This window comes from Arachis ipaensis, chromosome B7, assembly GCF_059453495.1.
Source record: "Arachis ipaensis isolate K30076 ecotype BB chromosome B7, ASM5945349v1, whole genome shotgun sequence".
Lineage (NCBI taxonomy): Eukaryota > Viridiplantae > Streptophyta > Magnoliopsida > Fabales > Fabaceae > Arachis > Arachis ipaensis.
Window position 1 is genome coordinate 21,831,509 of NC_142442.1, and position 72,089 is coordinate 21,903,597.

The window sequence follows — 72,089 nt, forward strand, 5'->3', positions numbered from 1 at the left end:
ACCATTGTTTTCCTTTTTCCAAAGATAGAATATTTTTTAACGTGACCTATTTTGTGACAGTAGTGACACTCAACATTCTTGTATCTTTCCTTGGATTTGTTCCTGCTTTTACCTCTACTCTTTTGAATTCTATTCTGATTTCTTCCCTGATTTCAGTGACTAACATTTCAGAGTGTAACGAAGAATTCCGCGTCTTCCTTCCCATCTCTTCATTTAAAATGCCACATTTAAAAAGTTGCATGCTCACTTTACCATTCGGAGCAAAATTAGTAAGAGAGATACAAAATGTCTCCCAAGAATCTGGTAGAGTATTTAGCAACCACAATCCTTGAACCTCATCTTCAAACTTGATTCCCATGCTTGACAACTGATCCAGAATTCCTTGAAATTCATTCAAGTGATCTAATACTTGTGACCCCTCCTTGTATCTCAAATTCATCAGCATATTCAACAAGTACAATTTATTATTGCCAGACTTGGAAGCATACAAGGATTCAATTTGATTCCACAAAGCCCTAGCATGAGTCTCGTTAGCAATGTGATTGTAAACATTATCATCCATCCATTGCCTAATAAAACCACAAACTTGTTGGTGTTCAAACTCCCATTCTTTATCCGTTTTAGATTCTGGTTTTTGTGTAGAGAATACGGATAAATGTAGATTTTTGACAAACAACAAATCCTTCATTTTGCCCTTCCATAGATGGTAATTAGTGCCATTTAAACTTATCATCCTAGTAGAATTATTTGCCTCCATCTTTCAAGCAAGTTATAACTAAATACCCAAAACTGAGCTCTGATGCCAATTGATAGGAATAAAACACACAATTTCCTACTTGCAAGAATTAGAAGAACAACAATATCCATTCACAACAAGTATTAACACCAGCACAATAATACCCAATAGCAGCGGAAAAATCACATAAACCAGAAATTAGAGACAAGCTAACACACCAAGATTTTTAACATGGAAAACTTCCTCAATGAGAGAAGTAAAAATCACGAGTCACCAAGACCAGGAAATAGCTTCACTATGATGAAAAATAGGGTACAAGAGAGTCACAAATTACTGCACAAAACGTGCATACAACAAGTCAAATAACTCAAGCTTCAAAGCTTTCAAAACAAGAAGATGAAAATACCACAAAAATAGAGCTGCTGTGTGTGGCCAATATCTCCAACTACAGACATTGAATGGAAGATCTGAATGGTGAATCAAAGATCCAGATGTTTAGAATACACTGTCCAAATTTGAGCTCGATCCAATGGTTAACGAATCTGTAGTGACCAATTTATAGAGATAGCTTTGTGTATGTGTGAAAATAACTTTCTCTCTTCCTTTCTCTCTAGTGTTTGGTATTCTCCTTTCAAAATGACCCCTCTCACTCAACCCTAACTCACCTCAGTTACTTCAATTATTCATGGGTTTGGATACTAACATTTGGACTTTTTCTCCACATAAGAAGGGAGCCCAAAAACCCAACATACAAGACTTAAGTAAAATCGATTAAGATAAAAATGTGAGAAAAATCTTATTGTATAATAAAATCACACTTTTCAAAATCAATTGAGAGAAAAATTGATCGATCTAGATAAACGATATAGATTAATATTCAAAATATATACATTTAATTCTTAAAAATTTTTAATTACCAAATTAATCTCTAACTTTTTATTTTGTTAAATAAAATAATTTTTACATCAAATTGTGATATAAAATTAGATAAATCATCATTATTTAATAAAAATATAACAATCTATAAAAATTTTTAAAATTTCTTAGATACATCTATTCATATAGTTAAACAATTTGATATAAGAATTTATCTAACTAAATAAAAATTTGTAAACTACTAGTTTTATAATTAAAATTTGTTAAAGAATGTAATATCCAACTGTCCAAATAAAAATTTCGTAAAAAATTATTTGAAGTATTACTTAAAAGTTCATTATCTTGCTTCAACTTATATATAGATGGATTCCATTGTCAAAATAAGTGTTAATCAAACGCATTTTTTCCAGTTAAATACACTTTTTCTCATATCTCTCTTTTATTATTTTAATTACTCATGTACTTCTCTTTCCTGAGTAAATTGACCAAATTTTAAGAGTGCACATGTATTGGGTTGAATTCCGTTTGAAAAAATTTATAATTTAACTTGCACTTAAATCGAATTAGATATTAGTGTTTTTAAACTTGCAATCCGATATGATCTGTTAAATTTTATATCAAATTTTTGAATCTATTTTTCTTTTTTTTTTCAACTTGACTTTTTTTTTCCAGAGTTATAAATTGAAATAGACCCCAGATTGAAAAGAAACCCCTAACTTAAAGCCTAATTTATATTTAAAAAATCCTAATTAATTTCAAAGCAGCCTAAATAACTAATAAACTTTAAAAAAAATTACAACAGTAACAACAATAATAATTTAGCCAAACAGATACAATGATGACACTACTTAAGACAATAACAATAGTGCTGATTGAGTTTATAAATTGGGCGTAAACCCAAAAATTATGACTATAAATTATAGAAAAATTATCCTATGTGGCAGTTGAAAACAAGAGAATATAAGTAGTGTTGCCCGTTAAAATAATAGTATCTGACTCTTTTAAAAATTTTTTACTATAATAAAATGGAGTAGAAAATGACTTACAATCTAGATAATCAAAATCCTTGAAAAGATCCATGATGTACTTCCACTGATAAATATGAGTTTTAAACTTGGAGTGTGCTACTTCTATTTTCAAGTAGTACTTGAAATTACCAAAATATTTTGAATTTGTCATCCACATATACTAGGATGACAGTGAAGCTTTTAGACTGTTTCTTGATGAAAAGTGAATGATCATAGAAAAACTACTTAAAACCAGAATCAACAAGAGTCTAAGTGAGATTAATATTCCATTACTTGCTTGCTTGCTTAAGTCCATATATAGACTTTTACAGTTTGTAGACAAAACCTGGTTGTGACATATCCAAATTGGTGGTATCCTCATATAAACTTCTTTGTCTAAATCTTTGTGAAGAAAGGCAGTATTGGCGTCCCATTATATTGTCTCTAATAGCATTCCTTTGTCGCTGCTAATGCTAACATTACTCGTAGAGTAGTCATTTTGACAACTAGACTAAAGTATCACTATGATCCACTCCTTGCACTTTAGTGAATCCTTTTGCAATTAGCCTGACTTTGTGTCTTTCTATGATGCCATCGGGATTGAATTTTTATTAGAAAAAGTTATATGTGACAGTGTATGTGAGTCCACAATAGTCAATACAGATGAGCATGTAGACTATATAAATTAGAGGGATAGTTGTTAGGTAGTTTTGCCTAATCAGCAATTACTAGTTATGCTTAGCTAACCATATATATACCCTAACTGTAATTGTACATAGCAGCTTGATTCAATAACATTCTAAATTCTTTCCCTTTTCTCTCTCTCTCTCTAGATTCTTCTCATCCATTTCTCTCTGAAGCACTACATCAGATTCAAGATCTGATACCTTTTATGGTATCAGAGCCTTGATCTGAAAACCATGGCTTCTGCTACACAATCAAACACTTTTACAGGAGTACCAATCTCAATGAATCTCGATAAAAACAATTTTTTACAATGAAAGGATCAAGCCGAATCAACTGTTGAAGGAAACGAGCTCCTCGATCATCTCACTGGTGAGAATATTAGAACGATGTATCTTTTTAGTTCTGAATCTATCAATCCTGAGTATATGCGATGGAAGAGACAGGATGCACTGTTGAAGTCCTCGTTGCTTGCATCCATGACCGAACCATTCACAACAAGAATGGTTGGGTGTGTGTTCACGCATCAAGTCTGGAAGCGATTAGAAGCTCACTTTTCTTCTCACATTAAGGCAAAAGTGATGCAGTTCAAGAACAGACTCAGCTCAATCAAGATCTCTGGTTCGGTGAGCGAGTATCTATTGGAGATAAAAAGCACAGTTGATGCATTAACTTCGGTTGGTGCCCTTAATCACATCAATTATAACAAGACCTGGAGGAATTCCGGTTCCTGAACTAGAAGCAGTATTGTTGTCTCATGAAAGCATGTTAAAGAGATACAGAAAGCCTGAGCAATTTCTACAAGCAAATCTGGCCTATCACAATGATAGAGGAGGCACCAAAGGGCATTTTAGAGGTGCATTCAGAGGTTCAAGAGGTAGGTATGTGATGCACGAAATTGACTCCAAAAGTTTCACACAGATAGACCGGTAAGTGCACCGGATCATCCAAGTAATACCTTAGGTGAGTGAGGGTCGATCCCACGGAGATTGTTGGTTTGGACAAGCAATGGCTATCTTGTAGATCTTAGTTAGGTGGATAGAAAATATAGTTTGTTGTGAAAAACGCATAAAAATAGAATAAAAATAGAATTACTTAATTGGTGTGAAATCAGTGATAAGAGAACGGTTGAGGCTTCGGAGATGCTTCCTCCTTCTGGATCAACTTTTCTCACTGTTTACTTCAACTTCTGATGATTCATTCCATGGCAGGCTGTAAGTGACTAACGTCAGGTCAGTGGTCATTAATCTCCTCTGCTTCAGATCAAATGCCAGGTCAGTGGTTATCCAATCTGAACGGGGGTGAAACTCTAGCAGTCCATTCCCTTGGTGATCCTACTCAAAGCGCCATAGACAAGGTCGGATCTTCCGGATAAGAGAATGCTACTCCATTGATTCTAGCCTATATGACAAAGTCCCTAATCGCCCCATACCTCGGCTGGACTGATGTCTCCAAGTCCCCAACGAAGTCGTGGATTAGCCGTCTAACAGATGTATAATCAAGCTTGTGGTTCAGTATTATCCTGTCAAGGACTTGCAAGAAGTCATGTATAATAGAGATGACGGTCAAGTTACACTCCGAATTCATTTAGGATGAATAACGAAGATGCATTTTAGAATGGAATCAAGCATAGATTGAAATAGAATAGTGATATTATTAATCCATAAGAATCAGTAGAGCTCCTAACCTTAACATAGGAGGTTTAGTTGCTCATAGCTTACAGAAAAGTAATGTAAAACGTGTAGAGTGGCCAAGAGCTACTAACAAGGGTGCACTCTTGTCTATGTATACTAATATGATAACAAAGAATTACAGAAATAAGATAAACTAGTCTTGTAGTGCGAAAATACACTTTCTGGACCCATTTGGTGAGTGTTTGGACTGAGGTAAGGGTGACTCCACGAGCTAGTAGCCTTCTTGGGTGTTGAACACCATCTTTGGACTCCTTTTTGGGCGTTGGACGCCAGCTGCTCCCTTTTGGGTGTTCAATGCCAGGAAGAGGGTGAAGTGCTGGCGTTGAATGCCCATTTTGGACCTTTATTTCCAGAGAAAAGTATAGACTATTATATATTTCTAGAAATCCCTGGATGTTAGCTTTTCATAGCCATTGAGAGCGCGCCATTTGGACTTCTATAGCTCCAGAAATGCTCCTTCATGTGCACGGAGGTCAGAATCCGACAACATCTGCAGTCCTTTCTTTGTCTCTGAATCAGACTTTTTCCAAAGCTCCTCAATTTCAGCCAGAATTTATCTGAAATTATCATAAAACACACAAAGTAGAATCCAAAAATGTGAATTTTGCACTAAAACCTATGAAAATATAATAAAACTTAAACAAAACATAACAAAAACTATATAAAAATGATGCCAAAAAGCGTATAAAATATCCGCTCATCAGAATACCAAACTTAAACTGTTGATTGTCCCTAAGCAACCAAAAACTAAGTAGGATTAAAAAAAGAGAAGAATACAATAAATCTCAGAGTTTTCAATGAAGCTCATTTTCAATTAGATGAGCGGGACTAGTGGCTATTCACTTCTGAATAGTTTTGGCATCTCACTTTCCTTTGAAGCTCAGAATAATTGGCATCTTTAGGAACTTAGAATCCGGATGATATTATTGACTCTCCTAGTTTAGTTCTTTTTTATTCTTAAACACAGCTTCTTTTGAGTCTTGGCTGTGACCCTAAGCGCTTTGTTTTTCAGTATTACCACCGGATACATAAATGCCACAGATACTTAATTGGGTGAATCCTTTTAGATTATGATTCAACTTTGCTAGAATCCCCAGCCAGTGGTGTCTAGAGTTCTTAAGCATACTCTTTTGCTTTGGATCACGACTTTAACTACTCAGTCTTAAGCTTTTCACTTGACGCCCTTGCCTTTGTTGTTCTTCCCTCATAACTCTTTGATCTTCTCTTATTTCATAGAGGATGGTGGAATGCTCTTGATGTCCCATCCTCAGCTGATCTATGTTTGAGCTTAATTCTCCTAGAGAAGTATGTAATTGGTCCCAATAGCCTTGGGAAGGAAAACGCATCCCTTGAGGCATCTCAGAAATTTCTTGTTGAGGCAGCTCCACATGCTCTTGTTAAGGTGCATGCGTAGGCTCTCTAGTTTGCTCCATCCTTCTTTTAGTAATGGGCTTGTCCTCCTCAATGGGGATGTCTCCTTCTATGAAAATTCTAGCTGAATTACATAAGTGACATATAAGGTGGGAAAAAGCCAACCTTGCTAAGGTGAAAGGCTATTCAGCTTTCTTTTACAATTATTAAGGTATTACCTCATGTACCTCCACCTCATTCCCAATCATGATGCAATGAATCATGATGGCTCTGTCAATGGTCACTTCTGATCGATTGCTAGTAGGGATGATAGAGCGTTGGATGAATTCCAACCATCCTCTAGCTACAGGCTTGAGGTCAAGCCTTCTTAGTTGGATAGGCTTGCCTTGAGCATCCATCTTCCACTGAGCTCCTCCCACACAAATGTCTAAAAGGACTTGGTCCAGCCTCTGATCGAACTTGACTCTTCTAGTGTAAGGATGTGGGTCTCCTTGCATTACTGGAAAATGGAGCGCCAACCTTACACTTTCCGGGATGAAATCTAAGGGTCGTCCTCGGACCATGGTGCTCCAATTTTTGGGGTTTGGGTTCACACTTGTATCATGATGTTTAGTGACCCATGCATTGGCATAGAACTCTTGCACCATCAAGATTTCAACTTCCGGGATAGGATTGGTTAGAACTTCCCAACCTCTCTTCCGGATTTCTCGTCGGATCTCCGGGTACTCATTCTTTTTTATCCTAAAGGGGACTTCAGGAATCACCCTCTTTTTTGCCACTACTTCATAGAAGTGGTCTTGATGAGATTTGGTGATGAATTTCTCCATCTCCCAAGGTTTGGAGGTGGAATCAACAGCTTTTCCTTTCCTTTTTCTAGAGGATTCTCCGACTTTGGGTGCCATAAGTGTGAATGGAAAGCAAAAAGCAAGGCTTTTCCAACACCAAACTTAAAGCTTTTCTCGTGCTCGAGCAAAATAATAGCAAAAGGGAAGAAAATAGTAGAAGAAAAAGAAAATAGAGAGAGATGGAGGGAGATATGGTTCGGCCAAGTGGGGGCTTGTGTGTATGAAGTGTGTGTTGGAAGGTTAGAAGAAGGGGTATTTATAAGGGTGGGATGGGTTAGGTTTTGAACTTGAGGGGGGAATTAGGTGTTAAATTTTTTAATTTGAAGTGGGTGGTAGTTGGTGGTAGTTGTGATGGTTTTGGGAAGAGATATGGATGTGATTGGTTGAGGGTTTATGGGGAAGAGTGTGTGGAGAAGAGGGAAAGTAAGGGAGAGAAGAAGATGGGGGTAGGTGGAGATTCTGTGGGACCCACTGGTCCTGAGAGGCCAGGGAATTCGAATTCCCTGCCCTTTGTGGGCATTGAATGCCCAGCTCCTGCTCGTATATGGATTTTCTGCCGAATTCTTAATTCAAATTTGAAATGTACAACGATTCATTCGATAGCTTTTTTGTTTTCTAATAAAAAGGGGTCTATTTCTGCCCGAACATTCCATAAAAATGAAATAGATTTCCATGTTAGGGAAATTTCCTATTTATTATTATTTAAATTATTTATTAACTTAAGAAGTCTTTCTTTGATTATTATATTAAAATTTTTCTGATTAGAATATAAGAATTTTTATATTCTTAATTATATTATATATTATTTTATATTATATAATATATATACAATAGAGAAAATGTGGAAAACAAGACAAAGATTCTTTACAATGACACAGGAAACCAATTGAAAGGGATGTAGCGCAGCTTGGTAGCGCGTTTGTTTTGGGTACAAAATGTCACGGGTTCAAATCCTGTCATCCCTATCTCGAACTAATACTTATCGTAGGAGAAGTAACAAGGGATCAATTGAGACCGATTCAAATTGGAGATACATATATATCAATATTTATATATAGTATATGGCATATGCAAGCAAGATGTATTGGGGTCACTTAAAATTTAATAATATTTTATTAATATAATATTATTATGTTATTAAAAAAATAAATAATAAGCGCTCTTAGTTCAGTTCGGTAGAACGTGGGTCTCCAAAATTCGATGTCGTAGGTTCAAATCCTACAGAGCGTGATTCCATTCTTGTTATATTGAGAATGACAATGAAATAATTAAACAGTAGTTTAAAGGCTGAATTTGACCTGTCGAAGTTATATTTATATAACGGTATATGTATATACCATAGTGAATTCATAATCATTTTCATTCTTTGTTTATTTTATTAGAGTGGGGTAAAAAAAGTCAATTTAGATCAATCTAGATGAATAAAAGCATTTTCAATAGATATATTGATATATATCTTCTTGGTTGACACCAATATATGCCTCGTGTTATACTGTTGACTAACAAGCCCTCAATTATCTAGTTAGAGAGAATTCGTGTGCTTGGGAGTCCCTGATAATTAAAAAAACCAAGATTTTACCATGACTGAACGCCAGCTTTATGCTCCTCATAGGGCGTTGAACGCCCATAAAGGACCTCCTTCCTGGCGCTCAATGCCAGGTCTCTGCCTCCTGGCTGGCATTTAATGCCAGCTGCATGCTCCTTGGCTGGTGTTCAATGCCAGCAATACTACTCTTCTTGGGCGTTGAATGCCCATTAAGGATACCCTGTGTGGCATTGAATGCCCACTCTGGCCTCCTTGTCTGGCGTTCAACGCCAGCTAGGTACCTGCTCCAGGGTGTTCTGTTTCCAGTTCTGACTGTCTCTGTTTCTGTTCTAACTATTTCACATGATCACAAACTTAAAGAAATAATTATTTAAAATAAACTTAAAGAAAAACAGAAATAACTAATCACGGTTGGGTTGTCTCCCAACAAGCGCTTCTTTAACGCCACTAGCTTGATGGTTAGCTCCTTATGGAGATGGATAAGGGATCAGAATTTCACCCCTTACAGTGAAGTTCTTGCCTGTGCTCTCATGGATGAGTTTCACATGTTCTAGAGACCGGATCTTGTTCACAGTATGTGGAATGACTGGGTTGTCAGTGAAGACAACTTTCATGCCAGGTGAGAGGCCTTCAGTGGAGATTTTCTTGTCCCTCCAGCCTTTAGATACCTTCTTCTTAGTACCTTTATTCTTAGTGCTTGATGATGGCTGCCCAACACCAAACTTAGAATTGGTGTCTGGGGGCTCTGTATAACTTTGCACTGAGAGAGAGAGGGTTGGAACACTAAGAGTTGCACAATTGTCTCTCTTTTGTCAGAGGGAGAGTTAGGGTTAGGTATTTTGAATAAGATACAGTCCTCATGCAATTGTAGGACTAGCTCTCCCCTTGCTACATCAATGATGGCATTGGCAGTGGCTAGGAAAGGTCTTCCAAGGATGATGGATTCATCCTCGTCCTCTCCAGTATCCAAGATTATAAAATCTGCAGGGATGTAAAGGTCTTCAACCTTTACTAAGACATCCTCTACTAGACCATATGCATTTTTTATTGACTTGTCTGCCATCTCTAGCGAGATTCTTGCAATTTGTACCTCAAAGATTCCCAGTCTCTCCATTACAAAGAGTGGCATGAGGTTTATACTTGATCCTAGGTCACACAGAGCCTTCTCAAAGGTACTGGTGCCTTTGGTGCAAGGAATTAGGAAGTGTCCGGGATCCGACAGCTTCTGAGGTAGTTTCTTTTGAACCAAGGCATTGAGTTCTTTGGTGAGCACTGGAGGTTCTTCCTCCAATGTCTCTATTCCACATAATTTGGCATTTAACTTCATCAGAATTCCTAGGTACCGAGCAACTTGCTCTTCCCTAGTTTCCTCTTCCTCATCAGAGGAGAAGTGATCTTCATAATCCATAATTTACAATAAGGCATTCAATGGAACTTCTATGTTCTCCTCATGAGTCTTAGTTGCCTTCAGTTCTTCAATAGGAAAGTGTTTTGTGGGCGTTGAACGCCCAGCTGCCCTATTACTGGCGTTCAATGCCAGCTTATGTACCACTTTGGGCGTTGAATGCCCAGTAAAGATTCTCTTACTGGCGTTCAATGCCAAGAATGGTTCTTCTTTGAGCGTTGAACGCCTAGTAGGGACTTCCTTACTGGCGTTCAACGCCAAGGATGGCTCCTCCTTGGGCGTTCAATACCCAGTAGGGACTTCCTTACTGGCGTTCAATGCTAGAGCATCCCCTTCAGATTCGGCCTCAACTTCTACAGTGATGGTCTTGCACTCTTCTGTTGGGTTTACTTCAGTGTTGCTTGGGAGAGTGTTAGGAGGGGTCTCAGGGATTCTCTTGCTCAGCTGACCAACTTGTACCTCTAGATTTCTGATGGAAGACCTAGTTTCTGTTATGAAACTGTGAGTGGTCTTAGAGAGTTCAGAGACTATGGTTGCTAAGTCAGAAAGACTCTGCTTAGAAGTCTCCATATGTTAGTGAGAAGATAGGAATGGTTTATTACTTTTAAACCTATTTTGGTTTCTTCCACCTTGATTATTGTTGAAGCCTTGTTGAGGCTTTTGTTGATCCTTCCATGAGAAGTTAGGATGATTCCTCCATGAGGAGTTGTAGGTGTTTCCATAGAGTTCTCATATGTAATTCACCTCTTTCATAGTGGGTTGATCTGGATCATAAGCGTCTCCATCATAGGAGGTGTCTTGAGTGCTGCCAGTTGCAGCTTGCATTCCAGTCAAATACTGAGAGATCATATTGACCTGTTGGGTCAAGATCTTATTCTGAGCCAATATGGTATTCAGAGTATCAACCTCCAGAACTCCTTTCTTCTGAGCTACCCCATTGTGCATAGGGTTACTCTCAAAAGTGTACATGAACTAGTTGTTTGTAACCATTTCAATAAGTTCCTGTGCCTCTTCAGGCATTCTCTTCAAGTAGAGTGATCCACCAGTAGAATGGTCCAAGAACATCTTGGACATCTCAGATTGACCATCATAGAAGATACCTAGGATAGTCCATTCTGAGAGCATGTCAGGGGGAACATCTCCTGATTAGTTGCTTGTATCTTTCCCAAGCTTCGTAGAGGGATTCACCCTCTTTTTGTATGAAGGTTTGAACTTTCACCCTGAGCTTGCTCATCTTTTGAGGTGGAAAGAACTTGGCCAAGAAAGTATTGACCAACTTTTTCCAAGAGTCTAGGCTTTCCTTAGGTTGAGAATCCAACCATATCGTAGCTCTGTCTCTAACAGCAAATGGGAAAAGTATAAGCCTGTAGACCTCAGGATCCACTCTATTGGTCTTAATAGTATCACAAAATTGCAAGAATTCATATATGAATTGATGTGGATCTTCCAGTGGAAGTCCATGAAATTTGTAATTTTGTTGCATTAAAGAGACTAACTAAGGCTTAAGCTCAAAGTTATTTGCTCTAATGGCAGGTATAGAGATGCTTCTTCCATAGAAGTCAGAAGTTAGTGCAGTGAAGTCACCAAGAACCTTCCTTGCATCTCCTCCATTATTCTAATCGGCTGCCATGTTTGTATTTTCAGCTTCTTGTTTGAAAAGTTCAGTGGGGTTTTCTCCGGAGTGTTGTGCTTTAACTTATTGTAAAAGCTTCCTTAGGGTCCTCTCAGGTTCAGGATTAGGATCAAAGAGAGGTTCTTTATCTCTGTTCTTGCTCGTGAACAAGAAAAAGAAAACAAGAAAGAAAGAAAATGGGAGTTTCTATGTCAAAGTATAGAGAACTCCCTGTGAGATATGAAGAAGAAAGAAGAATGAAGATAGAGGAATGAGGAGAAGAATTCGAATACAGGGGGTAAAAGAATTCGAAAATTAAGAAGTAAAAAGGAAAACTAGAATTAAAATATTTTTGTTTTTATTTTAATTATTAATTGAATAGGAAATTAAAAGCTAATTAACTAAAAATATTTGAAAATTGAAAGATGATTTTCGAAAAAGAAGAGAGAGAAAGGTAAGAAGTTTTCGAAAATAGAAGAGAGGAATTAGTTAGGAAGTTTTGAAAAAGAGGGAAGAGAAAAGAAGAGTATTAAAGAGATATCAAACTTTAAAAATTAAAATAAGATAAAACAAGTAACTAATTAAAAAAGATTTGAAAATAAGATAAGATAAGATATGGTGAAGGTTTGAAAAAGATTTGAATTTTGAAAAGATTTGAATTTGAAATTTAAAATTAAGATAAGATAAGATAATGATTTGAAAAAGTTTTGAATTTTAAAATTTTAAAAGAAAGATAAGATAGGAAAGAATCAAATTAAAAGAAAAGATTTAAAAAAGATAAGGTTTGAAATTTGACTTTACTAACAAGAAAATACTAAACTTAAAAAACTTTTAAATCAAGATAAAAAAAGAAAGCAAGATTTTCGAAATTTTTGAATAAAGATAAAAAGATATTTTTTTATTTTTTGAATTAATGAAGAAAGAGAAAAACAACCAAAAGATACCCAACTTAAAATTTTTTAGATCAAAGACAAACAACCAAAAACACCAAACTTAAAAATTTTAAGATCAAAACAAGAAAAGAAATAAGAACAACTTGAATACAAAGAAGAACATTCAAGAACAATTTTCGAAAATTTAAAGAAAATAAAAAACACACAAAGGACACCAAACTTAAGAACGGACACTAGACTCAAACAAAAGAAAAAAAAGTTGAATTTTGAAAAAGTTTTTAAAAAAGAAAACAAAAGACTCAAAACAAAATAGTAAAAAGTATCTAATCTAAGCAACAAGATAATCCGGTAGTTTGTCAAACTCGAACAATCCCTGGCAACGGCGCCAAAAACTTGGTGCACGAAATTGACTCCGCAAGTTTCGCACAGATAGACCGGCAAGTGCACCGGGTCGTCCAAGTAATAGCTCAGGTGAGTGAGGGTCGATCCCACGAAGATTGTTGGTTTGAACAAGCAATGGCTATCTTGTAGATCTCAGTTAGGCGGATAGAAAATATAGTTTGTTGTGAAAAATGGATAAAAATAGAATAAAGATAGAATTACTTAATTGGTGTGAAATCAGTGATAAGAGAACGGTTGAGGCTTTGGAGATGCTTCCTCCTTCTGGTCAACTTTTCTCCCTGTCTACTTCAACTTCTGATGATTCATTCCATGGCAAGCTGTAAGTGACTAATGCCAGGTCAGTGGTCATTAATCTCCTCTGCTTCAGATCAAATACCAGGTAAGTGGTCATCCAATCTAAACGGGGGTGAAGCTCTAGCAGTCTATTCCCTTGGTGATCCTACTCAAAGCGCCACAGACAAGGTCGGATCTTTTGGATCAGAGAACTTTGCTCCATGGATTCTAGCCTACACCACAAAGGCCCTAATTGCCCCGTACCTTGGCTGAACTGATGTCTCTAAGTCCCCAATGAAGTCGTGGGTTAGTCGTCTAAGAGATGTATAATCAAGCTTATGGTTCAATACTATCCCGTTAAGGACTTGCAAGAACCCATGTAGAATAGGGATGATGGTTAAGTTACACTCCCAATTCATTTAGGATGAAGAACGAAGATACATCTTAGAATGGAATCAAGTATAGATTGAAATAGAATAGTGATATTATTAATCCATAAAAATCAACAGAGCTCCTAACCTTAACCTAAGAGGTTTAGTTGCTCATAGCTTACAGAAAAGTAATGTAAAACGTGTAGAGTGGCCAAGAGCTACTAACAAGGGTGAACTCTTGTCTATATATACTAATCTGATAACTAAGAATTACAGAAATAAGATAAACTAGTTTTGTAGTGTGAAAATCCACTTTCTGGGCCCACTTGGTGAGTGTTTGGGCTGAGCTAAGGGTGACTCCACGAGCTAGTACCCTTCTTGGGCGTGAACGCCATCTTTAGACTCCTTTTGGGCGTTGGACGCCAGCTGCTCCCTTTTGAGCATTCAACGCCAGGAAGAGGGTGAAGTACTGGCGTTGAACGCCAGTTTTAGACCTTCATTTCCAGCGCAAAGCAGAGAATAATATATATTTCTGGAAAGCCCTGGATGTTAGATTTCTATAGCCATTGAGAGTGTGCTATTTGGACTTCTGTATCTCTAGAAATGCTCCTTCGAGTGCACAGAGGTCAAAATCCGACAACATCTGCAGTCCTTTCTTTGTCTCTGAATCAGACATTTTCCAAAGCTCCTCAATTTCAGCCAAAATTCACCTGAAATCATCGTAAAACACACAGACTCAAAGTAGAATCTAAAAATGTGAATTTTTCACTAAAACCTATGAAAATATAATAAAACTTAAACAAAACATAACCAAAACTATTTGAAGATGATGCCAAAAAGCGTATAAAATATCCGCTCATCAGTATGGTGCTAGAACAATGCGAGGAGGCTATGGTCGAGTTATGGTGAAAATAGAAATTATGATAAAAACTATGCTATATTTAGAAGCTATGATACAAGGCATGGAAGTGGATATGAAGGAAATAGAAGTCAGTATGCTGAATCTAGAAATTATGATACAAGGCAAGGAAGAGGACATGAAGGAAATAGAGGCCAGGTCTTAAGAACTCAATGTCAGCTCTGTAGCAAACCGGGCCACGTTGCAGTTCACTACTGGTATAGATATGATGGGGCAGAAAATGCTAAATCATCCTCTCAAGAAAATATAGCTCCAAGAGCCAACTTAAGCAATGTTCTGGCAAATTCACCACCTCTTCAAGATCAAGACTGGTATCTTGACTCTAGAGCCACTCATCACATGACATATGATGCAAGAAATTTAACTGATCAGGGAGATTATGCAGGTCATGAGCGAGTCATAATTGGAGATGGTACAGGTTTGAATATCAATCTTGTTGGAAATACATTTATTAAAACTGATTTGAGTTGCAAGAAACTGTTATTGAAGAAACTTTTACATGTTCTAGATATCACAAAGAACCTCATGAGTGTTTATAAATTCTGCTGTGATAACAATGTTTATTTTGAATTTCATCATGATAGTTGTTATGTTAAATCACAGGAAACTAGAGAAGTTGTTCTCAAGGGAGTTGTTGATAAAGGTCTTTATCGGTTTCTCAATTTCAACCTTGCAAATACCCAAAGCAATGCAGAAGGAGCTGCTGCATTTTTTTACAAATATTGATTCAGTTAGTGATTCCTTGTTGTGGCATGGTCGTTTAGGTCATCCTTCAAATAAAGTCCTCTCTGTGGTCTTGCACAATTGTAATAAGTCAATTCCCCTCCCCAAATCTGTTTGTTCTTTATGTTGTTTAGGAAAATCACACCAATTATCCTTTCTTGATTCCAAGACAATGTACACAGCTCCATTACAACTAGTCTATTCGGATATTTGGGGACCAGCTCCCTCCCCTGATTCTAATAGAAATGTCTACTTTGTAAACTTCATTGATGCATTTTCTAAATACACTTGCTTTTACCTATTAACAACTAGATCTCAACTCAAATCAGTATTTAATCATTTTCAGCAAATGGTGGAATTGCAATTAGATACTAAGCTTAAGATGCTTCAAAGTGATAATGCACCTGAATATGTTAGTTTGTCAAAGTTTTTGCAATCTCGTGGATGGATTCACAGGTTCTCCTACCCTCATACCCCTCAGCAAAATGGCAATGCTGAACGAAAGCACCGCCACGTGGTTGAGATGGGACTCACACTCTTGGCTGAGGCTGGAATGCCAGCAAAATTTTGGGGTGAAGCCTTCCAAATTGCTGTTTACTTGATCAATGCCCTACCAACTCCCACACTGCAGAACCAAATGCCAATGGAGACCTTGTTTGGCAAGAAGCCTCCCTATGATGCCTTAAGAGTATTTGGCTGTCTGTGCTACCCTCACTTGAGGCCGTATAACCACAACAAACTTTAGTTTCGATCTGAACCAGCAGTATTCCTTGGCTATGGCAATTTGCACAAAGGATACAAGTGCCTACTGCCATCGGGGAGAGTTGTGATGACCAGACATGTAATCTTTGATGAGACTCATTTTCCCTTCAAAGATTTCACTTTCCCCTTTCAGCCTGCAACTAAAATCAATAGCACATCTGATGACAGACCCTCATTCCCTACCATCCTTCTTCTCCCCTATTGCTCCTCCCATGCCATAAGATCAGCCTTCTACCATAACACCCACCCATTCCCTTTCTCCAAGCCTATCCACTAACACCACTCATCAAACTCCTGTTGTGTTCTCACCTCCCCAAATGCTTTCACCCTCAAATAACCCCCTTAGTGGATCTGACCCCTCAATAGCTACACTCTTAGATGCACCTACTGCCCAGGCCGTTCCTAACCCCATTCAGTCCCCTGAAATGGTCTTACCTCTATCTACCAACCCTATGACTCAGAACCTTCATCCCATGATTACCAGAGAAAAATTGGGTTTTCCCCGAGCTCTTCATGCTCACCTTGAGCCTAAATCAGTGAAACAGACCCTGTCTGATTCAAAGTGGTGGGCTGCCATGGATGCTGAGTACTCTGCCCGCATGCAGAACCATACTTGGAATTTGGTGAAATTGCCACCAAATCAGGAGCCCATTGGTAGCAAGTAGGTGTTTCGGATCAAGTACAATGCTGATGGATCCATTGACAAGTATAAAGCCAGGCTGGTTGCCCAGGGCTTCCATCAAAGACCAGGGCTGGACTACAAGGAAACGTTCAGTCCCGTTGTGAAACCTGCTTCGATTCGCATTATGTTGTCTCTTACTCTTGCAAACTCGTGGCCTATCAAGCAGTTAGATGTCAACAACGCCTTCATGCACGGTGACTTATCTGAAGATATGTACATGTCCCAACCAAAAGGCTATGAGCAGGGAGATGGAACCTTGGTCTGTAAGCTGACCAAGGCCCTCTATGGTTTGAAACAGGCCCCTCGAGCCTGGTATGTGAAGCTATTGGGTGCCTTCAAACGCCTGGGTTTCACCCCCACCAAATCAGATACTTCCCTCTTTACACGAGTCACCCCTCAGTCCAGGCTTTATGCTCTCGTCTATGTTGATGACATAATTCTCACTGGTGACTCAGGCTCTGCCATTAGCCAAGTTATTCAGCAACTGAATCTTAACTTTTCTCTCAAAGACCTTGGAAACTTGCAGTATTTTCTTGGCGTGCAAGTTGTCAAGACAGCAGATAGAGGTCTCTCCCTTTTACAAACGAAATACATCCAGGACTTTTTGAAGAAAGCAGGGCTAGAAGGTTGTAAACCTTACTCTACACCATTACCTTCCACACTGAAACTCACTGCCACCGGGGGTGTTCCCTTTGATAACCCTTCCTTAAACAGAAGTGTGGTTGGTAGCTTAAAATACCTGACTATGACTAGGCTTAAAATTGCATACTCCGTAAATCGGGTATGCCAATTTATGCAGTCCACATCCGAGGACCATTAGAAGGTGGTGAAACGCATCCTTTGATACTTGAGTGGTACTTTGTATCATGGCCTGCATTTGAAGAAAGGGAGGAATCTGTCCATCCTAACTTACTGTGATTCGGATTGGGGCAGTGACCCTGATAATTGCAATTCCACCAGTGGCACTTGTGTCTTCCTTGGTCCCAATCCAGTTTCTTGGTCCTCCAAGAAGCAAACAGTTGTGACACGCTCTAGCACTGAGGCGAAATACAGATCTATGGCAGTAGCTGTGGCTGATATGATTTGGGTTAGAAACCTGCTAACTGAGTTGCTATGTCCTTTAACAGCTACTCTCCAGCTCTTTTGTGAAAATCAAGATATTGTGTTACTTGCTGCTAATCCAATCATTCACTCTAAATCCAAGCATTTTGAGTTGGACCTCCATTTTGTTCGGGACTACGTAGACAATGGCACAATTCGAGTCAATCATATCCCAGGCTTTGCTCAACTTGCTGATGTACTAACCAAGGCCGTTCCTTCCCCCTTGTTCCTTGATTGCCGTGACAAACTCAAGGTTGCTGTCTCACCAACCTTGTGTTTAAGGGGGCATGACAGTGTATGTGAGTCCACAATAGTCAATACAGATGAGCATGTAGACTATACAAATTAGAGGGATAGTTGTTAGGTAGTTATGCCTAATCAGCAATTACTAGTTATGCTTAGCTAACCATATAGATACCCTAACTGTAGTTGTACATAGCAGCTTGATTCAATAACATTCCAAACTCTTTCTCTTTTCTCTCTCTCTAGATTCTTCTCATCCCTTTCTCTCTGAAGCACTACATCAGATTCAAGATCTGATACCTTTCAATGTGCAATCCATGATTTTCTTACCTTGTGGGAGTTTAGTGAGACACTAAGTTCTATTTTGATCCAAAGCTGTCAATTCAGCTTGTATTGCCTTTCTCCAGCATTCATGTATAGCCACTTTCTCATAGGTGCTAGGTTTCGAATTTGAGGTGATGGCTAGATAAAGGGACTTATATCTTAGGGTTAGTTTATCTTATGATAAGTGTTGTGAGATAGGATATAAAGTGTTAGAGTTGACAAAATTTTCAAAGTACGTTGTGTGGGTTATTATATAATGGTAGTTTTTTCATATAAACAGGCAATTTCTTTATTCTTTTAGATTTTTTAGTGATGTAGTTATATGTGACGTCGTAATTTTGTGATGAAGATATAGTGTTAGTGTGTGGTGTGCTAGTGGGTGTAACGGTGTGTGAAAAAATTAGTAAATATATTAAATTGAAAGATGTTCATTTAAATATGTGAATATGGTATGTATAGGTGATTATAAATGATGTGTTAATGGTTTGATGAATGAAAAGAAAGAGAAAAAGAGTGAAGATTGAGAGAGAAAAAAAGTGAGCCTTTTTTAAAAAAAAATTTTTTAAATGAAAATTTAAAAGAGTGTTTATTAGGTGGTTAACTTTATATACTTTGTATGTACTCTTATTATAAAATTAATTACAATCATATATTAAATAACTAGCAAGCTAAATTAATTTTATTCTAATTAGTATATGTTAAAGTGATTAACTAATTTCAATTGAATCTATATCTATTGTTAATGAAAAATAATCTAATTAACCGAAAAAGATAATTGCTATTTGTTTGGATAATATTATATATTATATAATATAAATAAATATAGATAGCCATAGCTATAGCATTGCTAATTATCTTTAAATGTTTGTTGTTTAGCATTGGAAAAGAATATACACAAGTCCACGATCTGCCTTTAGAGTTTTCTTTTTTCCTTTGTTTTTTAATTTTCTAAGAGTTTATTTTAAAATTTTTCATAATCGAGTAAACTAGAAAAGACTCGGTTAGACTAAGAATTTTAGTAACTAACTCTACCAACTAGGACCTGTGACTGAAAAATGTATCTCTTGAGTAGCTTTACCTTATGATCTCTAATAACTCACTCTCTCTATTAACTGCCAAATGTCTGGTGCAGATGAAAGAACCGATTCTCACTCGCTCGTCATAAGTTTGAGCTCACGTTCAACAATTAAGAGCTATAATCCTAGCTCTCATAGGCTAAATTAGTCTTTTCCAACTTACCATTATCTTTTTACATTTGTTTTTTAAGTGTTTGTATTTTATGATATTAACGTGTTGAAACTTTTTTAAATTAATTTGCCATTATTATGATTCATTTAAAATGTCTCTATGAATATAGTTTTACATATTTTTTTTTTCAGTTTTATGAGTGTTGAGTCTAGTTTGATTTTGGATAAATTTATGATGACAAATATTCATTTGGGTTGAAACCCCAATATTATTTAATGTGTGGTTTAATGATGCAGGCTCATATGTCCAAGTTTATATTGCTTCAGTCCAAGTCCAGCAAGTGCTTCAGCAATGAAAAAGAGCCAAAGCTCATCCTCATAGCAACGTTCAAAAATAAAATGGTTATATGCTTTGCTAAATGTTAAAGGAGGACAACTGTATCATGCAAGGACAGGTGTGGTTCTGTAAAAGCAAGAAAGGATACTAAGACAACCACTAACCCAAGGACATCAGTTGAGCAATACTAGGATCGTGGTTGAGCAAAACACAAACGAGCAAAGAGCACAGAGTAGCAGCAAGGAAATGGAGCAGAATGCAAAAGAAGAGCATGCCATGGAAGAAAGCAAGGAAAAGGACCACAGAGGTGGTGGACGAGCTCCTCCAACAGCAAGGGTAGTGGAGCATGATGAAGAAGGACAGCTTGCTAGCTGTGCCAGCTCCAACGGACAGCAAGGACAAGCAAAAGGATGAAGCTACAATGAAGCCAAGTTGAAGATATATAATAAGCTTCACTCCACCATTTCAAGTTAAGAAAAAGAAAGCACACATACAGAGCACCATCTCATACATTGAGCTGGAATCTTTTTCTTCTACTCAAGCTTAATTCTGATCTTTGTGTTATGGCTGTCTTGCATTATTTTCTGTTTTTAAAAGGCAATTATGTGAGGTTCAAAAGCCAAGAGAGAAAAGGCAAGAGTGATGCAAAATAGCCACTAATTTCTGATGTAATTTGGGTTTATGAACTAGGATTAGTTCCCCTTGCCAAGTTGGGTTAGCACTTGGTGAGATTGAATCTGTTTAGATTCCCCTTCCAAGTTGGGACAGCACTTTGGGGTTGCTAAGCTTTGGTGAAGAAAGCTTAGGGGTAGAAACTAGTTGAATTAGGGAGTAATTCAATAGTATTGGTGTATGTAATCTCAGAATTATAGTGAAAATTCCACCATGGTTTGTGGTGGAGACTGGACGTAGGATTCATGGTACTGAGAATCTGAACCAGGATACATGCTGGCCTCTTTCTCCTCTTCTCTGCTCTTTTAATGTTCTGCATATGAGATAATTTCAAATAATCTCCTGCAACTCGAGCAACAGCAAAAACAAAGCTTGAAACTTTAGTTTTAAGCTAACTTGATTCAACCCCCCTTCTCAAATTCAACTAGAACCATCAATTGGTATCAAGAGCAAGGTCTCAAGAAGGCAAGCTTCACAGCTTGGAGCAAAGATCCATGGCCAACAACATGAGTCCCAACATCGTGGCTTTCACTCTCACTGAAGGACAGTCTAATAATAGACCTCCCTACTTCAATGGCAGTAACTACTCTTGCTGGAAGGAGAGAATGAGAATCTTCGTGTAGTCAATCGACTACAACATCTGGAAGATTATTCTCAACGGTCCAGACGTTCCTACTAAGCAGAATGCTGATGGAGAAGTTGTGGCAAAGGAAGATAGTGAATGGACAGATGAAGAAAAGAAGAAAGTTGAACTCAATGCCAAGACAATCAACCTGATACACTGTGCAATCAGTTTTGAAGAGTTCAGGAAGGTGTCAAGGTGTAAAACGGCTAAAGAAATCTGGGACAAGCTCAGACTCACTCATGAAGGCACCAAGCAAGTGAGGGAAACCAGAATTGACATGCTGATGAAGGAGTATGAAATGTTTAGTATGAAGGAGGATGAGAGCATCGATCAAATGTTCGAAAGGTTCTCAATAATCATCAACAATCTGGACGCCATGAGAAGAAACTACTCTGAAGAAACCTTAGTAAGGAAGATCCTGAGAAGTCTTACTAAGAAATGGAAGTAAAAAGCACATCCATCTCTGAAAGGAATGATTTGATCAAAATAACCTATGATGAGCTAAGAGGCAAGCTGCTGGCTTATGAAATCACTCACATGTCTCAAGACAAAGATGACAAAAAGAAAAGCATAGCACTAAAATCAAGAATGACAGCCCAAGGAGAAGAATTTGATGACAGTTTCTCAGATGAAGAAATGGTTCTCTTTGTAAGAAAAATGAGAAGACTACTGAGATACAAAAGAAAAGGCAAAGGAAGCTCTTCATCCAAAGATGTCAAGAAAGATCAAGTCAAGTTCACATGCCATCACTGCAAGGAGCCTGGTCACTTCAAGTCAGATTGCTCTCAACTTAAGAAAGGCGAAAAGTCCAAGAAAGACAAAAAGAAGGTGATGCTGGCAACATGGGAGAACTTGGAGAACGACACCAGCTCAGATCAAGAAGCTCAACTATGTCTGATGGCAGATCATAATGATGAAGATGAGGTAGATCTCTCTGACTTATCTATTGATGAACTGCACTACATTATCAAAGACATTTCTGTGAACTCTAAGAAACTCTTGGATAAGTATGCAAAATGTAAGAAAGAAAATGAGGGTTTGAGAACAGAAAATGATCTTCTTTTAAAAAAGGTTAAGGCAAATGAAACTGGTAATGAAAATTTTTTAAAAGAAGAAAACATTGCCTTGCGAGCTGAATTAGAGAAATTCAAACTCAAGCATGAAGTTACTGCTTCCACTGATTTGATTTCTAAAAACAAAAAGCTGAATGAACAAATAAAAAATTTGAATGAAGACTTAGTAAAGTTTGTTCAAGGTTCTCAAAATATGAACAAACTACTTGCTAGTCAAAGGTTTGGGTCTGAAAAATCTGGACTTGGATTCATAGAGGAAAATAAGGCTATCTTCAAACAAAACTTTAAAAAATCTGAAGCCTCCTCTTCCAAGCTTTTCAAACCAAAAGGATTCAGCAAACCTCAAAAATCAGTAAGCAAGAATCAATGCTACAAGTGCAATAGAAATGGTCATGATCTTCCTCAATGTTTCATCTTTCTTAAGTCTTTTGGTAATGATAGTAAATTATATAAAGTTGTTCATGATTTTAATGCTCTTGGGCAACCAAGAAGATTTCACATCAAAGAATCCAAATGGATTTGGATACCTAAGGTTAGTTGAAGAACATGCAGGTTTGCCTTGCATCCAAGAAGAAAATGGACATGTGGTATCTTGATAGTGGATGTTCAAGGCATATGACCGGAAGGGATAATTTCTTCATTAAACTCAACAAGTATAATGGAGGATTTGTCACTTTTGGAGATAATAGTAAAGGTAAAATAATTGCCATTGGTAAGGTTGGCAAAGATTTTTCAACTTGCATTGATAGTGTCTTTTTAGTTGATGGGTTAAAGCATAATCTATTGAGCATAAGTCAATTGTGTGATCTTGGATATGATGTAACCTTTAGAAAATCTGATTGTAGAGTCATAAATGAGAAAACATGGGCTGTTTTATTTGTTGCCAAAAGAAGTGACAATGTTTATGGTATCACTCTAGATGATCTAAAAGTTCAAAATGTAACTTGTTTCTCTTCAATGGAATCTGAAAAATGGATGTGGCATAAGAAGTTAGGACATGCTAGCATGTTCCAAATCTCTAAGCTAGTAAAGAGAGGCTTAGTTAGAGGTCTTCCTAATATAAAATTTGATAAGGACATCATTTGTGATGCTTGTCAAATGGGAAAACAAATTAAAACCTCTTTCAAACCCAAGGAAGATGTCTCTACTAAGAAACCATTGGAGTTGTTACATCTTGATCTGTTTGGACCTAATAGAACTCAAAGTCTTGGAGGAAAGAGTTATGGTATGGTAATTGTGGATGACTATACTAGATTTGGCTGGGTGTTCTTTCTTGCTCATAAACATGAGGCTTTTTCTGTTTTTGAGAAGTTCAGCAAAAAGATTCAAAATGAAAAAGGTTCAAAAATTGTTTCAATTAGAAGTGATCATGGTAAAGAATTTGAAAATCAATACTTTGAATCTTTTTGTGATAGACAAGGCATATCGCATAACTTCTCTTGTCCAAGAATACCTCAACAAAATGGTGTTGTTGAGAGAAAAAATAGAAGTTTACAAGAAATGCCTAGAGCTATGTTATGTGAATATGAAATCCCCAAGTTCTTATGGGATGAAGCTGTGAATACAGCTTGCTATGTTTTAAATAGAACCATCATTAGGAAGTTTTTGAAAAAAAAACCCATATGAACTTTGGAAAGGGCATCCTCCCAATCTTAGTTATTTTCTTGTGTTTGGCTGCAAGTGTTTCATTCTGAATATCAAAGAAAACTTAGGAAAATTTGATCCTAAAACACATGAAGGCATTTTTTTGGGTTATTCCACAAATAGCAAGGCCTATAGAGTCTATAACAAAAACTCCAAAACTGTTGAAGAAACCATGCATGTCACTTTCTGTGAATCTAACAATGTTCCCAGTGTTTGCATTGATGATAGTCCAGGTTTTGAAGCTGAATTACCAAAGAACACTGAACCAGTTCCACAAAATCCAAGTTCTCATGAAGTTACACTTGTTAACTGCAAAAATTCCAATTCTGCAGGAGACAATTTGGAATTATCTCCTGTCACAGCTGAAAATACTGATGCAGAAGCTATTGTTGATCAAGAGAAACCTGGATCTTCAACACAAATCAGAAGGCCCAGTGAATGGAAGTTTCTGAAAAATTATCCTGAGAAATTCACAATTGGTGATCCCTCCAAAAGTATTTCAACAAGGTCATCTTTGAAAAGAGATGAATCCAAAAACTTAGCTCTTTTATCAAAGATTGAACCTCAAAAATCCAAGAAGCTCTTGCTAATCCATTTTGAGTATTAGCTATGAAAGAGGAATTGCAGCAGTTTGAGAAAAATCAGGTCTGGTCATTGGTGCCTTACCCAAATGGAAAGAAAGTTACTGGCACTAAATGGATTTTCAGAAACAAACTGGGTGAAGATGGATCCATAGTCCGAAACAAAGCTAGATTGGTTGCTCAAGGATATGATCAAGAGGAAGAGATTGACTTCGATGAGTCCTTTGCGCCTGTAGCTAGAATGGAAGCCATCAGATTGCTACTTGCTTATGCAGCTCATTGTGGCTTCAAGCTATTCCAAATGGACGTAAAGTGTGCTTTTCTCAATGGCATAATAGATAGAGATGTTTATGTGACTCAACCACCTGGGTTTGAAAACAAATCTTTTCCTAACCATGTTTTCAAACTAGCTAAGGCCTTATATGGTTTGAGACAAGCTCCTAGGGCTTGGTATGTGATGCCAGGGCATCTTGGCCAGTTTCACTGACCTTTTCTTTACTGTTTTTAGGTTAGTTTCATGCATTTCCTTAGGAAATAATCTAGTTTTGGGTAGATATTCACTTACACCTTGATTCAACCATACATTGTGCATTTTACATTATTTCATGAGGATTTTGCATGAGTTTAGTGACAAATTGTATGTTGCATTACCCATGACTTGGACTAGAACTTTGATGCACTCTATTGCTTGATTTCAGGACCAAAGGAAGCAAGGAATGGGAGGTAACTTGCAAAGTTAATGAGAAAAGTGATTGCCAATAACGCTCTCAAAGCCATCATTGACCACGTTAAGAGTCATGTTAACTAAGTTAACGTGAACTCTAACGTGGAGAAGGGAAGTTGAGCCAACGTTAGTGACACTTAACATTGTCACTAACGTTGGCAAATGCTCATAAGTGGCCACGTTAGAGTCCACGTTAACTTAGTTAACATGGCCTCTAACGTTAGAAAAGGGGAGAAGCGCCAACGTTAGTGACATTCAACATTGTCACTAACGTTGGCCTAAGGAGAAATATACCACGTTAACTCCCACGTTAACTTGGTTAACGTGGGAGCTAACGTAAGAAGCAAGCATGGTCGACAACGTTAGTGACACCCAACATTGTAACTAACGTTGGAAACAACCACACAACCCCCCAAGGAGCCACGTTAACTTTCACGTTGATGAGTTTGGAAAACTCTAAATTAATATTTGTGATGACTAAACATTATTAAATATTTAATTACAAAATTATTAATTTTGATCTTCAACTAACATATGTTAATTAATAATTTTGTGTTGCAGGTTATTAATTGGGCCGAAATAAAAAGAAAGATACCAAGCCCAATAAATTAAATTTCAGCCCCATGTAATTCTTGTTGTGTGATTTTTGGCTGAAATGGTTTTATTAGTTGGGCCATAATATTTTATCTCTATAAGCCCAAAGAAAGCCTTCCTATGTGTTCATTGCTTGATCCCAATTTTATCAGGAAAGCAAATGTTATCATTTGGGCCAGATTAAATCTTAATGCTACCAAGCCCAACATTATTTTGATAAAAGTTTCCAAGCTTGGTCCGAAACCAAGTTTAAATGAAAGCTAAATGGCTTCATGCTTTCCAACGGATTCCATCTCTTATTAAGAATGGATTTCAAATTTTAATATGTTAACATTGGAAACATGAGAGAGAACTTGACTTTGATTTGATGGGAACCATTATGATTAATGCTATACGCTACTCAAAGCAAGGGAAGTAAAAAGCAATCTATCAACTTGTTTCATTTTCACTTAATTGCTTTTACTTTAACTTCACATTCTCTCTCATCTCTTTCTTCTTCTTCCTTCGGTCCTTGTCCAGGAAGCTATGGACGCAATGCTCTTCAACAAAGAAAAGGAAGGAGTTGCATGCATCAAGACCATCAAGCTAATGATGGCAAGAAAACATACTAAAATAAAAATGAGCTGTGGCTGAGATATTCACTATATTTGGTTAGATTTGGTGATGTATCTTGAGCCTCTCATGCTCAAAAATGGACGAAGAAGATTCGGCCAGCATGGAAGAGATTCTTGAAGCATGGCTTGTCTTTGATTCTGCTCAACCACCACAGGGAGTTGCTAGAGTGGCGAAGTGATGGTTGAAGGCAGAGATTGAAGCAGATGAAGTCATCATCATCATGAAGCATCAAGGGCCAAAAATCCATCTTGGAGAGCAAGCCAAGGATGGAGAGCTCGGATTGATGAAGGGTGATGATCAAGAAAGGTCCAGAGGTAATTGCATGTTGGGTTTTACATGGTTATCTCTTCTCTCTCTATGTGGCCGAACCGGTTCTGTTTGTTGAAGGAGGAAGAAGTTGGTTCGGTTTTGGCTTCAATAAGTGGAGGCTCCCCTCTTCTATAATAAGGGTGGACAGCTACTGTTTGAAGCAAGGAGAAAATTTGAGAGTGCAAGGCACAGTGTTCTCAGAGCTACCTGAGCTAACAGTTTTCTCTTCTCCTTCAATGTATTCTGTTTTGTATTTTTTTGTTTAATTTTGTCATGTCTTGAGTCTCATGAAAAAAGGCAAACAGTGAGGTTTGTAATGAAAAAGCCATAGAGCGGAAAAAGGCAGAGAGTGCAAAATTAAAAGAAAAAGCCATAGATGTCTTAGAGTTCCTTTGTTCATCTATGTTGTGTTTCATGATTCTGTGGGAATCCCCTTGTAAGTTGGGTTAGCACTTTACAAGTTGTAATCAGATTGATTATAGTGAGATTTCATCATGTTTGTGATGGAGACTGGATGTAGGCTGCACTGCACTTAGCAACTGAACCAGGATATATCTGGGTGTAATCTTTCTTCTCTCCAACTCCATTTCTGTTTTCTACTGCACAGGAGCAAAAACTAAAATGTCTCGTGCCGAGTGACGAGACAAAACAAAAAGTCTCGTGGCAAGTGACGAGCAAAAACAAAAAGTATCGTGTCCAGAGACGAGCTAAAACAGAAAAGTCTCCTCTGAGTTCAGCAAGCGTTAGCAACATAAAAAGGGGGCTAAGATTCAACCCCCCCTTCTCTTAGCCACTGAAACCATCAATTGGTATCAGAGCTTGGTCTCAAAGAGATCAAGCTTTGCAGCTTGGAGTAAAGATCCTCATGGCAGAAAACAGTGGCGCAAATGTGGTGTCTTATAATCTAACTGAAGGTCAATCAAGCAACAGACCCCCTCTTTTCAATGGGAAAAATTATACCTATTGGAAGGAGAGGATGAAGATATTTGTACAAGCAGTGAATTACAGACTTTGAAAAATCATCTTGGAAGGACCACAATATCCAACTGTTACAAGTGCCGAAGGAGTTGTTTCTCTCAAACCTGAAGCAAGATGGACAAAAGAAGATAGGAAGAAGGTAGAGCTAAATGCCAAGGCAATAAATCTGCTCAACTGTGCTATAAGCTTCGAAGAGTACCGTCGGGTATCAAGATGCACAACGGCAAAGGAAATCTGGGACAAATTGCAAATCACCCATGAAGGAACCACCATTGTCAAGAAGACTCGGACAGATATGCTAAATAGAGAATATGAAATGTTTGCAATGAAGGAAGGAGAGTCCATTGATGAACTGTTCGAACGGTTCAATGCTATCATTGTTGGCTTAGATGCTCTGGGAATTACACATTCTGATTCTGTGCTAGTGAGAAGAGTGTTGAGATGTCTCACAAAAGAGTGGGAAACTAAAGCTTTAATTATTTCTGAGAGCAGTAGCTTAGACTCCATGACACTTGATGATTTGAGAGGAAATCTTCTTGCTTTTGAAAATACCTATTTGAAAAAGAATACAAAAAAGAAAGGAATTACATTTTCTTCTGTGACTAACCCTCTGGATGATGAATCCAGTGATAACTCTTCTGAAAATGAGTTTGTTTTATTTGCAAAAAAATTCCGGAAAATGGCTAAGCTCAAAGGCAAAGGCAGCAGCACAAGGAGAGTAAAGAAAGACCTTAGCAAGGTAACTTGCTATAATTGTAAGGAAACGGGGCATTTCAAATCTGATTGTCCCAAGATGAAGAAGGAGGAAAAGCCGAAAAGAGGAAAGAAGAAAGGACTGATGGCCACATGGGAAGACTTGGAGAATGACTCTGATGATGATGATGAAGAAACCGAGACCAAGTCACAAACATGTCTCATGGAAGACCACATAGATCAGGTAGTCTTTCATAAACCTAACACTGAAGATCTTCATCTTATGATAGACCACCTTTCTGAAAAAATAAGATGTTTTCTGCTGGAAAATCAAGAACTTAAACAGCAAATTACCATTCTTAAGGCCGACGTTGAAGAAAATAAGCAGTTAAGAGCCCAAGTTAGGAGCTGTGAAAGTAACCATTGTGTTCTTGCATATGTGGACTGTTTTAAGCAAAATGAAGAGTTGCTTAAAGAGGTTAAAAGACTTAAGGAAGACTTGGCCAAGTTTACACAAAGTTCCGAAAGTTTAAATCACATCTTGGCTAGTCAAAAACCTCTTTATGATAAGGCTGGGTTGGGATTCTATAAATCTGAAAATTCACATTTTGAAAATATTGCTTCATCTTCTAATGACACAAGATTTCAAGATCCCACCTACTTTAACAAAAAGGCAACTCCAAGGTTTTGTAGACTATGCAATCGGAATGGACACTTTCCCATTCAATGCTTTTTCGGTGAAAGAGTGGTTGGTGACAAGGTTTATAAAATTGTTTTTGATTACAATGGCTTAGGACATAGAAGATGGTTTAACGTAAAAGGATCCAAAAAGATTTGGATACCTAAGGTTACTTAAGCTTGTTTTGTAGGTGTGCCTAGCATCCAAAAGGAAGGAAAATATGTGGTATATGGACAGCGGATGCTCTAGGCATATGACCGGAAAGGCAACCTTCTTCATAAAGCTTGATGACTATGATGGAGGACTTGTCACTTTCGGTGATGATGCAAAAGGAAAAATTGTGGCTGTTGGGAAAGTTGGTAAAAACTTTTCTGCTTGTATAAATGATGTTCTCCTTGTACATGGCTTGAAACATAATTTGCTTAGTGTTAGTCAACTTTGTGATTTGGGTTTTGAAGTTATCTTTAAGAAATTTGTTTGTTTAGTTGTGTGTGAAAAAACTGGGAATGTTCTTCTTGAAGCTAAAAGATGTAACAATGTGTATGGATTAACTCTTGAGGATTTAAAGGAACAAAATGTAACATGCTTTACATCTTTTGAATCTGAAAAATGGCTTTGGCATAGAAAGTTGGGACATGCTAGCATGTATCAAATTTCTAAGCTAGTCAAAAGAAATTTGGTTAGAGGAATCCCAAACATCAAGTTTGATAAGGATCTTACTTGTGACGCTTGTCAATTAGGCAAACAAGTAAAATCCTCTTTTAAATCAAAAGATGGAATCTCAACCAAAAGGCCATTGGAAATGTTACATATTGATCTTTTTGGTCCTACTAGAACTCAAAGTTTAGGAGGTAAACATTATGGTCTTGTGGTGGTAGATGATTACTCTAGATTTGGTTGGGTACTTTTCCTTACTCATAAGAATGATGCCTTTCATGCTTTTTCCACCCTTTGTAAAAAAATTCAAAATGAAAAGGATTTGAAAATTGCCCATTTGAGAAGTGATCATGGAAAAGAATTTGAAAATCAAGATTTTGAAAAATTCTGTGATGACTTAGGGATTTCTCATAATTTTTCATGCCCTAGAACCCCCCAACAAAATGGGGTGGTTGAAAGAAGGAATAGAAGCCTTCAAGAAATGACTAGGGCTATGTTATGTGAGAGTGAAATTCCTAAATTCTTATGGGCTGAGGCTGTGAACACAGCATGTTATATTTTGAATAGAACAATCATTAGAAAATGGTTAAAGAAAATGCCTTATGAGCTATGGAAAGGAACCCCTCCAAATCTTAAGTACTTTCATGTTTTTGGATGCAAATGTTTTGTGCTTAACAATAAGAAAAATCTTGGAAAATTTGATCCAAAATCATATGAAGGAATGTTTGTTGGATATTCCACCACAAGCAAGGCCTATAGAGTTTATCTCAAGGAACATAGGACAATAGAGGAATACATACATGTTACTTTTTGTGATTCTAACTTAATTCCCAGTATTGTGAATGATATTGATTCAGATTGTGAAGAGGATGGAACAAGCAAAGAAAATTCCAAATTTGTCCAGAATGAAGAGTCTGTCAGCCCGGTTCTGTCTCGTCAGATTGGAGGAGACACTTCCACTTTGTCTCCTGAACAGGCACAAGCAACTGAAACAGTGAGACCACCATAAGTTCATCAAAGTTCTACACCTGTCCGAAAGCCTAGAGAATGGAAGTCTATGAGGGGTTATCCTCATGATTTCATCATTGGTGATCCTTCTCATGGCGTAACAACAAGATCCTCCACCAAAAGGCAAACCGAACCTAGCAACTTTGCTTTCTTGTCACAAATGGAGCCCAACAATGTCAAACAAGCTCTTGAAGATCCATCATGGGTCAAGGCCATGCAAGAGGAGCTAGCTCAATTTGACAAGAATGAGGTTTGGACATTAGTACCTTATTCCGATGGTATGAAAGTAACGGGTACTAAGTGGGTCTTTAAAAATAAACTTGGTGAGGATGGACAAGTTGTTCGTAACAAGGCTAGATTAGTGGCCCAAGGTTACGATCAAGAAGAGGGTATAGATTTTGATGAGTCTTTTACTCCGGTAGCTAGAATGGAAGCAATTCGGTTGCTTCTTGCCTATGCCGCCCATAAAGGTTTCAAAATGTTTCAAATGGATGTTAAATGTGCTTTCCTTAATGGATTTATTGATAGAGAAGTGTATGTGGCACAACCCCCCAGTTTTGAACATAAAGAATTTCCAAATCATGTTTTCAAATTAACTAAGGCTCTTTATGGTCTTAGACAAGCTCCAAGAGCTTGGTATGAAAGGCTTAGTGCCTTCTTGTTGGAAAATAAATTTCAAAGGGGTACCACCGACACTACTTTGTTTATTAAAGCATCTAATGATGATATACTTCTTGTTCAAGTTTATGTTGATGATATTGTATTTGGATCAGCCAACATTTCCTTGTGTGAAGAGTTTGGAAAACTCATGACTAGTGAGTTTGAAATGAGTTTAATGGGAGAACTCACTTTCTTTCTTGGCCTCCAAATTATACAAACTCCTAGTGGTACTTTTATTTACCAAGGAAAGTATGCAAAAGAACTTATTAAAAAGTTTGGCCTAGAAAATTCCAAAGCAATGGGTACACCAATGCATCCCAACACAAAACTTGAAAAGGATGATGATGGTCAAGATGTGGATGAAACAAAGTATAGAGGAATGATAGGTTCACTCATGTACCTTACCTCCTCTAGACCAAATATTGTTTAAAGTGTGGGTGTATGTTCAAGATTTCAATCTCATCCAAAAGAATCCCATCTTACGGCTGTTAAACGCATCATTAGATACATTAAGGGAACGTGTGATTATGGCTTGTGGTATCCTAAATCTGATGAATTTTGTGCAGCAGGGTTTTGTGATGCAGATTATGCGGGAGATAGAGTGGATAGAAGAAGCACGTCCGGCATGTGTTGCTTCCTTGGAAGCTCACTCAACATGTGGTCAAGCAAGAAACAAGCCACAGTGGCTTTATCCACAGCTGAAGCAGAATACATTTCCGCATCTGCATGTTGCACTCAATTAATTTGGTTAAAAACACAATTGGAAGATTACAAATTAAAAATCAATAGTATACCCCTATTTTGTGATAATATGAGTGCAATAAATATTTCAAAAAATCCTGTTTTGCACTCAAGAACAAAGCACATTGAAATTAAATATCATTTCATTAGAGAACATGTGCAAAAGGGAACTATTGATATTCAATTTGTAAAATCTGAAGACCAAATTGCTGATATTTTTACAAAACCCCTCTGTGAAGACAGATTCTGTAGCTTGAGAAAAAGTTTGGGAATGTTTGATTTAAATTTTATTGAAAATCTGTGAATTTGTGACTCTGTTCAGTTTTTTCTCGTAGGTTTGGACGAGATAAAAATAATGGCATGATGGAAGAGCTGTGGTCAAGGGGGAGGCAGCGCAGAATTCAAAATTTTATGGGCCCCACCAAAAATTCCTTGACCCCACCTTAACAGTTATGGTAGTTATCTTTCTACAAATAAGAATCTTCCTCTTGTGTCATCAAATCTCCTTGGAAGTGGTTATTGTCAAATCAAATCCCTATATCCATCTAATCCCTTGATTTAAGGCAACAACTTTTCAGTTTTGGATTTCAAAAGTTAAAAGGGAAATCATTTTTTTGGGTAATAACCACCCATTATGGTCATTAACCCTCCACTAATGGTCATTACTCTCCATATTCTCTTTCCAAACCTCATTAAATGTGTTCACCCACCTTGTCTCTCTCTCCCTCTCAATTCGGTTATCACCCCCAACCTTTCATATTTCATTCCCCATTACCATGAAAAAGAAAACCGCGCCAAGAAAGAGTGAAAGAATTCTTCTTTCTCAAAAACCATCAACACCCCACTCACACTCACATCCACATACATTCTACTTCCTCATCCTCTCCCTCACCTCCAACCAAACAAACCGAAGCCATGAGAAGAAAGGTAGTGGCCCAAAAGAGTTTCGGAAGAGGACGAAACAGGAAGATCAAGGACCCCCAAGAGGAAGAAGAGCAAGAATCTCATACTTCTCCCATGCCTTCACCTCCACCCTCATCACCGAAACGAACTACTCCTGGAAAAAGCTCCCAAAAGAATCAGGGGTTTGCACTCAATGACACTACTGAACCTCCAAACTTGGAATCCATGGAATTCAGAGACAAGTATGGCAAGACTCACTCCCACTTCGATCCAAGCAGATTTAACTCGTGCACCTCTTTTGAGTTTCATAAAGAGGTTATGGAGAAGCGTCATTTGTGCACAACCTATCTTGTTAGCCTTGAAAATCTCACCAACAAGGGTATCCATATCTCCTCTCTGTTTGAACTTCTCAACTGGAAGCCTCTGCTTCTCATCCAGAAACCAGTCTACCCTGGTCTTGTTCGAGAGTTTTATGCCAATATGCGGCTCATTGACGGCACCCTTCATTCCTATGTCAAAAGGGTTCAAATAGCCCTTGATGCTGAGACAATTGGAGCGGCCCTTGGGTTCAAAGATGAAGGACCGCGAGCATACATGGTGGAAAAATGGGACACACAAGTTGGCGTTCCATACAAAACTGTTTTCAAGCACATTTGCGAGAACCTTTCTGGATTGCATGGCACCATTCCAACACATAAAGCTCTAGGACCAGTCAATTCCCTGCTTCACCGAATCATCACTCATATTCTGACTCCCCAAAGTGGCTCACACAACCGAGTAACATTTTCTGACTGTCTCATCTTATTTGCTTTGGTTACTTCTACTCCTATATCCTTTGGTTATATTATGATTAGGCACATGTGGGATTCTGTTAGAAGCACCAGAAAGGCTAACCTGCCTTATGGTATGTTTTTAACTAGAATATTTGAGTACTTTAAAGTTGATTTGTTGAATGAGGCTATAGAAAACAAGGTGTCTTCAATTAGAGGAGGAGGAGCAACTAAGGACACCAAAGGGCAAAAATCTGCTGCATCGGATAGTGAGTATGAAGGCAGGCCAGAATCTTCCAAAACAATTAAGTCCATCAAACAGATTTTGGGAGAACTTTTGAACATGGCAGATCTGATGTATAAATCCCACAAAGAAGCCCACAAACAAGCTTATGAAAGTGAGAAAGCTTGGAACAATTGCAAGGAAAGGGTTAATCTGATGATAGAACGTTTTAAAGAAGATTTGGGAGATGATAGTGACGGAGATGCTGAAGAACAAATTAATTTTTCTGATGATTAGTGACTGTTTCTTTACTCTGTTTGATATTGGCTCCATTAGGCTCAATCTGTTTTTTGTATGAGCATGACTTGATACTCCCTGCTCTAGGATAATCTCTAGGATATTGTCATATACTCTTGCTACTTTCTCTTGAATATTTTACTGTGTTGATCATGTTTTGTGCAGGTGCCCCCATGATGACAAAAGGGGGAGGAAATTTATGTGTTTCCAAAATTGAAATTGGAACGAAACAGGGGCTGGAGAAACAGGGGAACAGGGGATGAAATTTTCAAAATTGAAAATTCATGATCACCCATGTTCAAAGAATGCATGTTGTTATTGCATTCACTATGGTTGTTGCTTGAACTGCATTTGGTTTATAATGATGTTTGATTTATTTTTGATGCCTGGCTGTTGATTCATCATTGATAAACTTGTTGTTTGGAAAACTTATTTTTGGCAGTTCCTTTAAATTGTGTAATACATTAAAACTGCCTTGTTTTGATCATGTGTACTTCAAATACTTTTCCATCATGTTGTTTTGCTCTGATATCTTTAACAGGAAAGGATTTGAAAATTTTTTTTGAATGAAATGGTTTGAGCAGTAAATCAGTTTATGATATCAAATGAGTTTTGATTATCAATTAAAACTGCTCATAAATCAAGCATTTAGCATCGTAAAATATGCTAAATAACATTGTTACTTGAAGCTTGATTTAAATGTTACAGGTTGGTGCTTCCCTTGGTAAAAATGGTATATATTAAGGGGGAGCAATGTGACATTTAGAAAGGGGGAGAAATTCAAAATCAAAGGGAGTATTCTTTACTCAATCTTTAAATTTCTTTCCATTTTAATTTTAATAATGTTTGTCATCAAGGGGGAGATTGATGAGTTTGGAAAAATCTAAATTAATATTTGTGATGACTAAACATTATTAAACATTTAATTATAAAATTATTAATTTTGATCTTCAACTAACATATGTTAATTAATAATTTTGTGTTGCAGGTTATTAATTGGGCCGAAATAAAAAGAAAGATACCAAGCCCAATAAATTAAATTTCAGCCCCATGTAATTCTTGTTGTGTGATTTTTGGCTGAAATGGTTTTATTAGTTGGGCCATAATATTTTATCTCTATAAGCCCAAAGAAAGCCTTCCTATGTGTTCATTGCTTGATCCCAATTTCATCAGGAAAGCAAATGTTATCATTTGGGCCAGATTAAATCTTAATGCTACCAAGCCCAACATTATTTTGATAAAAGTTTCCAAGCTTGGTCCGAAACCAAGTTTAAATGAAAGCTAAATGGCTTCATGCTTTCCAACGGATTCCATCTCTTGTTAAGAATGGATTTCAAATTTTAATATGTTAACATTGGAAACATGAGAGAGAACTTGACTTTGATTTGATGGGAATCATTATGATTAATGCTATACACTACTCAAAGCAAGGGAAGTAAAAAGCAATCTATCAACTTGTTTCATTTTCACTTAATTGCTTTTACTTTAACTTCACATTCTCTCTCATCTCTTTCTTCTTCTTCCTTCGGTCCTTGTCCAGGAAGCTATGGACGCAATGCTCTTCAACAAAGAAAAGGAAGGAGTTGCATGCATCAAGACCATCAAGCTAATGATGGCAAGAAAACATACTAAAATAAAAATGAGCTGTGGCTGAGATATTCACTATATTTGGTTAGATTTGGTGATGTATCTTGAGCCTCTCATGCTCAAAAATGGACGAAGAAGATTCGGCCAGCATGGAAGAGATTCTTGAAGCATGGCTTGTCTTTGATTCTGCTCAACCACCACAGGGAGTAGCTAGAGTGGCGAAGTGATGGTTGAAGGCAGAGATTGAAGCAGATGAAGTCATCATCATCATGAAGCATCAAGGGCCGAAAATCCATCTTGGAGAGCAAGCCAAGGATGGAGAGCTCGGATTGATGAAGGGTGATGATCAAGAAAGGTCCAGAGGTAATTGCATGTTGGGTTTTACATGGTTATCTCTTCTCTCTCTATGTGGCCGAACCGGTTCTGTTTGTTGAAGGAGGAAGAAGTTGGTTCGGTTTTGGCTTCAATAAGTGGAGGCTCCCCTCTTCTATAATAAGGGTGGACAGCCACTGTTTGAAGCAAGGAGAAAATTTGAGAGTGCAAGGCACAGTGTTCTCAGAGCTACCTGAGCTAACAGTTTTCTCTTCTCCTTCAATGTATTCTGTTTTGTATTTTTCTGTTTAATTTTGTCATGTCTTGAGTCTCATGGAAAAAGGCAAACAGTGAGGTTTGTAATGAAAAAGCCATAGAGCGGAAAAAGGCAGAGAGTGCAAAATTAAAAGAAAAAGCCATAGATGTCTTAGAGTTCCTTTGTTCATCTATGTTGTGTTTCATGATTCTGTGGGAATCCCCTTGTAAGTTGGGTTAGCACTTTACAAGTTGTAATCAGATTGATTATAGTGAGATTCTATCATGTTTGTGATGGAGACTGGATGTAGGCTTCACTGCACTTAGCAGCTGAACCAGGATATATATGGGTGTAATCTTTCTTCTCTCCAACTCCATTTCTGTTTTCTACTGCACAGGAGCAAAAACTAAAATGTCTCGTGCCGAGTGACGAGACAAAACAAAAAGTCTCATGGCAAGTGACGAGCAAAAATAAAAAGTCTCGTGTCCAGAGACGAGCTAAAACAGAAAAGTCTCCTCTGAGTTCAGCAAGCGTTAGCAACATAAAAAGGGGGCTAAGATTCAACCCCTCATTCTCTTAGCCACTGAAACCATCACACATTAACCTAGTTAACGTGGAAGCTAACGTTGATGAGTGAAAGAATGGCCAACGTTAGTGACACTCAACATTGTCACTAACATTGGGGATGGCTAAGCATGGCCACGTTAGAAGCCACGTTAACCTAGTTAACGTGGACTCTAACGTGAGGCATAGGGGCACCTTGGAACGTTAGTGACAATGCTGAGTGTCACTAACGTTCTCGAAGGATGGCAAGTCCACATTAAAGAGCCACGTTAACTAAGTTAACGTGGGCTCTAACGTGGGAACAAAGGGGGCTTTTCAAAGTTATTGGAAATGTTAAGTCTCAATAACGTGTGCGAAGGACTTAGAGACAACGTTAGTAACAACGTTTATGCCACTAACGTTGAAGTTAACGTGGCTTTTACTTAGTAACGTTAGTGAGAAAGTTGATTGTCACTAACGTTCTCGAACTTATATTTTCACTAAACGTTAACACCCCTAACGTCCTAAGCTAAAGTCTCTGCCCACTTCACATTTTCTCTCTGCAAGTAAAGCCAAGCCCAAATAAAGAAGAGAACTGCTTCAAACTCAAGATCCAAAGGCCCAAGACTTGAAGAGCCAACTAGAAGCTGAGAGAAGTAGTATATATAGGAGTAGCTTTGAATTGTTAAGGAGTTCTGGAAGTTGGAAAAAGAGAACTACTCTCTGTATTTTACTTTCTCTGCAATTTCTAGTTCTAGGATGTATTCTCCATCTTTGTTTTCATTTTCTAGAGCTATGAACAACTAAACCCCTTTCATTGGGTTAGGGAGCTTTGTTGTAATTTGATGGATCAATACTAATTTTCATTATTCTTCTTCTATCTTTTCTCTTGATTTTACTTGAAAGCTTTCGATCTTCATCCAATTGAGTAGTTATCTTGGAAAAGAAGCTATTCAAACTTGGATCTCTTTTGAACCTTGAAAGAGGAATGAAAAGATCAAGCTAGAAATGCTTTCTCATGCTGGACTAAATTGGGTTTGGATGGGTATGTGACTATAACCCTCTCAATACTTGATTTGGAAAATGCATGTGGTATAATCAGTGACCATACTTCATCTCTTCTCATGAGCAATTGACCAAGGAATTGGTTATTGATCAAGATTTGAGAGATTGAATTGCAAGACATTGTAATTCAATCACTTAAGATTGCCAAGGAGATCAATGAGTGCATTGATTGAGGAAGAGATGAAAATGAACTTGATCCGGAGAATTGCAACATCTCCTAAGCCCAATGAACTCCCCATCTCTGATCTTACCCATTCTCTTTAATTTCTGCCATTTACTTTTATGAGCAAATCCCCCATTCCCATTTACAATTCTGCAATTTATTTTCAGTCATTTACTTCCAGTCCTTTAATTCTAGCATTTACTTTTCTGTTATTTACATTCCCACCATTTTATTTTCTGGAACTCTCAACCCAAATCCTGGATTCGCTCAATGACGAATGGATTTTTGATGGTATAGAATTTCACAAATGAATTCTCGTTGCAAGTATAGTTTCTAAACCAATCACTAATCCTTTCATACAAAAAGTTGTTTGTCACTAGTACAAACCCCTAAAATTTATAAACCGAAGTATTGGACCTCGGGTCGTTCTCCCTAGGAATTGTAATGAAGTGTCATGTTATTGGTTATGAGTTATTTTGGGGTTTTGGATAAGAAGCATGAAAAGTAAATGGCAATGAAAATAAACTAACAACTATAAAAGGCTCTTGGTAAGGTGTGAGAGCTAGAAGTCCTATCCTAGTTATCCTTCTCAATTGTGATGAGAATTGTTCATTGCTACCACTTAGTTAACTCTTACTAATTAAAGGAAAGTCAAGTGGATGAATTGACTTGAGCCACAAGTCCTAGCCAACTCCCAAGGAAAGACTAGCTTTAGTGCACTCCAAACCAATTAGCAATCTCTCCAATTATCAATCAACAAAGGAATTAGATAACTCAAGTGTCACTAATTACTCTACCTAGGCCAAGAGGAACAAAATCTACACTAAAACTAAAAGATGCATTTCAACAAACACATAGAGTGCAATAGAAGTAAACATTATTAATTGCAAGAATTAAAGGAAGCTACAACTACAAAGGCAAGAGATCAACAATAGAAAAGCAAAGAAGAACAATTATTATGAATTACCTCTTATTGAATTGGAAGAAAGTAGAAGGAACAATACTAGATCTACAACAAAATATAAGAACAACATAAAGGAAATTACAATAAAGGAATAGAAGAAGATTGAATGTAGCAACAAAGAATTGAGAGATAGAAGTGGAAGAAAGCAAAGATTAAAACCTAGATCTAAAAACTAAACCTAATTCTAATCCTAATTCTAGAGAGAAGGGAGAGCTTCTCTCTCTAAAACTCTAAAACTAAAAGTGATTATTGGTCAAAAGGTGGTTATATTGATGATGATCCTCATCCCCCTTAATCCTTCACCCTTTTATTCCTTTCCCTTAGCAATTTGGCGCCAAGAATGGGTTCAGAAACCCTCTCAAATCGCCAGGCACGTGTTGCATTAGTGAGGTCATGTGCCCTCATCGACGCGTGCGCGCACGGTACGCATGCGCGTCCCTGGCTAATTCTGCGATGTGCGCGCGAGCGCCTTGTGCGCGTGCGCGTGCATGGCTGACTTTGCTTCTTTGACTTTTTATGCTTCTCTCCACTTGTATGCTTCCTTCCTTGCTTCCTTTGATCCATGCCTAGCCTATTTCAATCCTGGAATTACTAGCAAACACATCAAGGCATCTTATGGAATCAAAGAAGAACTAGAATTCATCAAAATAAGGCTTAAAGAGCATGTTTTTACACTTAAGCACAAATATGGGAGAGATAACAAAATCATGCTAATTCCTAGGCTAAATGTGACAAAAGGTTATCAAAATACTCTAAATTCAATGCAAAATAAACCGTCAAATTGGAGCATCCATCATATTTTAGTCAATCAAATTTCATGGAAAACTCTCCACCACCACAGAATGATTCACTTTACTATGCTCATGGTGGGTGGGAGTATCAAGAACATGAAATGGGGTGCTTCCCAGGGTCACAAAATGGTCCATATTTTGATGACTTTGATCACTACTCAAGTTATGGCTGGGAAGATCAAAGTCAAAGAGATTTCACTCATTCATACCCCATTCATCAAGAGCCATCACCTCTCAATTATACAACCTCACCTCCAAGTTTTACATGCCTAAATCCTTCATCATTTGAGTATGCCTCAGCACAAAAGTCTATCCAAAATCCATACAATTCATTTCACCATCCACAAAACTCAATCCACTACCCACAAGAGTCATACCACTTTCAGAACACACAACCACAAAACAACCAATTCCATTCACAAACCAACCCCGCCCAACCATTACAACCTACCCAACCACCTTTAGATAGACTTGCTAGGATGGAACTCTTCATGGAAGAGCTCAAAAGAAGTAGAGAAGAAGAGAGACTCGTTAGGATAGAGCTCCTCCTTGAAGAAATAATAAAGACAAATGAAGAGGAGAAAATAGCAAGAAGGGACCATGAAGAAAAATTGAGACAGAATGCACAACTCTATTCTGAAGAACAATTCATTGAAGAGCTGAGAGCACAAAGAGAGACCACTTCACTCTCTCCAGAAACAGAGGAGTTCATTCAAAGGTCAAAAACAAATGAGAAAGTCAATCAAGGGAGCCCACACTCCAATGAAACAGAGAGTTGCATAGAGGGTGAGTTCATTGAACCACCAATTCAAGAAGTTCTTGATGAAGAGGATGCTCCACCCATCATACAATACCCAAATCCTGGAATCAAGGTGGTAAAGGCAATCAACATGAACACTAACAAAAGGATGGTGACCAAGAAAAGAAGGACAGTATTCATGAAGAAGAAAAGGTCAACCAAAAGCCATCCCACCCCCACCCCAACAAGCAAGTTTACTCAAGCTAACAATAGGAGAAGGCTTGCTGGGGAGAGGCACTCAAAACAAGGGGCATTAACTGGCTCCTCTTTCCTCTTGAGGTCATTCCTCTTAACAAACTGGAAGAAGAGGAAGAAAGTCATGAACAACATGTCAAGCTAATGACATTAAAAGAGCGCTTGTTGGGAGGCAACCCAACCGTAGGTAACATTTTCTTGCTTTGTTTAGTTTACTTTTAATAATTTGGCATATGATTGTACTCTAAGTTTGGTGTTTCCATGCAACAATTTGATTTTCAATCTTCACTGGGTACTTGCAACATTCTAAATTGACAGTGGCACACTAAGTTTGGTGTTGCCACTTAACTTTCATGCAAAGTACCATGCCAACACCACTTATTAATGCAATCACATTGTCTCTGTTTTACTTCTTGTGCTTTTGTTGTGATCCATAATCTTGCTTGCTGAAACACATGCATACTCACACTTTATTTTAAGACATTCATGATCCATCATAAACCCCGTCACTACTGTTTTAATTATTGCTTGAGTATAAGCAATCATTCTATGTCTGGTGTGGGAAGGGGAAGAATAGGAGGAAAAGGGCAACAACAATGAAGATAAAATACAAGGTGGTAAAGTTCCTTTCTCCTCTTACTTATTTCCAGCACTTTAATTTGCATGATTGTCTTCTATGTTCTTTGTATGTATGTGTGCTTTCTCCTTGTGAATAAGCATGTCAATTCTGTATTTTAAACTTTTTATTGATTAAGGCTGTGTTTTCTAGTCTGAATGTCATTACTGCATCCTTACTTTGCTTACTAGTATGCTTGTCCCTTTGAATCAAATGAAGAGAGAATTCTTATGTTTCAAAAGACCAGAGTGGAGTTCATATTATGGAGTACATTCATGAGTTTGTGATATGATCATAAGTTAGCTAAGTTGGTTCAACCATAAGGTGGGATGACAACTATCTGGCATGAATACTTTGCTTTGAATATACTCATGAGACTAAGTATATGACAAGATCCTAATAAGAGAAAGAGAAAAGAATAATGAAAGTGGAAAAACAAAAGAAAAAGAGTAAGCAATAAGGCTAGGCACCAATGGTTTTGATCTTAAGATATGTTTCTGTGGTGTTCCTGTGTGAGGGATCTACTTGGATGAATAAGCTCTTAGGGGTGCTTTATCACCTGGTAACTTGGGTTAACTAACCCGAGATTATCAGCTGAAAGTCCATCATCAAGAGTAACCCTCACCACAGAGCATTTAGTAACCCAAAGAGGTGCTGGACACCAAGGTCTCAAAAAGGAAAATAAATGAACTATATGTCTGTGGTGTGTATGTATGGGGGAGAGACTTGAGGGAGTAAGTCCTTAGGGGTGCTTCAACACCTAGCACCTTGAACCAACTGGTTCGGGAGTGTTGGCTGAAAGCTTATCTTAAAAAGTTGCCCCCTTACAGAGCACTTAGCCTAAGAACACCAATAAGCTCTGAAATGACAATAAAGGGATCAATGAATAAAAGTCTCATGGGATGTAAGCAAAGTGAGTGTTTTAAGACATGATAAAGGTCTGAAAGCCAGGAATGAACCTAAGATGCTATGCATGAAACCACCATAAAATTAGTGATATGACTTCCACAAGAATGACTCGTTGCTCTTGGCATTCCATTCATCATTCTCTTGTTCCAGTACTTGCTTAGGGACAAGCAAGCTTTAAGTTTGGTGTTGTGATGCCAGGGCATCTTGGCCAGTTTCACTGACCTTTTCTTTACTGTTTTTAGGTTAGTTTCATGCATTTCCTTAGGAAATAAGCTAGTTTTGGGTAGATATTCACTTACACCTTGATTCAAGCATACATTGTGCATTTTACATTATTTCATGAGGATTTTGCATGAGTTTAGTGACAAATTGTATGTTGCATTACCCATGACTTGGACTAGAACTTTGATGCACTCTATTGCTTGATTTCAGGACCAAAGGAAGCAAGGAATGGGAGGTAACTTGCAAAGTTAATGAGAAAAGTGATTGCCAATAATGCTCTCAAAGCCATCATTGACCACGTTAAGAGTCACGTTAACTAAGTTAACGTGAACTCTAACGTGGAGAAGGGAAGTTGAGCCAACGTTAGTGACACTTAACATTGTCACTAACGTTGGCAAATGCTCATAAGTGGCCACGTTAGAGTCCACGTTAACTTAGTTAACGTGGCCTCTAACGTTAGAAAGGGGGAGAAGCGCCAACGTTAGTGACATTCAACATTGTCACTAACGTTGGCCTAAGGAGAAATATACCACGTTAACTCCCACATTAACTTGGTTAACGTGGGAGCTAACGTAAGAAGCAAGCATGGTCGACAACGTTAGTGACACCCAACATTGTCACTAACGTTCGAAGCAACCACACAACCCCCCAAGGAGCCACGTTAACTTCCACGTTAACCTAGTTAACGTGGAAGCTAACGTTGATGAGTGAAAGAATGGCCAACGTTAGTGACACTCAACATTGTCACTAACGTTGGGGATGGCTAAGCATGGCCACGTTAGAAGCCACGTTAATCTAGTTAACGTGGACTCTAACGTGAGGCATAGGGGTACCTTGGAACGTTAGTGACAATGTTGAGTGTCACTAACGTTCTCAAAGGATGGCAAGCCCACGTTAAAGAGCCACGTTAACTAAGTTAACGTGGGCTCTAACGTGGGAACAAAGGGGGTTTTTCAAAGTTATTGGAAATGTTAAGTCTCAATAACGTGTGCGAAGGACTTAGAGGCAACGTTAGTAGCAACGTTTATGCCACTAACGTTGAAGTTAACGTGGCTTTTACTTAGTAACGTTAGTGAGAAAGTTGATTGTCACTAATGTTCTCGAACTTATATTTTCACTAAACGTTAACACCCCTAACGTCCTAAGCTAAAGTCTCTGCCCACTTCACATTTTCTCTCTGCAAGTAAAGCCAAGCCCAAATGAAGAAGAGAACTGCTTCAAACTCAAGATCCAAAGGCCCAAGACTTGAAGAGCCAACTAGAAGCTAAGAGAAGTAGTATATATAGGAGTAGCTTTGAATTGTTAAGGAGTTCTGGAAGTTGGAAAAAGAGAACTACTCTCTGTATTTTACTTTCTCTGTAATTTCTAGTTCTAGGATGTATTCTCCATCTTTGTTTTCATTTTCTAGAGCTATGAACAACTAAACCCCTTTCATTGGGTTAGGGAGCTCTGTTGTAATTTGATGGATCAATACTAATTTTCATTATTCTTCTTCTATCTTTTCTCTTGATTTTACTTGAAAGCTTTCGATCTTCATCCAATGGAGTAGTTATCTTGGAAAAGAAGCTATTTAAACTTGGATCTCTTTTGAACCTTGAAAGAGGAATGAAGAGATCAAGCTAGAAATGCTTTCTCATGCTGGACTAAATTGGGTTTGGATGGGTATGTGACTATAACCCTCTCAATACTTGATTTGGGAAATGCATGTGGTATAATCAGTGACCATACTTCATCTCTTCTCATGAGCAATTGACCAAGGAATTGGCTATTGATCAAGATTTGAGAGATTGAATTGCAAGACATTGTAATTCAATCACTTAAGATTGCCAAGGAGATCAATGAGTGCATTGATTGAGGAAGAGATGAAAATGAACTTGATCCGGAGAATTGCAACATCTCCTAAGCCCAATGAACTCCCCATCTCTAATCTTACCCATTCTCTTTAATTTCTGCCATTTACTTTTATGAGCAAATTTCCCATTCCCATTTACAATTCTGCAATTTATTTTCAGTCATTTACTTCCAGTCCTTTAATTCTAGCATTTACTTTTCTGTTATTTACATTCCCGCCATTTTATTTTCTGGAACTCTCAATCCAAATCCTGGATTCGCTCAACTAGAACATTCTTCTAATTAAAGTTGCTTGATCAATCAATCCCTGTGGGATTTGACCTCACTCTATTGTGAGTTTTTACTTGACGACAAATTCGGTACACTTGCCGAAGGGAGATTTGTTGTGAGACAAGTTTTTCGTGCATCAGTATGAGAGGCTTAGCTCATTCTTGTTGAAAAACAATTTTCAAAGAGGAGCCACTGACACCACTTTATTTATTAGGAACTATCATGATCATTTTATTCTTGTGCAAGTTTATGTTGATGATATTATATTTGGTTCGGCTAATGAGGATTTGTGTGCAGATTTTGCTAAGCTTATGACCAATGAATTTGCTATGAGCATGATGGGAGAGCTCAACTTCTTTCTAGGCTTGCAAATCAAGCAAAATGTAGAAGGCATATTCATCCATCAAGAAAAATATGCAAAGGAACTTGTCAAGAAGTTTGGGCTGGACTGTGCTAAGCCAATGGGAACCCCATGCATCCCAATATCAAGCTTGATAAGGATGAACATGGTAGAAATGTTGATGAGATACGCTATAGAGGGATGATTGGATCTTTGATGTATCTAACCTCCTCAAGGCCTGATATCATCCAAAGTGTTAGAGTTTGCTCAAGGTTTCAATCAAAGCCTAAGGAGTCCCACCTCTCAGCTGTCAAGAGGATCATCCGATATGTGCTTGGTACCACTGATTATGGTTTATGGTTTCCTAAGACTGATTCATTTCAATTAGTGGGTTTCTGTGATGCAGATTTTGCTGGAGATAGAATTGATAGAAGAAGCACAAGTGGCATGTGCTGCTTTCTTGGGAAATCTCTCATTGTTTGGTCTAGCAAAAAGCAAGCTACAGTAGCCCTTTCAACAGCCGAAGCTGAATATATTGCAGCCTCTTCTTGTTGTTCTCAATTATTATGGCTGAAAACTCAACTAGCTGGCTATAAACTGAATGTCTCAAATATTCCATTATTTTGTGACAACATGAGTGCTATCAATATTTTCAAAAACCCTATTTTGCACTCAAGAACAAAACACATTGAAGTTCGATTTCATTCTATAAGAGAACATGTGCAAAATGGAAATTTAGATATTCAGTTTGTTAATTCTGAGGGTCAGCTGGCTGATATTTTCACCAAACCATTGATAGAGGATACGTTCTGCAAGTTACGAACTGAATTGGGCATTCTTACTTCATCTTTGTTTTCTTAATGATTCTGATCATGAGATCTTTTATGTTTTGTCTCATAAATCGCGGTGAGATTTTTTTGGCAGATGATGAGTATACTTCATTAATTCACTGTGAAGCTACTATATTCAAATCTGATCACAATGAATGATGGGCATCAAGTGCTAAAGCAGTCTCTAGAACTATGGGCTTTTCTTTATTAAAAATTTTGGGGAGTTTTCATTTTTTATTGATGACTAAAAGTGGGCTTTCAATTTTTTTGGCTTAAATTCAATTTTAATTTTTTTAGACAGCTGGACTTACTTCAATTTTTTGTCAGTCTCAAATTTTTGACATCTGCACTTTGTTTTAATTGGGCTTCACTTCATTTGCATCCATACATTAATTTCTAACTTTGTTTGCTTTTTATCCTTATTTCAAACGTACGAAGGTTACAGCTGTAACTTTCAAAACGTTTTCAAAGTTTGCAATTTTATCTTTTCAAGGTGCAACTTTTACACTTCTCTACGCCTATATTAACTTCCCACTACATGCATCAATTCACACTACTCTCTCCACTCTTTCCTCTTCTTCAAACAAGTGCTCTATAAAATGGCACGAAAGAAAAGAGCAGTTTGCAGAGGCTCCCGTAGTGGCACCCACCGTTCTGATCACACACACTCTTCTCCTTCACAATCCCCCACTCATTCCTCACATCTATCACTACCAAACCCTTCTCCTGATATGGCCCGCACTAAGACCACTGCTCGACGCCCTGGCGTTGCTCCTCGCCCTTCTCCTCCTCCTCCACCAAACACCTCTCAGCCTAGTTCATCCAAACCCAGTTCCTCCAGAAGAAAGAGGCCTCTTCACGAAGACGAAGAGACTCGCCCCACTCAGACTCGCTATACCCGCGGTATAGAGTTTGACTTCCCACTTCATTCTGTTTCTGAACCCAAGCTGTCAAACCCCATTACTTACAAGTCTTTCTATGTTGATTTTCCCCATGAGTCTTTTGATTGTCGTCGTTATCAATCTCTCATGAACTATCTATTTTTCTGCAAAGACATCCATTATCGCACGCTTTGTCCTCCTAAGCTTGTCAATCTTGACAAACTCTGTAGGAAAGGTCTGAACTTTACACCTCTGTTTGCATATCAAGGATGGATCCCCATTCTGTCCATCAAGGAGAAAGTTTATCCTGATCTGGTTCAGCAATTCTATAGTAACCTAACTTACAAAGAAGGGAGAATCGCTTCTTTTGTCAAAGGTAAGGTGATCATCATCGACAAATACCATCTAGGCAAAGCTCTAGATTATCAGGTCAGGGGGGTTGATGTGTATACATCGGGTAAGTGGAATGATACCATGAATGTGTCTTACTTTGAAGCTCTGAGTACTGTGTGCATCAATATCCCTCTCTTAGAAGGTACTACTCCTACTCACAAGTCTCTTGGCCCTATCCGTGCTCAGTTGCACAGGATTGTTAACCACATCATTTTGCCTCAGTGAGACTCTCTTCAACGTGTATCATTCTGTGACACACTGGTTCTATTTGCTTTACTTTCTAAAACTCCTATTTCTTTTGCTTACTTGCTTGTAAGACATATGCATGCTTGTGTCAGTACCAAAAATGCTTTACCATATGCCAGCTTCTTACAAAATTGTTTTAATATTATAATGTTGATTTTGGGACTGAGATTTCGAGAGACTGTAACTTATACATCAAAGGGGGTGGTGCAGTAAAGGAAACAGCTTCCAGGCGTCGCCAAATTGATGACAGCACTGATGTTCCATCTGTTGATGAGGATCCTCTGATTCTCCCTTCCACCTCCACTACGATCAAGGTCATGACCTGCATTCTGAAGATTGTGCTTGAAGAATTCATCAATCTGACGGACCTTCTTCTCCATCATGGTGCTGAGCGCAAAAGGAACCAAGTTTTGGAGGAAAATGCTCTCAAGAAAACTAAGGGAAGGATTCGCATTCTGAGGGACTTTGTGGAGGATGTCAAGGTTGGCCTCACAACATCTGACAATGAGGGGAGGACGATGGAACCTCTGATGAATCCAACTCTGATGCCTAGCTCTTCTTATCTCATCTGTGATTATGACTTAGTGTACTTTTTGGACTTATTTAATTTTCTGGATGACTGTAAAGACATTAACTACTCTGCTATTTATACTCTATGCACTAGTCACTAACAAATTTTGTGCAGGTTTTTCCTTTTACCCCTTGATGACAAAAGGGGGAGAAAAGAAAGGGAATGTTAGCTTTCGCTTAGGGGTTAATAGTAATAGTTAAGAACAATGATTTGTGGTGCTATAATTTATCTTGTGTTGTGCTTAGTGTTAATTGCTCTGTACTTTCATTACTGTGATATATTGCTTGAAAATATTGGTCTTAGCTGTTTTTAAGTTTTGTCCAGGTAAAAGCCATGATCAAGGGGGAGTAATGCTAGCAGTGAGGGGGAGTAACTCACAATCCAAAGGTCATCAAAGGAAAGTGTTCTTAACTCATTCAAATTAGTTTTTAATTCCCCTATTTTATCATGTCTGTCATCAAGGGAGAGATTGTTGAGCCTAGTTTAATTTTGGGTAAATTTATGATGACAAACATTGACTTGGGTTGAAAGCCCAATATTGTTTAATGTGTGGTTTAATGATGCAGGCCCATATGTCCAAGTTTATATTGCTTCAGTCCAAGTCCAGCAAGTGCTTCAGCAATGAAAAAGAGCCAAAGCTCATCCTCATAGCAACGTTCAGATATAAAATGGTTATATGCTTTGCTAAATGTTAAAGGAGGATAGCTGTATCATGCAAGGACAGGTGTGGCTCTGTAAAAGCAAGAAAGGACACTAGGACAACCACTAACCCAAGGACATCAGCTGAGCAATACTAGGATCGTGGTTGAGCAAAACACAAACGAGCAAAGAGCACAGAGTAGCAGCAAGGAAATGGAGCAGAATGCAAAAGAAGAGCATGCCAAGGAAGAAAGCAAGGAAAAGGACCACAGAGGTGGTGGACGAGCTCCTCCAACAGCAAGGGTAGTGGAGCATGATGAAGAAGGACAGCTTGCTAGCTGTGCCAGCTCCAACGGGCAACAAGGACAAGCAAAAGGATGAAGCTACAATGAAGCTAAGTTGAAGATATATAACAAACTTCACTCCACCATTTCAAGTTAAGAAAAAGAAAGCACACATATAGAGCACCATCTCATACATTGAGCTGGAATCTTTTTCTTCTACTCAAGCTTAATTCTAATCTTTGTGTTATGGCTGTCTTGTGTTATTTTTTGTTTTGAAAAGGCAATTATGTGAGGTTCAAAAGCCAAGAGAGAAAAGGCAAGAGTGATGCAAAATAGCCACTGATTTCTGATGTAATTTGGGTTTATGAACTAGGATTAGTTTCCCTTGCCAAGTTGGGTTAGCACTTGGTGAGATTGAATCTGTTTAGATTCTCCTTCCAAGTTGGGACAGCAATTTGGGGTTGCTAAGCTTTGGTGAAGAAAGCTTAGGGGTAGATACTAGTTGAATTAGGGAGTAATTCAATAGTATTGGTGTATGTAACCTGAGAAATATAGTGAAAATTCTATCATGGTTTGTGGTGGAGACTGGACGTAGGATTCATGGCATTGAGAATCCGAACCAGGATACATGCTGGCCTCTTTCTCCTCTTCTCTGCTCTTTTAATGTTCTGCATATGAGATAATTTCAAATAATCTCCTGCAACTCGAGCAACAGCAAAAACAGAGCTTGAAACTTTAGTTTTAAGCTAACTTGATTCAATCCCCTTCTCAAGTTCAACTAGAACCATCAATGAGTTTTTCTTATAATTTAAAACTATTTTCTTTGTCTTGGATTTGGATTTTTGGCTTTTTTGCTAATGTATCCAATTTCTGTTAGTCAAATAATTTTTCTACCTTTAGTTTTTTGTCTTTGATTTCGTCTAATTGATTTTAGATCTTTCCGTAATAACTTAATTTAGAAAAACCTTAGATTCAATGTTATGAAAATCAAGTTTTTTTACATGTTCAATTGTTATTTGTTTGGATAGTGTTGTATATTATATAATATAAATAAATATAACTATAACTATAGCGTTGTTAATTATCTTCAATTTTTTTTTAGTATAACACCTTCATCATCATAATGTCACACTTTCGACTACGTCATTCTGATAGCAAGAAGTACTACAACGACTTCATGTACTTAATAACATATGAGCCATTGACTTGAAACCATATTGCTATTTTCTTTGAAAAACCGAAAAAATACTTAATCTTAAAAACAAACAAACATATTCAAATATACATAACTTCTTACATAAGTAACTTATAAATATAATATACATATATAACGTACAATTCTTATCCCTCTTTTAAGATTACAATAATAAAGGCGAGCAAAAAATAAATAATACCTAAACTAAAATGTCGTATAAGAAAAACGCAATAAAATTCTTCGTAATCTTTTTCATCCGTTCTCTGAAAAGATAAAGTTGTACGGGGTGAGAACCTAACCACACGGTCTCACTACTGAGTTTCAGAATTGTCATAAGAAAATATTTAATAAAAAAATCATTTTCAAGCTTAGTGATTATCGTTGTCTTATGAATTCTTTGAAAACTGATGGTTTGACCATAAAAAATGCAAACCTTTTTAAAAGAAATCAGTTAATTACTGAGAAATCCAAACTCACTTTTTAGATAAAAGAATCTTAAAAGTTTTCTAACAGTATGAATGAGCGACCTGTTCCAAACATAGGTTCAATAAGTCTATGCTGAACCAGTTTGATATTTCATACTTTAATAAATCACAACACAAACCAATCATGGCTTTCGGCCCAAACAGCTCAATCAACATCCAATTCATTACAACCCACCTAATTTCAGTCACAAACACAAATAATGAGATTCAAACACAATCAAGAGCAGTTACGTCAAGTATAGCAATTAGCAATTAAACAGAATTATTCACATAGGCAAACCAATTGTAATAGGTAACCCAAACAATGTCACATAGATGCATATGATGAATGCCTGCCCTATGGCTAATGAGCTCATTTGTCGGTTATACAGCCAACCCGACATGTCCTGGTAGCTACCATGGAGTCAAATATAATATCCATGGAGTCAAACTCTAAGCTCAAATATAATATCCATGCGCGCACAAAGGGACTGTCCAATGGTTAGCTACCAGGACATGTCGGATTGGCTGTATAACCGATAAATGAGCTCATTAGCCATAGGGCAGGCATTCATCATATGCATTTATGTGACATTATTTGGGTGTGCCTATTGTAATTGGTTTGCCTATGTGAATAATTTTGTTTAATTGCTAATTGCTATACTTGACATAACTGCTCTTGATTGTGTTTGAATCTCATTACTTGTGTTTGTGATTGAAATTGGTTGGGTTATGATGAATTGGATGTTGATTGAGCTGTTTAGGCTGAAAGTCGTGATTGTTTTGTGTTGTGGTTTAGTAAAGTATTAAATATCAAACTGGTTCAGCATAGACTTAATGAACCAATGTTTGGAACAGGTTGATCATTCATACTGTTAAAAAACTTTTAAGATTCTTTTATTTAAAAAGTAAGTTTGGATTTTTGGGTAATTAACTGATTTTTTTAAAAAATGTTTTCATTTTTTATGGTCAAACCATTGGTTTTTAAAGAAATCATAAGACAACGGGAGGTTGAAAACGATTTTTTAATTAAATATTTTTTTATGACAATTCTTAAAATCAGTGATGAGACCGTATGGTTAGGTTCTCACCCCTACAGCTTTATCCTTTTAGGAAACAGATGAAGAAACTTACGAAGAGTTTTATTGTGTTTTTTTTTTACCAAAGATAGGAAACTCGAACCCACAACCTCTTAATTGAGCATGGAAAGACTATGTCATTTGAGTTATAACTCATTAGCTTATTTTATTGTGTTTTTTTATTGCATTTTTCTTATATAATATTTTAGTTTAAGTTTTATTTATTTTTCCCTCGCTTTTATTATTATAATCTTAAAAGAGGGATAGAAATTATACATTGTATATGTATATTATAATCTACTTATATAAAAAGTTATGTATATTTGAATATGATTATTTGTCTTCAAGATTAAGTAAACAAGGCGAGGTCTAATTTGCGCGTGAAGGAAACAAGGCGAGGTCTAATTTGTTGAATGGATGTTGCATCACACGTTACTTAGAAATAGGTTGTTAATGTTCAGTTCTTTACCAATTTTAAAACTTTCTTACAAAATAGGTGCATTTGATTAGGATTTTGTGTCATATTTGAATATTATAACAATATCAAAGTCTTATTCTACTAAATAAAATTATCTATATAAATTAAACAAAATCATTAAATTTATTATGTATCATATTTATAGAGAAATTGATTACGTATAAATTTTTTTTTAATAATTTCATGTATGATTTTCTTAGATTTTTTAATTTGAATCATTTATACAAACTCGATCCTAAATTGCGAAAAAAAAAATCACGATTTATTATTTACTCCCCTTCGCATTGTGATCACTATAAAACACAAATTTTTATCTAGTCATACCAATTATAACTAGCCATAACTAGCAAAGCTACCAAAACATACATAACATGCTAACACACAAAGAAAGAGTTACACTCATAAATGAATGCTTGGTGGATCTTTATCCGATATATCTAAATGGTAAAATACAATACACATTATTCCAACTCTCTCTCTGAGTCATATTTAAATATAAAAAAAGGAAATTATCAAAATAATATAAAAAAATTTGCGTAACTGACAAAACTAACTTTTAAAATGTTAATGATAAATAAACTTCCAAAAGATTTAACAAGATGATAAAAAAAATTATATATTAAATATATATTTTAAAAAATTTTAGAAAACAAATTTTGATACAAATTTTTATAATCATAATTAGAAAATAAAATATTTCCTTTCTTAAAAGTTGGTAAATTTTTTTAAATGAATTTTTAAAATTTTTTATTATGAATGACCACATTTTTTTGAAAAATAAAAAAAAATTTAGAGATCAAAATTTGTTTTGAATTTTTTTTGTACATCTTTTAAATATTTATTCAAATATTGTTACAATACTTTAGATTTAATAGATAAGTTGTTTGTTAAATATGATATTTTTTGTTAGTTAGTTAAAATATAATATTTTTTAGTTCTTTTTGTGTATTTTCAAATCAATCAGAGATTGTTTTGTAGATAATATTTTTCAGGAACTATTTTGTCAGTGATTGAATATTTTAGGTATCGAATTAACAGTTAACCCATATAAAAAAAAATGTTAAATGACTAATATTTTTTGCTTTGCATTTGTCTCATATTTAAATTAATATTAGCCAAATTTTTGTTTTACTATAAAAATATTGATCTCTAACCTTTCTTATTATAAAAGGTTATATTAGGCCTTATAGAAGATAACTGTGAGTAGTAAATTCAAGTTTAAGCGGCTTATTGTAGCTTGTAATGTATGTCTGATTTTTTTTTGGTATGGTCGTGTCCGAGTGAGAAAGTCAATAAGTTAACGTACAGATGTAAATGATAATTGAATAACTTAATACTGCACCAAAGAATTATAACATAAATAAATACGAATGAAAAAGCAAGGATATTACATACACACGCAGATTGGCTATGCAAATTATTTAAGGGAAGCTAAATGGTTATAATATCAAACTAATATAGTATTAGATGTGGTATGGAACTCAATTAATTTGAGTATCATAACTAGCTCCGTGGAATAATAAAAATGAAAAAAAAACTTGCTATACAGAAAAGTAATGAGTTATATGTAACTTGACATTCTTTATTTGTGATTCATGGGTGGGTAGAACGGGCCCTACGTGATCTTGGTGGCGACTTTAAGGGATGATCGCTGAAACGGCCTCGTTCCTCTCCGTCATCCCTAAAGCAAAAACAAAACAAAATATATATATGAAAAGTGAACACTTTGATCAATGTAAATACAAACGGTGTATTTATTTATGTATAAAAATTTTGATAAATCTAAGTATAAATTTCTATAAATATGAGTGTAAAATATTATTAGTCAAAGTGCTAATCCAAAATAATAATATTTATTAATTATATAGCATTACTCAGAATAGAATGTACAAAAATTAACACAACTCTAAATAGCAAATAATACCAAATAAGTCGTCTTACTCAACTACATTTAAAATACTAAAGAGATCAATTAGATACTAATTCAACTTAATCATGGATGCACGTACACGGGTTAAATTATAATTAAGTATATATATAGTAATAAAGTTACCCAAAAACAATGGATGGCTGAATAAGAAGCAGTGCTAGGCAGATACAAAGCAAGCATTGAAGAAAGAAAGAGAGTCTCATTGTGACGACAAGATACAAGGAGGACTTGCATATAATGGTTATACTTAGCTTCTTCCTTTCTTTCATTATATACTGTGTAGTTTGGAAGTTTCGATGCAATGAGATTCAATAATTGTGTTAGGTGGGTCTCTCTCCTTTGCTTTGCTAGTTGCTAGTATACTTCGAATTTGGTCACTTTATTTTTTGATTCGTTTGGAAAATATTTTTATGTTAATATCTTAACACATTAATAAGTTTAGTTACTTTGATTGAATATCTATCATCATTATTTTTTAAAGTTGTTATAGATTATCCATCAAAATAATTTTTGAATCAATGAAAATGATTATCAGATTGAATAAAAATTACAATTTACAAGACTGACCAAATAAGTAATTAACTAAAACCAAAGTCTATTATGCTAAATCTAAAAGGAAAAGCTATTAAGTGAATGATTAATGTATAGCCAATATATATATAAAGTGAATAGGTTATGCGAGCGTCAAAATTATGTAACCAAGTTTGCACGCAGTAAAAATTTTCAACCAAATAAACTAAACTAAATACTATCTACGTAAAAGTATGAATTTAATTTTGCATTGATACAATATTAATATAAAATAATTTTTTATGTGTATCTAATTATACAATTAAATTATATCAATAAAAATAATTATTTTTATATTATTTATATAAATAATCATTCAAAAGAATAGATATAATTAAATAACTATATAAAACTCTTTTTACATTAAAATTAAACTCTAAAAATATTATTCATTATTTTTATAACATATTGGGGAACCAAGACCCCCTTGCCAATAACAAACTCGGCCACTGGTTTCCTCGGTATTTGTGCCAATCAACCTTGGCACATGGATTTCTTTTTTGTAATTCAGGAATATAGTTTTTGAAATCTTCAAATATGATCTCTAGATCTCTACGCACCACTGTTTGTTATAGGATTGCAATAAAATAAATTATAATAGTGGAATCGCGTTTGGCTGCTGAGACTGTGAGCGACCGTCAAAGTCTTGTGATTGAATAAAGAATTTCTTTGGCTTTTTGTTTTATTTGTCAATACTGGTTTCTTTATTTGATTTTTAAATTATATATATTATATCTATTCTTAATTTCTTATATATAAAGTGAACTGGAATAGTTTCATTTAATTTTTTATTTGTCATTTTATTTTTGTCTCTCACATTAATTTAGAAAAATGATTCAAAAATGGTTATTGTAGGGAACTAATATAATCTCATCAAATTATAGTTTTATGGATTCTTTAACCACTAAAAATCTAAAAATCGTTTTTGGTTTATTGGGTTATATAATAATAATAATAATAATAATAATAATAATAATAATAATAATAATAATGCACGTACGGAAATGTCGGCAAAACGTTAGTAATAATAAAGTCGCTTTTATCGAGTTGACCAAATTACATATTAAAATTAGGAAAAATTCGTACATCAAACTAATTAGAATAGCAAACTGGCCAAATTTATCGGACCGACTCACTTAACTCGTAATAGAAAAAGGTGGATTATAGCATACAGATGTTATTTCATAAAGAGATAAAGATATTTTCATTTGTGGAATGGTTATTCGACACCTAACTCTTCTTTCTTTGTGTAGGGAGCAGCTTGACTAAGCTTGGCAGAGCTTGTCCCAACAATGGCTAGTGATACTTGTGATGGAGTCGCATGTGAGATAGTAAAGTCTTGTAACCAAGCCTTCTAATAAGGAATACACGGTTTTATATATTTTAATATTGTAAAAAAATTGTTCACCGTTTAAATAACCATATTAAGTTGAGATTTGTAATTAATAATTTTTATTCTGATTTATTAAAAAATATCTATTCACAACTGATTTAATACATAATAATTAATAATTTTTTAAAGTATATATTTTGAGTTTATTGAAACAATTATTTTGTAATAAATCAATAATCAGTTTATTTATATTGTGTAATATAATTGAAATATTAACTATTGAAATATATTTATCAAATAAAATATGTATTATCACAAAAGAATTAGAAAAAAGTCATACTATGAAATTAATATTTTATTAAAAACACATTTAGTTAAAAGTATGATAGTTGAATTTGAATTTTTTAAATTTTGAATTTTTATTTTAGAAGATAAAGTGTGATTTCTTATCTTTGAATGGTTTTTTTTTATATTTTTTTTTGTTCTACCTATAAAATAAATGGTGAGAGATTACACTTTATTTTCTAAAATAAAATTCAAAATTTAGAGGATCCAAATGTATCACAATTTAGTGAAATATATCAACAAAGTATCAAATTGTCCATTTTATTTTCTGATCATAGTGCAATAAATATAGTATATTTAGTTATAGTCCAATTCTCTTTTAATTTATATTGAAGATGGTCGAAAGCATTTAGAAGGAAAAGATATTTTCGCCATTCCTTACAATTCAATCCCATGTTTTGTTAATTCTTTGTGTGGGAAAAATTTTAAAAAATAAAATTAACTAATTAATTTATATCTCTAAAATAAATTAAATTAACTTTAAGAGTATGAAATTATCATTTATTTAATTTTTTTGTTTTTTGTTTTATTTTTAACAAGAAGTTAATTTCACATAGTGCTGCACTCTTTATTTTTTTTTTTAAGTGTATTAATATTTGTTTGTATTAATATACTAACATTTAACGTATTGAGTCTACATTTATTTCATTTATATTGTACATATTAATATACACAAAAAATTAAATAAGATATTAAATCAGTTATCCACCTAAATTTAAAATGTCAATAATTTTATCTAAAATAGTAAATGAGAAGTCATAATAGTAAGTTATCCACCTAAATTTAAAATGTCAATAATTTTATCTAAAATAGTAAATGAGAAGTCATAATAGTAGGTTAATCAGTGCATCTTCATGATAAATTTCAAATTAATGAGTTAATATATAGAATTTAAAATTATATACTTATATATTTTTTATAGTGAATCAGTGTAAAATTTCACGCTTGAACTCAGTATTCTCTTCATTTTATATATATTAGTTATTTTTTTATTTTTATTTTTTTACAAATTAAGTGTCATTTTTTAATTTCAAAAAGTCAGTAATTAATTTTTATATATTATGCCCATTATTATTAAATAGAAAGAGAAATAAAAAAAATTAAAGAATTAACATAAAAAAATATTATTAAAAATATTTTAATACGTTTTTATTATTTATATTTTTAATAAAACTTAATAATTATCTTAATACTTATTTATGTATAACTTGTTGAGTTTAGTAAATAATAATAATAATTTTGATGATGACAAACATAATTTTAGTGGGTTGATAGTCTAAAAGTGTTGTATGTTATTTTCATTAAAATTTGAGTTTGATTGAGAGTTTTTTTATATATTGTTTTTGTTTAATATTTTGGACAATATTTTTACATCAAAAGAATATTCTGCTAAAATGGAGAGTTATATATGAGAGTGTTGAATTTGGTTCATCCTATAATTTTAGTTGTTCAACATCATCTCCTTCATAGTTTATCATTGAATATTTTTGTTTGTAAGTTTTATCTTTTTTATTTCATTTCAGTAGAAAAAAGCATTTAAGTGAGACATTAAAAAAAAATCATAGAGAAAAAAAAAAAGCAAAGAGAGATACTTAGAGAGAAAAGCCAAAGTTTATGTCTAATTTCTTTTTATTGTATTTCTGTTTTAAATCTTGTATTTGAGATGTATCTCTTGTTAAGTTGGGTGATCACTTAGTGTATTGTAAAAATCTAGAGAGTAAACCTAGCCAAATTAAGATTGGTTAAAAGTTTGGTTTGTCCCTAATAGGATTATATTGAATCCATGGCACAGGCTCTTGGATGTGCTCTGTGAGTACTTCCAAGACTAATGTAAAAAGGTATGGACTTAAGGATGATCCCTGGTGTAATCTTATACCAATAGGAAATTCCTCTGTCACACCACCTTGAGTCTTCACACTAGTTGTGGCCCCATCATACATGTCTTTAATTGCACGAATATATGTGATCCTTACTCTCCTCTTTTCTAGAACCTTCCATAAGACCTCCCTTGGTACTCTATCATACGCTTTTTCCAAATCAATAAATATCATATGTAGATCCCTTTTATTACTACGATACCTTTCTATCATCCTTCTTAAAAGGTATATCACTTCAGTGGTAGATCTGCCTGGCATAAATCCAAATTGGTTCTCTGTTACTTGTGTCTCTTTTCTCAACCTCCGTTCTATCACCCTTTCCCATAACTTCATGGTATGACTCATAAGCTTGATCCCTCTATAATTTTCGCAACTTTGTATATCCCCTTTATTCTTGTAGATAGGTACCAAGGTGCTTTTTCTCCACTCATCAGGCATCTTCTTTGACCTTAAAATCTCATTAAAAAGCTTGGTTAACCAGTTAATGCATTTTTCTCCAAGACCCTTCCAAACTTCAATCGAGATATTATCAGGTCCTACTGCCCTGCCATTTTTTATCTGCCTTAGAGCCTCTTTTACCTCGAAGTCTCGGATCCCCCGATAGTAGTCAAAGTTTTGATCTTCTTCCCTTGTGCATAACCGACCAAGGCTCGGAAGAGTCTTCTGGCCCTCATTAAATAACTCGTAGAAGTAGCTCTTCCACCTTTCATTAATCTTCTCCTCTTGAGCCAACACCTCTCCATCCTTATCCTTTATGCACTTAACTTGATCCAAATCTCTCGTTCTTCTTTCACGGCTCTTTGTGATTCTATATATACCTTTTTCTCCTTCTTTCGTGCCCAAAGACTGGTAGAGACCCTCATATACTCTTGTTCTTGCTTCACTTACAGCCACTTTTGTCTCTTTCTTAGCCGCCTTATATTTTTCCTAGTTATTTGCGTTGCGGCATAGAGAGCACTCTTTAAAGCACTCCCTTTTTATCTTTATCTTATCTTGTACACTCGCATTCCACCACCAGGACTCCTTGTCTCTTGGTCCTATTCCTTTAGATTCACCAAAACTTTCTTTTGCTGTTCTTCTAATAACTTTTGCCATCTCCCTCCACATCTCTTCCGCGTTTCCATTCCCATCCCACTTTGCCTCTTCTCCTACCCGTCTTAGAAAGCTTCTTTGTTCCTCACCTTTCATCCTCCACCACCTCGTCCTTGGGTTCTTCATATGATATCTTTTCCTCAACTTTTGCTCAACGCAAAAATCCATGACGAGCACCCTATGTTGTGTTGTCAAACTCTCTCCCGGGATAATTTTACAATTAATGCAAAATTTCTGGTCGACTCTCCTCAACAAGAAGAAGTCAATTTGAGAGCTTGTCATGCCACTCTTATATGTTATAAGATGTTCGTCTCTCTTTTTAAAACATGTATTTGCGATGAGAAGATCAAAGGTTGAGAAAAAGTCCAAAATAGTTTTACCCTCGGCATTGATCACTCCGAAACCATGGCCTTCGTGAATATTTCCATATCCAGTCACTTCTCTCCCAATATGGCCATTTAAATCTCCTCCTAAGAAAATCTTATCTCCCAAAGGTATGTCTTGAACCAAACTCTCTAGATCCTCCCAAAACCTTATCTTGTGTTGTTCGTCCGAACCCACTTGCGGTGCATAGGCGCTAATCACATGGAAAGCACCTCCCTCCACCACAAGTTTGATAGAGATGATCCGATCTCCCACCCTCTTAACATTCACTACGTCCTTCTTCCACTGCTTATTCAAAATTATTCCAACCACATTCCTATTCTTCACCTTTCCTGTATACCAAAGTTTGAAACCAGAAGTATCTAACTCCCTAGCCTTCGCACCAACCCATTTTGTTTCTTGTAGGTACATAATGTTAATCTTCCTCCTTGTCATGGTGTCCACCACCTCCATGGACTTTCCTGTTAGGGTGCCTATGTTCCATGTCCCAAATCTCAACCTTCTGTCGCTCCGACCTTTACTTTTTACTTTGTGAACTAGCTTATTTACCCTCGTCCGTTCACGAAAACGCGAGAATCCTTGCTCATTTAACACTACATCCAGGCACCGATGCAGCGGCTCTCGCTCATTTGACACCGAACTCGAGCCATATAGCGCGTTGCTTCCGGGCAACGACCTAACTTTAGTGCAATAATATCTTTGATTCATGTCATGGGGGTTCGACTATATTTTTATGTTGGTTGTCGAAAACTTAGCACAACCCTCCTCCTTTATCCGGGCGGAGTTACTCCTTATTTTCTATATCTTAAAGAATTTTTATAATTGAAAAGAGATAATTAAATTAAAATAGAAGAAATATCTTAATAATTTTTTAATTATTACTACATAAAAAAATAGATAATCTTTTAATTTTTAAATATTACACTTAGTGTAGACTATAAATATCTATTGAATCATTTTTAAAATTTTTAATTTGAACTCCACTTTATTATATACTAAAACAGTAACTTTTATTTTATAGTTATATTATATAATGTTAAATGTCCTAGATGTTATAGAATTAGAAATTCATGTACCATCTATTTAATGAAATTCTTATGTTTAATTTTTAAATAAGTCCAACATCTCATTGTATATTGTAACTCTTTGTATTTTATAATAATAATAATAATTATTATTATTAATTATTATTATTATTATTATTATTATTATTATTATTATTATTTATGGTCATGACTGTGGGAATCAGATCTCGCATCATTTGTTTACTAGATTTATACATTAAAATAATATTTTAGATGAAAAGAATAAAAAGAAGTAATCCACATTATATGAAGAATAATTCATGCTAAAAAAAATCACACGTTATTGTAGTTGCCGGTTGATTAGAACAAGTAAGAGGATATGTAAAGCGGCTTGGCTTGCACTCAATCTTCAACAAGGCTTTACGAGAATTAGACAAGCTGATCAGAATTCCTAATCATTTACTACACGTGTCCTTCAACTATGTAAATCTGTAAATCTGTATGAAATTGTATCTATACACTAGAGTGACCCATAGAAAAAACAAGTTATGCTAGAATTGCGAGTTCGCAAAAAAAAAAAAAATGTTAGGAACAGTAATTTTGGTATTTTGTAATCATTAATTGGTAATCAATAATATTTTTAATGGTATGAGATTATATCTAATAATAAGAGATTACTCACTTTTATTTTGATGATTAAGTACTGGTCAAAAAACACAAAAATTACTAACCTTAAACTTTAAAAAAAAAAAAAAAAAACTGCCTAACTCGCATTCCTTAATTCACAGGCCTTGACGGATTTGGATGGGACGAGCTGGCCAATGAGTCTTTTGTTTTTTCTTTAAGGCCTAAAATAAAAAATGTCCAAATCCATAAATTCAATTACCCAACTTAAAGCAAATAATTCTATGTGTAAACACAATTTACTCCCATTAGCTTCCATTAGCTTCCTCATTAACCTCTAACTATTCACAAGTTTGTATTTGGACTGTTTATTTTTACTTAAATTATAACTTAGATAATATTTAATTGATTAGAGATATGAATAATATTTAATTATTTTGTTCAAAAAACATAGACGAAGACTACGTTTATTAAAAAATTAGAATTATATGAATTTAAAAATTATAAATTTATTAAAATATTTGTGAAATTATATTTTTTAATATTTAATGATTTAGTAATTAAAAAAAAAGTGAAAGAATAGGCGGACTTAGGATTTGTTTGGGTGCCATTCTGAAAAAAGATCTTTTTTTAAATGATCATTTTTTTAAAAGATCTTTTACAAAAGTAAAAGTGATTTTATGTTTGGATACTTTAGCTAAAAATACTTATTTAAAAGATGTTATTGTTTGGATACAAAAATATTTTTATAATAATAAAATTACTTAAAAGGACATTCAATCATAAAAAAGTTTATTAATAATAATAAAAGAAAACTAATTATTTATACTAATTTATTTGATCCGATAATTGATCTCTTATATTGTCTCTTATTTCTTCCATTACCCGAACATCTTCTTGTGTTGGTTCTTCCCATTCATTAATTTCAGAATTTGTTGATCCATTTTTTACAGTAGTACCGTCATCTTCATTGGCTTGTAACGAAACAATATCTTCAAACTTTTGTAAAATACTTATGTCATCAGAATCCATCATTCTTATAAAATTATGAAGACTGAAACATGCAACAATGATATCACGCTGGGTTTTAAATTTGGCTCTTAATGGCATGTTTTGTAATATCTTCCATCTTGCTTTGCATACTCCAAAAGTCCTTTCAATTACTGTCCTTAAACTTGAATGACAATAGTTGAAATTGTTTGATCTAAAATTTGGTGCTAGTCTAAATTATTGTGGAATATGATACCTTGTATGACGATAAAGTCCTAAGAATCCCTTAAAAGTTGGATAACCAGCATCAACTAAGTAATATTTACCTGAAATACATTAAAAAAATATACAAAAATCAAGCCACATATTATCATGAAAATAAATGTAACCTCGAAATAAACTTAAATGACATAACTAACCTTCTGGTGGATGTGGAAAATTTAGCTTTTTTATTCGAAGAGCCTCCATAAAAATTCTTGTATCATGTGCAGAACCTTCCCAACCAGCCCATATAAATGTAAAACACATATTAAAATCACAGCCATTACATTTGTTGTAGTATTTCCTTTTCTACCAACAAATCGCACTTGCTCATCTTGGTGAACATGAATGACTATATGCGTACCATCTATAGCTCCAATACAATCTTTGAAATATGGCCAATATCTATCATTATCCATAATATATTTAGGTGTGTCTCCAAAACTAGGATCAATAGGTCTAATAATATTTTTTACTAATTTCTTCACACATGATAGAACATGATGAAATTGACGAAATATAGTTTCACTTGAATGCTGAAATCGCTCCTCTAACATTCTATAAGAAGCTCCTTGCCCAAGCATGTATAAAAATGTTGTTACCATCTCTTCTCCACTAACATCTCGTGTGGATTTCAAGCCATAATTGAGAACCAAATCATTGCATAAATGGTTAAACACTGATTTTCTCATTCTAAATTGTTCAAAAAATCGCATTTCATTCCCTTCCTTTAATTCTAATAGCCATTGATATCCTGATAGTTTTGAAGTCCTTTTCTCTTGTTTGAGGACATATCGCAAGTAATAATTGGCAACTCCACAATAGCTAATATAGCAGCTGATTCGTAATCTTTTTCATATTCTTCATATTCAGTATCATTATCTGTTTCATAATCACTCATCCTGTATAATTTAAATTAGAGTAAAGTATCGTCTTTATCCCCAACGTTTGGGGTAAGTCTTAAAGTTGTCCATAACGTTTCAATCATCCTATTTAAGTCTTTAACGTTTCAAAACTGACTCAATGTTGTCATGCCGTTAGGAATCCGTCAACAGAATTGACGGCAGGACAAAATTGAGACGATTTTGAAACGTTAGGGATTTAAATAGGACGAAAACGTTGGGACAAAAATGATACATAGAAATAAATTTTAATTTTATCCTTCAATAATATCAATTTTTTACTATACATAGTATTCAATTACACTTAATCACATTACTTTCATTTTAAATAAATTAATTTTTTTATAATTTTACTCTTAAAAATTTTTAGTTATCATGAAATGTTTGTAGAATGACTAGTATATAAACTTGCAGAAAAGAAAAAAAAAATATATGCTTATGATTTTTTCTTTGGTCAGCTGGGTATCACCCTTCCCTTTACCAAATTTGAAACCGACCTGTTATGGTCTTGTAATGTTGCCCCTTCTCAACTTCACCCCAATTCCTGGGGTTTTATTAAAATTTTTCAATTGCTGTGCAATGGTTTTGGTATTCCTGCTTCCCAATCTCTCTTTTTCTATCTGTTTGTCTTGACTAAGCCCGGTGTGGTAAAAAAGAAGTCAGCTTGGGTCTCCTTTCGTTCTACCCAGGGAAAGAAGGTTTTTTCCATGTTTGACGAGTCGTTCCATGATTTTAAAAACTACTTTTTCAAGGTCCGAGCTGTTGAAGGAGCTCGGCCCTTTTTTCTGGATGAAAATGACGAATCTGCTTTTCCCTTGGAATGGCAAAAAGACGTGAGGGGTCTCCAGGTATTCGTCGGAGATGTTGGATGATGCTGAGCGAGCCTTTGTGACTATCTTGGAAGAACGCTGGGGTCAACCTCCCCATCTCGACACAAAGAAATTTCTAACCAATCCTTCTCTTCTTCAAACTGAACTGGGTATCTTTATGTTTTCTTTATTATCCGTGTATGTTGCTTGTAGCTGTCTTTCCGACTTGTAACTGATTTTCTGTTTTATTTGCAGAGGCAATGAAGAATAGTGAATCCATGAAAGCTTTTAAGAGGGCGCAGAGGGCGACTGCTGCCAGAAATGTTGCTGCCAAGGCGGCTGGGGAGGGATCCTCCCAAGTGCGCGAGAAGCCATCAGTGCAGAGTTCCACCGGGGTGAAGAAGGTGATCCCTACACCCCGAGTTCGTTTGGTAGATCCTCACGTCGCCTCTGCTGCTCCTTTTGTTGCTCCTCCCAATAAAAAACAAAAGACTGCTGAGCCCTTTGACCTCGATGCCCCTGATTTTAATACTATTGAATTCGTGGATCAACAAATCGGTCCCTACGGCGCTCTCTCCATGGACGATGTGTCCAACCTCCATCACTTGGAATTTATGGCCCGAAATCATGTGAAGATGGCGTATATGTCGGGTGCCATATATCGGACTGCTCAGAATCTCCCTCTCCACGCTACTAAAGCGTTTATGGAGGAGGCGAAACAAGAGTTTGATCGGATGAAGGAGTTAAAGGAGGAGCTTGAGACAAAGGTGGCCAAGCTCGAGAAGGACTTGAAGAATGAGGAGGCGAGTTCTCAGTCATTGGCGGCTTCTTTGAGGTTGGCTGAGGACGCAGTCTTGATGCACAAGGATAGTTACGTTACATCTTATCGAGAGGTGATGCGCCTGAGGGGGGAGCTCGACCATGCCCGGGAAGATTATTCTGAGCTTCAAGGTCATCTCGTTGGTAGCGTGACTGCTGCTTACGAGAACTTGAAGGAGCAAGTTTTAGTTATTGCTCCCGAGGCCGATCTCACCCTTTTTAGCCTGGATAATATTGTCAGGGATGGCAAGATTGTCCCTGATGATGAGGGTGATGATGATGAGGTTGTTCCTCCCCCTGTGTCCTCTACTAAAGTGCCGACCTCTTCTGCTCCTCCGGTTGCACCTGATTCGGATTGCCAGATTCTGAACCGGGAGGATGGAACTGTAGATGCTGTACCGATTCAGACTCGTCCTCCTTCTCCTTGTCCTAATGCTGCCAAGAAGGCTCCTGATGCTTGCTGATCTCTTTCCTGGGAATTTGTGTAGTTGGTCCGGCTTGTGGGCTTTTTAAAACTTTTTTATTTATTTACTGACGCTTTCCTAGTTGCTTTTCTAGCAACTTTTATTTTGACAAACAAAAAAGGTAGCTCGCCATCCTTAGATTTTGCTGGCCTTCGAGGCTTTTGCAACTTTTGTAGATTTTATATAATGCCTTTTGATTTGACATTTTTCTGTTTTCTGCTGATGTGTGATATCTTGTGGCTCGACCTCCTTGGGTTATTTTGTTATTTGTAGCTTGAATCCTTTGAGGTTACGATTTGTGGGGTCCAACTTGTTTCTCGGTTTTCCGTATTTGTGACCGGTTCCTTTGCGTTGGTCCCTTTCTAAGTTATTATTGTAATCCTCTCTTTCAAAGATTACTTTTATAACTTATTTGTAGGAGATTGACTTCGTCAGGTCGATCTCTTTTTAAGTTATTTTTGTAATCATCTTTCTTGGACCTTTGTCAGGTCTCTTTCAGGGATTACTTTGATAACTTTTCAGTAGTAGGAGTCCGACTTGGTTATGTCGGTCTCCCTTAAGTTATTTTTTGTAGTCCTCTTTCTTGGATCTTTGTCAGATCTCTTTCAGGGACTACTTTGATAACTTTTTGGTAGTAGGAGTCCGACTTGGTTATGTCGGTCTCCCTTAAGTTATTTTTTTGTAGTCTTCTTTCTTGGATCTTTGTCAGATCTCTTTCAGGGACTACTTTGATAACTTTTTGGTAGTAGGAGTCCGACTTGGTTATGTCGGTCTCCCTTAAGTTATTTTTTGTAGTCCTCTTTCTTGGATCTTTGTCAGATCTCTTTCAGGGACTACTTTGATAACTTTTTTCATTTTGGGCTGACTTTGTCATGTCTGGCCCTTCTAAGTTAAAGTAATCCTCTTTAATAGGGTTGGCCAGACCTCTTTCCAGGGTTTACTTATAACTTGGGTTGACTTGGTCCGACTTCTTAACGTCGGCCAGTCTTTAAGTTATTATTTTAGCAATCCGTAAGACCTCGTCAGGTTCTTTTTTGGATCACTTTCGATAACTTCTTACATTATCCTATGTTCATCTTTGCCGATTTGTAGAAAGTGGTTGTCAAATCTAGATCGTCTTTTGGGTGAATCGCGTTTTCACCTTTATCGGACGATTGTCTTTATCGTGATCGTGCAGTGAAATTGTTTTTCACTTTCTGCCGATCTGTTGCTTTATAATCGGATGATGAATGCTTCAGATTAATGCGTCTTGAAATCTTTGTAGAATATCTAAAATATATTTTATTTAAAGGAAAAGTGCAAATAGATACATATGGGATTGTCTGAGTCTCAACTTAGTGCCTCATTAAAAAACCTTTTCAGGAAAAAGAGTGCATCCAATGATGAGATCTTTTATCTCTTCTTAACTGTAGTACCTTCTTAGGTTGCAAGCATGCCACGACCTGGGAAGCTCTCATCCATCGAGTTCAGACAGTCTGTAGTAGCCCTTTCCAAGTACTTCTACAACTCGGTAGGGTCCTTTCCAGTTTGCTGCCAGCTTTCCTTCTCCTGGTCGAGTTGTTCCGATATCATTTCGGATTAGGATGAGATCATTCTCTGCAAAACTTCTCGGTACTACCTTTTGATTATATCTGGAAGCCATTCGGTGCTTTAGAGCTTCTTCCCTGATCCGAGCTCTTTCCTGGAGTTTGGGTAGCAAGTCGAGCTCTTCTCTCTAAAGTTGGGAGTTTGCTCCCTCATTGTAGTGAACTACTCTGGGCGACCCTTCCTCACTTTCTACTGGAATCATCGCCTCTATTCCGTATGCTAATCGGAAGGGGGATTCCTTCGTGGTGGAATGTGGCGTTGTTCGATATGCCCATAGGACCTGTGGAAGCTCTTCTGCCCAGGCTCCCTTTGCATCTTTTAATCCCCGTTTTAATCCGGCCAGTATGACTTTGTTAGCAGCTTCGGCCTGTCCGTTGGCTTGTGGATGTTCAACGGAGGTGTACTGGTGCTTTATATTCAAGTCGGCTACTAGTTTTCTGAAGCCTGCGTCTGTGAATTGAGTGCCATTGTCTGTGGTTATTGAATATGGAACCTCGAACCTCGTGACAATGTTTCTATATAAGAATTTCTGGCTTCTTTGAGCGGTGGCATTGGCTAGGGGCTCTGCCTCGATCCACTTTGTAAAGTAATCTACCCCTACTATGAGGAATCCACCTTGTCCTGATCCCTGTGGGAAGGGGCCGAGAAGATCGAGTCCCCATTTTGCAAACGGCCAAGGCGAGGTCACGCTGATGAGCTCTTCTGGCGGGGCGATGTGAAAGTTGGCATGTTTCTGACATGGTGGGCATGTCTTTACAAATTATGTGGCTTCTTTCTCTAGAGTTGGCCAATAAAATCCCGCCCGGAGTATTTTTTTGGCGAGAGCTCGTGCTCCGAGATGATTGCCACAAATACCGCCGTGTATTTCTTCTAGCACTTCCCTTGTGTTGGAGGTCGGCACGCATTTTAGTAAAGGTGTTGAGATTCCTCTTTTGTACAGGATGTTGTTTATGATGGTGTAGTACTGTACCTTCCTTTTTAACCTCTTTGCCTCCTTTTCTTCTATGGGGAGCGTTCCTGTTTTGAGGTAGTTGGTTATAGGGGTCATCCATCCTTGGTCCTGACTTGTTATAGTCAGGACTTTTTCCTCTTCCGAGATTGACAGGTTCTGCAACATTTCCTGGATGAGGCTTCTATTGTTACCCCCTGGTTTGGTACTGGCTAGTTTTGAGAGTGCATCAGCTCAGGCATTTTGTTCGCAGGGTATGTGGCAGATCTTATACTCCCTGATTTGTCTGAGCTGTTCTTTGGTTTTATCCAAATACTTTTTCATGGTGGGATCTTTGGCTTGGTAGCTCCCTGTTATTTGTGATGTAACCACTTGTGAATCGCTGTAAATGTTGAGTTTTTGAGCTCCGACCTCTTTAGCCAGCTTCAAACCAGCTAATAATGCTTCATATTCCGCCTGGTTGTTTGAGGCCGGGAACCCGAACTTGAGGGAGAGCTCAACTTGGGTTCCTTGGTTGCTTTCTATTATCACGCCTACGTTGCTTCCAGTTTTATTTGAAGAACCATCCACGTAAAGGTTCCATTCTGTGGGAGTTTCTAGGGCATCTGTGAATTCTGCGATAAAGTCGGCCAGATATTGTGATTTGATTGCCGTCCGAGCTTCATATTGGAGATCGAACTCTGACAACTCGACTGCCCATTGTAGAATTCTGCCTGCTAGATCTGTTTTCTGCAATATTCCTTTTATGGGTTGGTTAGTTCGAACCTTAATGGTGTGAGCCTGAAAGTACGGGCGGAGTCATCGAGATGTTAGGATAAGAGTGTAGGCAAATTTTTCTATTTTCTGGTAGTTCAGCTCGGATTCCTGTAGTGCCTTGCTAATGAAGTAGACAGGTTGTTGCCCATTTTCGTCTTCTATGACTAGTGCCGAGGCTATTGCCCAGTTCCCTACTGCGAGATACAATATGAGCGGTTCTCCTTCTCGTGGTCGGGATAGGATAGGTGGCCGTCCTAAGAACTCCTTGAAGTCTTGGAAGGCTTGCTCACATTCTGTCGTCAATTCGAACTGTTTTCCCTTTCTTAACGTAGCATAGAAGGGGAGGGATTTTATCGCAGCTCCTGCTAAGAATCGGGATAGGGCGGCCAATCTCCCGTTGAGTTGTTGTACTTCTTTGACACAGGTTGGGCTCTTCATGTTGAGTATGGCTTGAAATTTGTCTGGATTTGCTTCAATTCCCCTTTGTGTGAGCATGAAACCTAAGAATTTGCCTGCTTCTACTGCGAAGGTGCATTTTGCGGGATTGAGTCGCATGTCGTGCTTCCTTATGGTGTCGAATACTCGAGCCAGGTCGGATAATAATGTGTCTTCGCTTTGTGTCTTTATCAACATGTCGTCCACATAAAATTCCATGATTTTTCCGATGTGATCTGAGAAGACTTTATTCATTAGCCTTTGATAAGTAGCTCCTGCGTTCTTGAGACCGAAAGGCATCATGATGTAGTAGTAGTTTGCCTTTGGTGTTAAGAACGAGGTCTTTTCCTGATATGGTGGATACATGGGGATTTGGTTGTATCCCGAGTATGCGTCTATAAACGAGAGGTATCTGTATCCGGAGGAAGCATCTACCAGAGCGTCGATGTTTGGGAGTGGGTATGGATCTTTTGGGCAGGCTTTGTTGAGATCGGTGTAATCGGTGCACATTCGCCACTTCCCGTTTGATTTTTTCACCAAGATGACGTTGGCTAGCCATAGTGGGTACTTGACTTCTTTTATAAATCCTGCCTCCAGTAGTGCTTGTACTTGTTCTTCCACAGCTTTGGATCGTTCTGGCCCGAGTTTCCTTCGTCTCTGCTGCACCAGCCGAGATCCTGGGTAGACCACCAACTTGTGGCACATTAGCTTAGGGTCTATGCCTGGCATGTCCGCGGCTTTCCATGCGAAGAGATCGACATTATCTCGTAAGAATTGTATCAGTAATTCTTTTGAGTCTCCTCTGAGGATCATGCCAATATTGGTCGTTTTGTCCGAGGTGTCTCCGATTTGAATCTTCTCTATCTCGCCTTCTGGTTGCGGACGGAGTTCTTCTCGTCGCTGGACTCCGCCCAGTTCGATTGTATGAAACTCTTCTCCCCCGCCTCTAAGGTTTAGACTTTCGTTATAACAGCGGCGTGCCCTCTTTTGATCTGCTTTTATCGTGGCTATCCCCTCTGTGGTTGAGAATTTCATGCATAGATGTGGAGTTGAGACAATTGCGCCGAGTTGATTAAGTGTTGTCCGACCTATTAGAGCATTGTAGGCTGAACTTACGTCGACCACGATGTAGTCTATCTTGAGGGTCCGAGATTGGCTCCCTTTTCCGAAGGTTGTGTGTAGCGATATGTATCCCAGTGGTTGTACTGGGGTATCTCCTAATCCGAACAGACTGTTCGGGTATGCTCTAAGCTCCTTTTCGTCTAAGCCGAGATTGTCGAAGGCTGTTTTGAATAAGATGTCGGGAGAACTCCCTTGGTCCACTAATGTGCGATGCAGATTGGCGTTTGCCAGTATGACAGTAATGATCATAGGATCGTCGTATCCCGAGATGATGCCGGATGCGTCCTCTTTAGTGAATGTTATCGCAGGGATGTCGGGTGCTTCCTCCTTTCCCTCGACCTGATATACTTCTTTGAGATATCTTTTTCGAGATGATTTGGAGATCCCTCCTCCTGCAAATCCGCCGTGTATCATGTGGACGTGTCTTTCTGGTATCCGAGGTGATCGTTCAGTTCGTCCGTCATCTTCATCCCTTCGTCTTTTTCTTTGGTCATCATCTCGGGTAGCCAGAAATCGATCTAATCTTCCTTCTCTCACCAATTTTTCTATGATATTCTTTAAGTCGAAGCACTCATTGGTGGAGTGCCCTCGAACTCGATGGTATTCACAATATTCCTTCCGGTTTCCCCCTCCCCTTTTGCCTTTGAGTGGTCGCGCCGGGGGGATTTTCTCTTTATGGCAGACTTCTTTGTACACGTCGACCAGGGATGCCCTGAGAGGAGTGTAATTATGGTACTTTTTGATTTTCTCCCCCTGTCGATCTTCTTTCTTTTTGGATTCCTTGTCTTTATCTCGGTAGGGGTTCCCAGATTTTGAGGTTTCTCCCAACCGAGCGTTTGATGTATTTTTCTGCTCGCTCCTGTACTTCATCTAATGAGGTAGGGTACTTCTTTGATATAGATTGGCTAAATGGTCCCTCTTGTAGGCCATTGATGAGTCCCATGATGGCGGCCTCTGTTGGTAAGCTTTGTATGTCCATGCATGTTTTGTTGAATCTTTCCATGTAGTTGCGGAGGCTCTCCCGATCTCCTTGCTTGATCCCTAGTAGACTGGGGGCGTGCTTGGCTTTATCTTTCTGGATGGAGAATCTGGCCAGGAACTTTTTGGCCAGGTCATCGAAGTTTGAGATGGACTTTGGAGGTAAGTTGTCGAACCATCGGATTGCTGTCTTCGTGAGAGTTGTTGGGAAAGCTTTGCAGCGAACGGCGTTTGAGGCGTCGGTAAGGTACATTCTGCTTCTGAAATTGCTGAGATGGTGGTTGGGATCTGTGGTACCGTCATATAAAATCATATCTAGGAGTTTGAAGTCCTTTGGGATTTTGGTTTTCATGATCTCCCTGGTGAATGGATCCTGTTCTTTACGTGAGCTTTCCTCAGGAGTGATCCGAGGGGCCTTCGATTTGAGATCGGCTTCTAATTGCTGTAATTTTTCT

The 72,089-nt window shown here is 36.8% G+C and overlaps 1 protein-coding gene, 1 long non-coding RNA gene, 2 other non-coding genes and 1 pseudogene across 4 annotated transcripts; 4 read left to right on the forward strand and 1 right to left on the reverse strand.

Moving 5' to 3' along the window:
- The first annotated feature begins 8,104 nt into the window (after window positions 1–8,104).
- TRNAP-UGG (transfer RNA proline (anticodon UGG)) lies at window positions 8,105–8,178 on the forward strand. The gene has a single exon. It is a non-coding gene; the product is annotated as a tRNA-Pro (tRNA).
- A 191-nt stretch (window positions 8,179–8,369) lies between these two features.
- Window positions 8,370–8,443, forward strand: TRNAW-CCA (transfer RNA tryptophan (anticodon CCA)). The gene has a single exon. It is a non-coding gene; the product is annotated as a tRNA-Trp (tRNA).
- A 12,716-nt stretch (window positions 8,444–21,159) lies between these two features.
- LOC107606880 (uncharacterized) lies at window positions 21,160–21,738 on the forward strand. Its single transcript, XM_016308888.1, has 2 exons — window positions 21,160–21,244; window positions 21,332–21,738. The coding sequence occupies exons 1-2, from the start codon at window positions 21,160–21,162 to the stop codon at window positions 21,736–21,738; spliced, it is 492 nt and encodes a 163-aa protein (XP_016164374.1).
- A 23,716-nt stretch (window positions 21,739–45,454) lies between these two features.
- Window positions 45,455–46,183, forward strand: LOC148550561 (secreted RxLR effector protein 161 pseudogene; annotated as a pseudogene).
- Window positions 46,184–53,719: 7,536 nt separating this feature from the next.
- On the reverse strand, window positions 53,720–54,557 carry LOC107608562 (uncharacterized). Its single transcript, XR_001612911.3, has 2 exons — window positions 54,436–54,557; window positions 53,720–54,063 (listed from the first exon to the last, which is right to left on the reverse strand). It is a non-coding gene; the product is annotated as an uncharacterized LOC107608562 (long non-coding RNA).
- Window positions 54,558–72,089: the final 17,532 nt, after the last annotated feature.

What these genes read in the sequence shown, in the direction of transcription:
- LOC107606880 (XM_016308888.1), top strand. Translation starts at nt 21,160, where the DNA reads ATGGCCAACAACATGAGTCCCAACATCGTGGCTTTCACTCTCACTGAA. An exon ending in ACCTCCCTACTTCAATGGCA is followed by an intron (nt 21,245 to 21,331) that starts GTAACTACTCTT and finishes TCAACGGTCCAG; the next exon opens with ACGTTCCTACTAAGCAGAAT.